This window comes from Ciconia boyciana, chromosome 1 (genome assembly GCF_034638445.1).
Source record: "Ciconia boyciana chromosome 1, ASM3463844v1, whole genome shotgun sequence".
Taxonomy (NCBI): Eukaryota; Metazoa; Chordata; class Aves; order Ciconiiformes; family Ciconiidae; genus Ciconia; species Ciconia boyciana.
In genome coordinates, this window is record NC_132934.1 from 121,334,956 (window position 1) to 121,407,044 (window position 72,089).

General features: G+C 42.2%; 2 protein-coding genes across 2 annotated transcripts; one reads left to right on the top strand and one right to left on the bottom strand.

Moving 5' to 3' along the window:
• The first annotated feature begins 825 nt into the window (after positions 1 to 825).
• LOC140647505 (interferon-induced GTP-binding protein Mx-like) lies at positions 826 to 18,934 on the top strand. Its single transcript, XM_072852184.1, has 13 exons — positions 826 to 1,056; positions 2,580 to 2,775; positions 3,735 to 3,872; positions 5,138 to 5,292; positions 6,936 to 7,074; positions 7,584 to 7,782; positions 8,550 to 8,628; positions 9,625 to 9,747; positions 10,555 to 10,696; positions 12,962 to 13,120; positions 14,034 to 14,110; positions 15,599 to 15,841; positions 18,532 to 18,934. Exons 1-13 carry the CDS (start codon positions 826 to 828, stop codon positions 18,763 to 18,765), a joined length of 2,115 nt encoding a protein of 704 aa, XP_072708285.1. The 3' UTR covers positions 18,766 to 18,934.
• Positions 18,935 to 19,192: 258 nt separating this feature from the next.
• TMPRSS2 (transmembrane serine protease 2) lies at positions 19,193 to 33,781 on the bottom strand. Its single transcript, XM_072853590.1, has 13 exons — positions 33,767 to 33,781; positions 32,712 to 32,907; positions 32,312 to 32,395; positions 30,984 to 31,103; positions 29,524 to 29,653; positions 28,332 to 28,442; positions 27,440 to 27,483; positions 26,540 to 26,714; positions 24,746 to 24,921; positions 23,640 to 23,735; positions 22,737 to 22,879; positions 21,993 to 22,145; positions 19,193 to 19,327 (listed from the first exon to the last, which is right to left on the bottom strand). Exons 1-13 carry the CDS (start codon positions 33,779 to 33,781, stop codon positions 19,193 to 19,195), a joined length of 1,578 nt encoding a protein of 525 aa, XP_072709691.1.
• Between the last annotated feature and the right edge of the window lie 38,308 nt (positions 33,782 to 72,089).

Genomic DNA, 72,089 nt, shown 5'->3' on the forward strand with positions numbered 1-72,089 from the left:
GCCTCCAGTTTCTTCAGTCACTCAGAAAATATCTCAACAAAACTTTTACGTAAAGAAAAGCTGAAGAAGAATATAGAAAGTCTCCTAGTTTGCCCTTCTCTAACATTATGTCAAGCAAAGTCTGCTTTTTGGAGAGGGTTTTAAGCTGTAGAGGGCGGGGACTGAGATATTGAGCTTCTAAAATAGGTGTAAGACTTGCCTCTGACAACCGTTTCTACCACAAGAGAGGCAAGTTGGCTGCATAGCAGCCTATGGCTTGGTGTGTCCTGCTCTCATTGCCAGTCGCCCACCCATGTAGACCCTCCTTGTGCAGCCACACAGCCCTGTACTCCTCACCCCAGGTGACCGAAGTGAAGCATTCGCACACTCTCTCCAACCATGCCCAGCAGCTGCCATACTGACTGAGCTTCCCAAAACACCTTTCGACAAAATATTTTGTTGAGGAAAACTGGCTTTTTGCAAAAATTGGTGTAACTTCCCCCCTCCCCCCAAAAAAAATTCGTGTTTACTCTGTGGCAACTTCTTTTTTTGAAAACACAAAGAAAGCATAAGAGAGGTAGGGAGAAGTGGTTCAAGTCTATCCTCTGGAGAGCAATTTTAGTGATTTGAAAAGAGCTGTGGCACTTGATATCTACTGAGGGTTTGAATCTGTAAATAAAAGCAGTGTTTGATTTTCTCTGCTATGATCACTGTTTCAAGCTGGAGTCACTCACTGCCCCACGTTTGATTTCAGAAGCTGTACAAAAGATTGGTCGGACCAGACAGTAATCACTATTTAGTGAAGCACCTATGGATTTCCGTGGTAGGCCAAAAAATCAGCAGGCCATGGATAATAAGAGTGGAGCATTCAAGCAACCTTCTGAAAGAATCAAATTTCCCCCGAAGAAAGATATTTTTGCATCACCTTCCTTACAACCATTTTTAGAAGCTTTTGCAGTACCTCTCCCACCACCCTCAGAAGACGAAGGTCTTCTGATGTCGGAGAACGTGACTGAGAGAAAGCCTGACTATGAGCAGAAGGAGTTGAAGAAACAGTATTACAGAGAAGAGGACAAGGTAAGGCAAATACCAGAAGAGGGCATAGATCCTCCCCACTCTCACTCCTGTGTTTCACTTTGTGCCCCAAAATGAATCCCCTTGTCTCTTCGGGAAATCTGCACTTGTTAGGTCTAAGCAGAGGAGTACTTTTGGGATCAGGGCCAAGCAGTCATTTGTGTAACTAGGAAGATAGGTACCTGCAATTAATCTGCAGGCATAAAAAATGAGGTGTAAAAAATAGGATGGCAGCAACCAATTTAGTGTGCAGCGTGTATCTGTTTCATTGGTAACAATTAACAAATGTTGAACAGAGATCCTAAAATCTGAGATTTTTTACTTGAGGCTCTGCTACCTTCAACAGAAATACAAAGGAAGGTTCATAATAACCTGCGTTGAATATTTGACACTGAAAACAGATTGTTTTTAAGTCTGTGTCATAGTTAATGAAGTTCCTTGAGAATGGTTAGGATTTACTAGCTAGTAAACATCGTAATGAAGATAGTGGGGAGGGGTTACCAATAAGGTTTTAAAATACCTGCCTTCGGTAATGTGTGCTGTCTTTCTCATCCTGAAATAAAAATCTGCTCTGTTTGATTACATCTGGTTGATAGACATATTTTCAGAGGTGGCTTTCTTAGGCAAAGGTGATGGTGGGAAACTTCAATTTTTCTTTTCCAAAAATTGGGTATGAATGTGCCTCACCCACTAGAGTCTGTAAAATATTGGTGTTCTCAAAATTGCATTTCTAAATGCAGCAGTCAGACTGGAATGTGGAGAGATGAACAGGGAGAAGAAGCCAAGCTGATCTTTATACACTTTAGCTGGGCATATTTAACAGCAGGCAGACAAGTTCTGTAAAGGGCTGGAAATTATTTGGTTTGTTTTCATGAAAATGAAGAGTTTGTGTTAATATCTGGCACGTGTATCAAAACCAAAAAATGACAATAATCAGTCATTTAAAACAAATCACTCATATTCATCCCTTACCCTAGCCTAAAATGAGGCAAAGAAAGAAGAGCCACAACGATCTGAAAGATTTTAGCCACCTGGTAAGGATACTACAGCAGAATGCTTTCAGTGTCTGCACAAACTAAATCTTCAAAGTTCAAAACAAAGATTTAATAAGCTATTCTGTACTAAATTCTCTTACTACTGGGACTAGTCTTCATTTGCATACGTATACTTCGGTGCATCTGTACATGAGTGGAAGAAAATAGCAGTTATTAAAAAAGAATAAATTAACAAAGCACACTTAGTAGAGAGGTCTCATTTAACTCTTTACCTTCTCAGGATAGCTTACAAAGTTTGGTATTTTTACTAAAGATGGTCACTGAGCCAACCTCAACTGATTTTGTTGTATTTACAGACATTTGTTTATAACATGAAGGTGCAAGGATGCACGGTGATATGAAGTACAGCTTGGTGCCAGTACATAAGGTTTACTAGAGAATGATGAGCTGGAAAAGATGCCTAAAAGGGTTTTTTTTGTGGAAATAACTTATTTTAAAATTATGGAAAATTCATTGTAAGTTTAACTCTAGCAGGCAGCAGAACATACCTTATACAACCAATATGAGGAAAAGATCCGACCCTGCATTGATCTCATTGACAGCCTAAGAGCTCTCGGAATAGAAAAAGACATGGCTTTGCCTGCGGTCGCAGTGATCGGAGACCAGAGCTCTGGGAAAAGCTCCGTCCTAGAAGCCCTGTCTGGTATTGCTCTTCCTAGGGGCAATGGTAAGAATTCACCTTCTCAGGTTTTCACCTGAATTTCACTTTGATGAGGTGGAAGGGGTTTTTTTTTCTTTTTTTTTCTTTTTTTCTCTAGGTTTGGGTAACTCCATGACCGAGACTATATCTAAATTATGCCTTCTCAGCTCTGGTTTCCAGTAGAAGAAATGGATGTGCAAGTGGGGCACTGCAGGGTCACTCCAACAAGGCACATGTTCTGGGTCGTCAAGAGAGCAGGAGTAAGAAGAGTATAGTGTAGCGTAATGGCCCCAGACTGTGGGCAGACTGAAAGGTAGCATCAGCTGACTGTGCATTTCCCAGCAAAGAGCAGTGCAGCATATTATCGGTTTCACATGGAAGACTAGTTTTGAAATTTGCTTTTGGGGTTGGTTTGGGTTTTTTTTAACAAAATTTTCTTACAGATGATACCTTTTTTTGCCAAAAAAATGTACAAAGATCTTTACTTACAAACATGTGCCTTGGATGTTATTTAAGTCAGAGGTGATAGATTGTTGGAGGACTTTGCAGCTCAAGAAGATTCACTTTCCAGCTCTGTGTGTGTGTGTGTGTGTACATACACATATAAGTTCTGCAAATTCCGTATGAGTTGACAATACCATGTAGTCTTTCAGGCTGGACTTGAGGAAAAGGTTTTCATAGGATGTAGGTGGAGCACTGAAACAGGTCACCCAGAGAGGTGCGAATCTCCATCCTTGGAGGTTTGCAAGGCCAGACGTGGCTGGACAGAGCCATGGCCGACTTCATCTAGTGCCGGTGACAGCCCTACCCTGAGCGGGAAGCAGGAAGTCGGACGAGAGCGAGAGCCCTTTGGCAATGTCTCTTGGAACATTTCTGTGTCTCTGTGTGAAGTATTAGGCAACCCTGTGTACGCCACGCAGACTATGGCTGTGTATCATGCATAACAACCGCTGAGAGAGTTACCTCTGTCTTTGGAACTGCTGCAGGTATTGTTACTCGATGTCCCTTGGAACTTAAACTGAAAAGAATACCTGCGACCCAAGCATGGAAAGGGAAAATTTGTTACCGCAGCATCGGCATAGAGCTCCAGAATGCTTCTGAGGTGGAGAAAGCTATAAGAGACGGTGAGTTGTAACATATTCCCCTCTGATTTGGCTTGCTTAATCTCCTCTGAATCCTTTCTCCCTTTTTCTTAGGCTAAGCAGCAGTCCCCAGACTAACACAGTGATTGTAGCCATGAGTAACAGCAAGAGCTGAATTCAGAGCAGAAGAAGGTGGGGTAGCATAACATAACTCTCTCAAGAGAGTTGCACTACTTACTGCTTCAGTGGTGAAGATGATCCATGATGTCTGATAAAAGCTCAGGCCATGTCCTCAGCTGCGTGCTGTCTGCCTGCTTTGGGGAGGTTGTCTGTCAAATTGTAAACATGCAAAGCCCTAAATGGTTCCTGTCATCAGTTCAAAAGCTCAGAGAATGCTTGAGGTGTCTGTGGCTGGCAATCTTATGATTTTGGAGAAAATTTCAAGAAGGCAGAGTGGAGGGCATATAAAGCTTCTGCCAGCTGATGTGACCACAGCCCCAGTCACGGCCCTTCCCATGTCACAGCTTTACTTTTATGGTATTTCATGCTGTGCGAGGAAACATTTTTCTTACCAAGGGGCAGAAAGCACTTGCCCTAAATGTGAAAGTTGAATTGTCCTTATTTCCTTGACTAGCACAGCTCTACAACATTGTTATTTTTCCTAATGTTTTTTCATCAGCTTTTCAATATGTTATTTGAATATTTTCAATATATCCTTCCAAAAATGGCAAGCCAAGTGGTATGAGTCGATTAAGCTAATTACAGAGCTGAAAATCTCTCATGAGAATGACTACAGGGTTTCCTTGCTTCTCTGTGCTGTTTGCAGTTCAAGCATTATTGCCTTATAAGACTGGGACAAATTACTTGATCTCTCAACCTCTCTATCAAAATGTGAAGAATGTAGAATAACACCTATTTATCTTTCAAGGCATCCAAGGAGTAATTAATACCTACAAAGTGTCTTGATGCTGAGGAAGCGTTGCTACAACTGACCAGTATTTTATCTGATCACTTTCGTTGTGGTTTATTTACATGTGTTTTGTCTGCATATATGAGAGTTCATAAGCATATGCTCTGTAAAATATTATAATTCACATTCCAAAAGGATTCCATGTATCCACATATTGCATAATAATTTCCTTAAATTTTTGCATAAATGGATTTATGTGAATGGCTGGATCTGAAAAAAGCCAAGCCTAAAAGAAGTTTAGGTGGTAGTAGGTACTTTTCAAAGTTGTCGTGTTCAGCTTCGCTTTGATGCATTGTTTGAAGCTTGTATTCATTGCCTTGTTCTTTTCTCCTTGCAGCCCAGGATACTGTGGCTGGTACTAGAGGTGCCATTAGTGGAGAACTAATTTCCCTAGAAATTCAGTCTCCAGATGTCCCAGATCTGACACTAATTGATCTTCCTGGAATTGCCAGAGTAGCCATGGGGGATCAGCCAAAAGACATTGGGGAACAGGTAAAACTCAGTCTCATATGCCAACCTGTGCACAGGGTCACTTCTGTAACCTACCTCATATGCGAGCCTTTGCTGTAGGACGCTGGAGTTATTATGCTGGGCTTCTGAGCCAGCAGTAGAGCCACTCTAACAAACAGGCCTATTTTTCAGGCAAGGGATTGCCGATAGGATCAGTGAGGTCCAAGATCTCCTGTCTGCCCTGTCATGCAGGAGGGAGCTGCCCACATGAGCCATGAAGGAGCCACCTCCGGTGCCTTGAGACAGCCTACCCATGGCAGCACAGAATAACCTGGACACATGCACCCTGAACACAGTGCTGCCCCTGTGTCCCTTGGCTAGACCGCAGTCTGGAAGATAGATACATCCCAAAATGACTTGTCTCTTACCATGTCTGTGGATGTATTTGAAAAGGTGAATAGATCTGAGTTCTCGTAAGCTCTTCCGGAGCAAGGAGGCAAATTGGCCCTCTTACAGGTTCGTTGCTCAGTCATCCGTTACTTACAGAGCACATCAGAATCAGACCCGTCCTGGTTTTTCTCATCCCTTAAGGGATCCCAGCAGACCCTTTTTGAAGTAAACAGAATATGTGTTAAAGTGGAGGGGATCTCTACTCTTCCTCTGGCTGCTTTTAGAAGAAATGCTGGGGAATGCAAATAAAACTAGATGGACAAGGCCAGCTCTGAGGGTGATGTGCAGGAGGTGGGTGTATTGTTTCTCCCAAAATACCTTTAAATAGGAACTTGGGAAAAGAGTAGCCCAAACTAAACTAGACTACTCAACAAAAATGTGACAAGAATGGATTGCCTGGGCTTTACTCTCTGGGAGAAGAGTAATTTCATTTCACAATTAGATAGTAATCTTTCTATTGTATTCAGAAGAAAGCAGCAGAAGTTACATGATCCACAAATTTCCATCATCCCCAGCTGCCTGCATGCTTCAGAGATGGAGGCTATAGTATTGTAGCATGTCAGAAATTGGGATGGATGGGAAGTAGAAAAGAGAGGCACCTTCACGAAAACTCAGAAAAAAAAGAGTTAACTTACTTCACTATAAGCACAATAGAGCTGTGTGAACCTTTTGCAATACAACACAAACTATGAGAAACCTTTAGTTTGATGTTGAAACATAGAAACAACACCAACTAGATGTCTTGTGCAACTTGGGTTTTGGGTTTTTTTTTTCACAAATACTCCACTGAAATATAAGCCAAAGACATTTGCTCTCCTTTCACAGTTACAAATTTGAGATTTATCAGCATAATCTAGCTTGCTGTCTTTCCATAAGTATGTACCTAGACATCAGAACTTGTTTTTCTTACATGTGATTATTTATGAAATGTTTTTAATATTTCCATAATCAAAGATTATATGCATGAGAGGTTAAACTTTACATCATTTTCAGGACAGGCATAACAACAGTCTGGTCTCATTCATGCTAGATGTTTGGATTAATCTTGACACAGGAAAAGAGGCTGCATTCTTCTGCTGACCCATTTCCATGCCATCCTTTAGCATGTAATACTATCCTCAGTATATGTGACATTTAGTGTCATCAGACAGTGGCTCGTATTGCTAGAAATGGTCACATCCTACATGCAAGCATCTGATTTCACTGAACTTCATTACTGCTGTATTGTATTGCAGATCAAAATGCTACTTAAAAAAATTATTGGCTGCAAAGAGACACTCAATTTGGTAGTGGTGCCATGTAATGTGGATATTGCAACAACAGAAGCACTGAAAATGGCTCAAGAGGTGGACCCCAGTGGAGAAAGGACACTAGGTGAGGCAATTTTTAAGCTACAAGTTGAAGAGCAGTGTAAATCTTTTTTTCTATGAAGGTCTGATGTTCTGTATTCCACACCAGATCTGTGAAATTAGCTACAAGAAGAAGGGAAAAAAAAAAAGAAAACAGCATAAATAAACTATTTACAAAGCTTGAGATGGTCCAGTAGCTCTAAGAATCCCTCGATTTTGAGTCTTGCTGGCATTCATGTTATGAATAATTGGAAATTGAAAATCTCAGAGTTATTGTCAGGAAAGCTTTGCTGCTGCCTGTTAAAAAAGGTTTGCAAGGCAAAAGGTGTGGTGGGAGGCCAACTTTAGAGCAAATTTTACAGTGCAAAGCCCAGGAGCTGAGAGCTTTCAAGGAGAAAGAAAACAAAACGAAGAGAAGTTGCTTTATAAAACACGGTACAGAGTGTTCCCGCTCTGGTGGCGGGGTGTCCTACTGCAACTCTCCCACCTTTAACTTCTGCACTCAACTAACTTTCTCTTTGGGTAACTTCACAGGGATCCTCACAAAACCCGACCTGGTGGACAGAGGAACCGAAGAGTCTATCGTTAACATAATACGAAACCGCGTCATCCCCCTCAAAAAAGGTTACATGATCGTGAAGTGTCGTGGGCAGCAGGACATCCAGAGCAAACTGTCCTTGGCCACTGCAATCCAGCAGGAAAGAAAATTCTTCGAGACTCACAAATATTTCAGGTACTTCTCGCAGAAAGGACCGAATCAAAAACATATTACGGTCACTTCAAAGCTTCCTGTTGACTTGCTGAGATTTAAATTAGGGTTACAAAAGGTATTAATTATACTCGCTATTTCTCATTGCCCATGTAGTGTTGCATTCCAGTAAGCCAGAAGAATTTTACATGTCAAATAAACTTTTAAAATGTATTTTGGATGCAAGTTCAATACATATCTCTCCTTAACCCTGGGAGAAGTGCAATGAACTTCCAAAGTTCAGAACAGTCCCAAAAAATTCAAGTTAAGCATCTGAGCACTTCAAGTCAAGCACTGAAGTATTTCTATTCATTGGAAAACATGGTGAAACTCAGCGTGAGAAAGGATACTGCCTGTGCTGAGGGCACAGATTTCCTCAGAAGATGACTCAACAGCAAATTAATCATAATATAAAAAATGGCAGGTGAAAAGGGTTTTGAATCAGTGTACTTCACACATGCAGAAACAATACAGCAGCACATTAATCTGCTGTTAGGATTTGCTATTTTCAGATTCTTCTCTGTTTCCCTTTGCTTAGCCAGTAGTAGTAGCTGTCAAACAACTCTTGCATAAAAGCCATGGTGCCCAGAGAGTCCTGGGCTGCTGCTGCATCTGTACTAGCACTCCCCAGAGGGCCCTTTCTTTACTCAATTTGTGTCGTTGAACCAGTGAAAACAGAGCAGAGCATCAGTGCTGCCTCCTTGCCCTGCACCCACGGTTGATCCAAAACCACCTTTTCCTCTTTTTTGCAGCATTCTTCTGGAAGAAGGAAGGGCTACTATCCCTCATCTGGCAGAGAAGCTCACAAATGAACTTGTGAGACATATTATTGTAAGTAACAGAGGTGCCATACTAAGCTGTTTGTATTAGTTACTCTCTAAAAAAAGTTCAGCCCTTCAACCTTGGATTGCAATTGATTGCAACTGGATTGCATCTTTATATGCATAGATAGTACTTAATTATCTTTCAATCTGGCAACCCAAGAACAAATTGAACTGAGAGTTAGAGGTAAAGAAACCCATGCTCTGTCCTCAGATTTGCCTTTAAGCTGAAGATTGACAATAGGCAAATCATATCATCTACTTGTGACTCATAACTCCGGCCTTTTCAATGGCAGCCATGGTATTTCTTTTTGTTTGTTAAAGAGTGTTGATTGATTGGGTGACAAGTTACTGCTATGAACTTACTAAAACACAATAATTTCTATTTAACTGAAAATGTCTTCAAAATCTCAAGTAAGATCTAACTGTTTTATTATATTACTATACTAATCGAAGTATATTGGGTTTTTAATTTTATATACATATATCTGTAAGTAATATATCTTATTCTATTAAGGGAAAATGCTAAAATACAGGAAACCTCTAAATTCAGTCCTGAAGGAGGAAAAAAAAAGTATTTATGTAACCTTACATAAAATAAGCAACTAAACAGCTGTGTTCTATCAGGTATTTATCAGGAATGGATGGGTCAGTACATTCCCTGCATCACCACTTCCCTGGCGCAACCTGTGAGGATGTAGTTTTTGGCTCACTGTAGGTGAAATGTTGCCCTAAACTGCAGCTACTCTACCTGCCTCGCAGTGAGGTCCAGCCTGATTTCTCAGAGATATCCTAGACCCCTGCCTTCTCTCAATAAGGGCCGTATTTGTACCTCCATGCTATCCCACTGTCACATGTGGGATGCAAGAACAGCCAGCTCTTGGACTTCTAAGAGCAGCAAAGATCATGTGCAAGTGTAGGTCACTCTTACAGGGATTTTGTTTTCCTTCTAAAATCAGACATGTTCAACCTACCTAAATGTTCTCCTTGACTGTCTACCCCACAGAAAACTTTGCCAACACTAGAGAACCAAATACGTGAGGTGCTCCAAAAAACGTTACAGGAGGTACAAAAGTATACAAGAGGCACACCCACAACAGAGTCTGAGAAGCTGATTTTCCTCACAGATGTAAGTATCAACATTGGTTTGGTCATGGAGCAGAGCGAGGAGGTAAATGTGGGAGAAAAAGAGCAAACCATCAGCATGGACCACCAGGAAGCTTGTGGTATCTGTCACTGAAGTGTTTTGAGAGTATCATAGACAAACCTCTGGCAGGAATATATAATACCTGCAAAAATAATTGACCACAGGAGCTCATGACCCCTTCTAGAAATTTTTTTCCTGTGATTATGTGACAGGAGAACTGAACAACAACTCGGTTGATCGGTCAAAATCAAGCATCTCAGAGAGGGAAAACTTACACTCCTGCCTGCCTGACATTTTGAAGGGGTTTCATTGTTTACAGCACTCATAAGATTAAATGCATTCCTGATATCAAAATACGGTTTGCAAGTCCATCTAAGTAAGTGTCTCATCTTGGGGAGCTAATCCCTCACAGTAAGCTTTCGGCAGGCCAGCAGAGGTGTTATGAAGGCTCATCAGCCTTCAAAGACTTCATACAAGTCTGGTCAAATAGAATTTAGTAAATGGTTCTAAGAGTCCACAGGAAAAACCAAACCAAAACAAAACACTACACAACAAAACAAAGCAAAACAAAACAAAAAGAGTATCAAGTTTGTTCTCCTCTAGCTGTGCTGGTTTTGAAAAAAAAACCCACAGGAGTTAAGAGCATAAAAGATGTAAGGAAGGGATGTTTTCAATTAACCATGTACCTGCTTTAACGTCAAACGACTGCAGATTTACTTAACATATGCAAGTTAGTCTGAAGAAATGAAACTCTACTACATTGCTTGTTTGTTCTTTAATTCATTACAGTTGATCAAACTCTTTAATCAAGACATCTCTCAGACAATGTATGGAGAGGAACAGTTGTTTGGAAGTGAAATCAGACTGTTTACAAAAATCCGCAGAGAGTTTCGAACATGGGGAGTGATTCTCCTAGAGTGTGCTGCAAGGGGTAAGCATAGAAAACCATCACTTCCAGCTGACCTGAGATTCCATTCCCTTGCTTTTAAATCCAGACATAGCATCATCAACAGGTTGGTTTCAAGAAAGTGAAAAACAAGAATCTAGGAGCATTCATCTGTTGTAGTGTTAGGCAAGTTATGCTTCGGTCCTTGGAGACAAAGACCCAGCTTGCATTAAATGCTGTCATTATGGAGAGATTAGTGGAAGTCTCTCTTCTCCCAGCAAAGCAATAAATTCAAGACTGTGGACCCTGGCACAGAATTGGTTGGTGATTCTCTGAACCATTCTTCTAAATAAGAGCAACAAAAGCAACACCAACACTAATTAATTAATTCATAATAATAATAACAACAATAACAACAACAATAATAATAGAATTATAACAAATTTCTTATATAGTTATTATTATTATTACTGTTGTTGTTTGAGAATTCTGGTCTTTTTTGTTCTACTTTAGCTCTGATTTAAGGGGTGGAGAAAGCAATTCTGAGTCTGAAATAACCACAACCTTGTAAAGAGTACCCCTTTCTGTGCATCACCCACCTTGCTGATTGCTTAACTGAACTCAGTTCTCAACTGAGGCGTAGAGTGATACACACAGACTGAACTCTGCTGTACACTCAACATCTTTTGCAGCACCTTTTTCACATCTTTCAGAGACCCCGTCGTTTGCTCTTAGAGATGAAATAGCATCAGCTACCAGTCAAGCAGTAGCTCTTGAAACAAGTTATTTTAGTCTTTGATGCACATCTATGTCAACATCACTAGTGACTCTAAAATGATAGCTACAAATAGGCTGCAAAGGTGCCGTCAGCCAGAGACAAATATATGTATATATATGCATATGCGTGAAGAGAGACAGACAGACAGACATTGCTGTATGTCAATGTCTCTTACGTCCCACCCATGAAGTGCCAAGCCAATCAACATGATTTTATGGAGAGGAATAAGAGAGTATGACAATGAAGGCATGAAGAAATAGATGTAAAAACGGCAGAAAGCACTAGCAGAAGGATGCAGCTTCTTCAGAGGACAAAGAGCAACTGAGCTGCAGAAGATACACAAGGCATCACATGGCAGCTGAACCACAGTGGGAAATCCTCTGGGCACTTTCAGGTTATCCCCATTGATTCAAACTAATACGTCTGACTTCACAACAGAATCAGGGTAGCAGCATACAGCAGCTCTTACAACAGCACAGCTCTTGCTGACTATATGCTGCCCCAAAATCATGTGTACATATGCTCAGGTGAAGTATTTACATGTGCAGCAGAGTAAGTTCACTTACATATCTTGAAAACTAGAGGTAGCTTTAGTGAGCCCTTCCTCAACAAAAATCATTGTTACCAGCCACTGCTAGGATTTCTGAAGGTACATCATTGCATGTCAGATGATTCTGTTTAACTTCCGCTTTCTTATGAGGAATGAAAGTACTAAAAAATAGCAGATACTCTGGATACTTGAAGTCTTGAACTTTCTGTTGTGAAACTGATAGATGTTCTCGTGGCCATGTTACAGCTTTGTACTACCATAACTGTACAGGTACGTTTTCAGACTCTGGACTCCACATCTACTTCTGTCTTTTCTTTTTCCTTTTTTTTTTTTTTTTTGTTATTATCCAGCCATGGACTCATATATCTGACTGTTAGAATTGAATGCATTCATGGCTTGACTTCTACTTTCACATGTGTACTGGATCCATGATTCACAAATTTGCCCCCAAAACAGGGCAATTTCAAAACACTTAGAAACACATCTTTGCCTGAATATGTAAACCAGTTCAAAGGGATATACCTCATTTAAGATGGCAAATTCCTATATTTTCAACAAAGAAATATTGACTGTGATATCTGAAATAAAAATAGCTAGTCAACAGTAGATTCCCTGGAATAAGACTGTTCGGAGAGTTTGGGGTTTTGTTTTGTCCTGAGTTTTTTAAAACTCAGAAGTGACTGGTAATGGCCACTTCTGTGAAGGTAGCAATTCCAAGAAGAACCAGTATTTTTGAGCCCTATCATAATTTCTGGATTGCTTTCTGTTAGTTACATGTTTGATCCAGTGTGTGAGACAGCTCAGTCACTGAGCAACAGTGTGTGTTAGCTCAGTTCTCTAGTAACGGTATTGCTTGAAAGATCGGCTCAGTAGTTGTTCTTCTCAAGAGCATTTCAAAGAGGAGAAATAGACTTCCTTCTTCAATCTGAAATTCGTAAATAGAGTGAATTAGTAGTAAAGCAATGTTCTTTTACTATTACAGGTAAAAAAAATGTACCCAGTAAAGTGTGGAAATATGAAGACCAGTATCGTGGCCGGGAGTTCCCAGGCTTTACCAATTACAGGACATTTGAGGACATTGTAAAAGAGCAAATCCTAGAACTGGAGGTGCCAGCCATTGAGATACTGAACAATGTGATCGGTACGTCTCACAGGCCACATGAGGCTGTCGTGTGGGGGACACTGATGTGCCTGACAAATTTTTTTCCAGGATAAGCCGACGTTCTCACTGTTGGAGCAAGAGCTCCAGCCAGGATACTTCAGAGTGGGGAAGTGAATCTGATTCAGCCTGGGGGCTTGCTTCTTCTCTGCAGCCTCCAATCTCTACGTGTGGTCTCCAGCATTTGTTAATACTTTTCCCAGTGGCTGGTGGAAGGGAGTTAGAAAGTAACTATAATAAATAACACAGTAAAGAATTAGTATAGTAGAAGGACCTGGTGCCAGCCAAGCGGCTTGGTATTCCCAAGCCCAGGGAGTGGCATTCACAAACCTGAACTGGGAACCCAGCTTCTTTGCCAGTTCTTTGCATGACGTTGTATGTATTATACAGTGACTGCTGGGGCTCGGGAAAAGGGTGCACAGTTCATCCAGTAAAAAGCACCCAAGGAAAAAGTAGGTCATGATCCTGTCTCTCCTATGTTTGCCTTAGAAGGCAGCTATGGCGTCTGTGCCAGACTCAGTGCTCTGTATCGTGTGCACTAGCCCCTCTTCCTGGGGAGGCCACTCAGGGCGTGAGATGCAGATGTGCTTACATGGCCAAGTGGTGGCACATCTGGTCAGACGCAGCTGCAAGCACAGAAATCGCTTTGTCAAAGAAATCTCCATGATATTCAATCTCTCAGGTGTTAAGTGGTTACAGGAGGTCTTTAATGGCTCACACTCTTGGGCCTAGAAATTTAAATTCCTACTTGTTTGTGTTGGTCATAAAGGCATAGTGGATCAGTACAGCTGCTCAGCTATTTCTGGATGAATACAGAAAATGAGTAGTTTTCCCACGTGTCATATTAATAATGGCTTAAATACCTGACTATTTTTTCTGTCTGTTCTTCCTTTAGGACTCGTTGAAGAGAAATTTGTGGAAGTCACTAGAAAGCATTTTGCTAATTTTCACAATCTAAGCAGAACTGCTAAGGTGAGGCACTACCTATAACCTGACATAAGACAAGAGCAAGACAGAATGGCATTTGTAAATACAGCCATGCTTACAGTACCTATCCCATTGCATTACTCTTATGCAAGCATGGAATTTCTTGCAGGCCTACGGTTTTTATAAAATAAGGGAGAGCTTGAAAATGATAGCATGTTTGTAATAGCACTAATGAAAGTGCATTTTGTCCTTCGGTACAACTTTGACAAGATCTAAAACACATTGCTCATTCATTCTGGTCACATTCTTGATGCATACAACACAATGCAAAGAAAACCTGGTATGGCTGCCTTGAAGAGTTTATTATTAATTTCAAATTTAAGTCCTGCATGTGGGTAGCCTCAGAGCAGTAAACAGTGCTTTTCCCTCTCTGAAAGGCAAGCCAGGGTGTTAGCCAGTGCAGGAATCTCATCTTTGATAAAAGGGAGCAGCAGCAGACAAGCCAAAAATCATTAAACTATGAAAGAGTTAGAAGATGACTGTTCACAGTTTGGGGGATTGCGTGTTTTCGGGTGGAGTTAAATGGTATGGATGTCATTGAAGGCCTTTTCTCAGAAAGAGCTTTGATGAATTGATGAGAAGCAATGCTGGACAGCCAGGAAGCAAAGTCCGCTCACAGGGTACTGCTTAAAAAGGAAATTCAAAGGCAAATGTGAGTGACATAGATGGTTTGCTATTTGACTTGCATGGCCAAACCCTACTGAGCTCCCAGAACAACCAGACAACAAGCAAATAAGCTATTTCAGCCAAACACAGAGGTGTTTAGGGAGAGCCTTTCGGCATAACATGGTGAGAGGAATGAAGAGGGAGGAAGTTCTGGTAGACACTGAAGATGAGAAAAAAGATGGGATGCTTTCTTAGGCATGCCAGGAAAGCATTTTAAGGGAATTTGTGGATGACCGAGGGAACTTTGCTGCCCCCACAGCCTGTTAGCTGGAAGTATCAAAAAGGCCAGAAAGCATCAGATTACTGCAATAAAAGCTCCAGACAATGAAGGGTTAGACAGGGTTGCTTTGCTGACAACAGATAGGAGACTGTGGTTTTTGAGAAGGGCAGGAGGGGCAATGGAGTTCACATCAGTGCCTGTTGTCACTGCCTACTGCAAGAGGGAGACACAAACAAAATGCATGCAAAAACCGAGGACAGGCTGCAGGCTGAACTCATGGCTGGCTATTGCTGCTTGTTCCCATCAACCTTCTATTTTCCTTTGGGGTCCAAGCACCAGGTTTCGACTGATCCCACTCGTGTTTACGGAGGGGACAAAACTGCCACGTTTTCATGCTCTTTCACAGCAGAGGAACCAGAATCTAAAGCATTACTCCATGTTCCCAAGAGCCGGTCTGGGATTAGACAGTGCTGCAGAGAGGACTGTTGGACGCTGTGCCCACCTTGCCATTCCCTGGGGACACTGCTAAGCACCAGCACCTTTGCAAAGGAAGCAAATGTCTGAGAACTTGTTCTTTTCTTTCCTAGGCCAGAATTGAAGACATTAGAGAGAAACAAGTAGCAGAGGCTGAAAGACAAATCTGGACCCAGTTTAAAATGGAGAGAATTGTATACTGCCAGGATGACCTTTACATTAAGGATTTAAAGTCTGCTAAGGTGGAAAACACTACCAAAGCTGGCAATGCGAAAGAGTTGCAGGCTGGATCTGTTTTCAATCAAGAGCCCACCTTTGTCCAGGAAATGGTTTCTCACACAAAGGCCTATTTCGATGTGAGTTTACAGACTATGATACAGCAGTTCTTCTGCACCCTGAACGCTATAACGTATACCCCTCATCCAGATCTCGCTGTAGTCAGTATGAGGCTTGCCTGCAATACTACTATTATGCAAGGAATAGTAGCCAGGGGGTATAAGCATGTTGTCCGGATACACGTACAGCTTCTGTACGAATTAATCAGAGCTTCTGACCAGTGATGAAAATGCCAGGACAAAGCTGGTCTGACGGGCTGTGTCAGCACAGTCACTGGGGAGAAGTAGTTGCACACCGCAGGATATGGTGATTAGAAAAGCCTGCAGGTTGTTAAAATGACAGCTGGCTCCTAAATCACTTGTTAGCTATGCCCCAGCCTGGCATGGCTCCCTGCTGCGGCTGCCCCTTGCTCAGGGAACACGCCATCGGCAAGTGAGTCCTCTTCTCACCCTCCTCCAGCCTTTCATGGAGAAGGGGGTGACTCCCTGCTGCCTACACAGCCCCATGCCAGTACAATGCTCTCTCGCTAGCTTTCCTATGGGGACAAGTGTTGGGGGAGGAAAGGACAGTCACCAGCATGGAGGAGAGGATAGGATGGGGAAGAGCCCTTGGCCCTGTAATTAGAAGTTATTGATATTCAGTTGATGGTAAGCCGTCCTCTCCAGCAAAGGAAGCAACAGTCCTAGGATTGCTTTCCCCACTGCAACTTCGTCTCACGGTTTTCAAATAACACTAGTTTCCACAAGCTTAACAACATTATGTACAGCACTTTGGTGTCTGGCACAGCGTCTGAAAGCTCAGGTCAGCTCAGGTCAGCCTCAAGCCCCTCTGCATATTCCTGCTGCCAGCAGAAAGTGGTGTCAGTGCCTTGCAGTCAGATCCTAAATTAATGCAGCAGGAGGAGCGATAATAAAACGTTAAGTTAAAATGAATTCGGCTATCCGTAGAGATCAGAGTGCGTATGCTGTATTGCAGATAGCTCCATAGAAGTTGTCTCTGAAGACAAATGGGATGTTTTAACAAAGGATCATGTTAAAAAAAGACAGCAAAGAGAACATGCAGTATCGGGATTTGCTTTTGATCTTTGTTTTGTAAAACTCCCTCAGAAAGCAACAAGTTCAATATTAACAATGCAGTAAGGTAGGTAGCAGCTCACCTTGAATTTCAATAGCAAAGTTTTGACAGATTCCTGAAATTAAATGTTCAGGCTGCTCAGGCTGATGGAGCGAAAACCATCGGCTTTCAGAGAACAAGAGACAAAGGCAGAACTGCATAAGTTCTTCCCTCGCACCTTGCTATACTCTGCTGTAATACAAATGTCTTAGATGCTAGTTATACATTTTTTTAAATGCCCTAAGCACCATTTTCAATGATAACAAATGCCAGGGCATATATCTCCATGGGACTTATGCAAGGCCAAATACACTTTGAATGAGATAGAAGCTCTTAAGTGTCCATGCACTTTGAAAATGGCATGCATGAATCTGTGTCACCTATGGCAGGACTGTCAAGGTTCTGATAGAGTTTGGCTCCAGAAAAACACCCATATTTAAAGCACGTAAGGTCTCTCCCGACATGGTCAGTAGTGCCTAGAGAATACATAGGCTCAGTAAGTGCTTTAGCTGACTCAGACGAATTGCTTGCTATTGACTAGATCTCTGCGAACTAGAAAGAAAAACTAAACATCTAGTCTTAGGTATTTTTCAGCTTGAGCTCAGCCCCATCCTTGTACACGAAAGATTTGCAGCCACTGAGCTCCAGAGGTATCTAAAGCCAGAAACACCTTAGACTTCCCTGGAAATGGACTGCCTAAACCCTGTAGGACCTACAAATCAAATGTGCCGCTACCTGGTCTTCCCACTGCCATTTTCAACTCAGGTGCCACAAAAAGAAAGGAAGACAGCACCTCTCTCAATTGCAGCCAGTCATTCAGGTGTAAGTGCACCAAGAGGGCTGGCGGCAGCTCCGTCCCAGCGTTGGAGAGGTTTTGAACCTCCCGTTGCCCAAGAACACCAACTAAGCCCCCAAGCCCTGCAGATGTCTCTGGGCAAAGGGCCCCACAAGCTCTTCTAGGTCAATCTGTTTCAATTTGCATAAATAACTAGACCAGATAGTTTGTCAGGTTAGACAGAAAATTACCTCACTGAGATATCAGTAGATGTAATGTAGGCACAGTCTAGTCTCACTGTTGCGGAGGACATTTTCCCTTAAGGCTAAAGCTTACTCCAAAGCTGTCTTACACTGAAAAGGACAACCACGTCAGAAATACCATCTGAATACAGGGATTTACGACCTTTGGGAAAAATCACTGTTTGATTTCTGGTACCATAAGGGATTGGTAGTGTTCAGAGAAGACAGGTTTGATGCCAGAAATTGTTCACAAGTACTATTCATCAGGTATGTCCCCGTCTAACTCTTACCAATGATAGCTGGTGGAGCTAAGCAGGGAACAGCCTGCCTTGGGTTTAGTTTGCTGAGAGAAAAAAGCAACAGCTGACATTCCCATAACTCTTAATTTTTAGATCTTTAGGAACAAAGGAGACTAATGGCAAACATTTTTTAGTTCCTAGAAGCACTCACTTCTTGAACAGTAACTCAATACAACATTTTAAAAACGTGCTGTCACTTCTTACCAGATTACTTATAGCCCCTTCCTTTTTTAGTCCCTTTTGGGAAACAAATCTTCTGCCTTTTTTTCCCCTTCTTGCAGGGAGCAAGTAAACGCCTCTCCAATCAGATACCTCTGATCATCCTGTCTTCTGCCCTTCATGACTTTGGGGATAACTTACAGACTTCAATGTTGCACCTTTTGCAAGAAAAAGACAAATTAAACTATTTCCTTGAGGAGGACAGTGAAGCTGCTAAACGTAGGACCTACCTCAGCCAACGAGTTAATCGTCTCACCAAAGCCTGCCAGTACCTGAGAGACTTCACCTCACTGTAGATTTCTTCATTTTTCAGAAGTATGCTTCTACTCTTATTTTCTAGCATTATTGAAGAACTTTGTAAAATCCCCTAAAAATGTAATGTCAGCACAGACCTTTAACACTCATTTCTAGTGTTCAGTTCTGCTTTATTTTCCATAACTAGTTATATGCAAACACCTACCCATATATAAAGTGCTCCACTGAGGGAGCTGTGATTACATAAATGTTATCCCATTTTTAAACATTTGCTTTAGCAACTCTGTACCATCACTGAAATAATTATTAAAAAGCTAGAGCTCTGAGGGTTGTGTTTTGTTGTGGTTTTTTTCTAAATGAGGATGAGGGCTTTCAGCTATATAACTGACAAACTGTAGAAATCAAATTATCCAGCTAACTTTCCTAGATGAAGCTTACTGCACAACCCTAGCGATCCCTCACTTCCCTTTATATTTTTGCCTCGCTGTGGTTGTTGTCTTTCCCACCATTGCCTGAAAGATGGCTCTGCAAGGTGTTGCCACTGTTAAGTCCCAGCCCAGTAGGCAGAGAAGGTGCACATGGTGGGCATGAAACAGTTCCAGCCTAGAGGGAAAAGAAAGTTAACTTTATCTGATTAGTACATCCACAGGATGCCATTGGCTCTGTTTCTCCTTTTTCAGTTCTCTGATTTGCAGAGAAAGGCTAAGAGGCTCTTCCTTTTGGATGCCTGGAGCATTGCCTGAAATTTTGGGACTGTTGGGCAATTCAATAGATGGCAGGATTTGGATGGCCAAAAGGGATTAAACCTTAGGTTTAATGGTTGTTAAACATTAGAAGGGTGTCTCAGCATGTGGCTTGCTGCCTTTCTCCTTCCCCTCCCCAGGACAAGAAGAACCTTTCCAAAAGATCTTTCATTTTATGGAAGCCAGTGCAAAATATAATACTGCATGCTATATTCATGACATCTTTCATATGGAGGATTTATTTTAATGGGCAAAGCTGTGCTTTGTGTAGAAAGAGTAATGTCTGCATTCAGCTAAAAAAAAAATGTGCTTGTACCAGTGTGCCATGTAGTAATTTCCAAGATGCTTACAAGAGAAGCCTTGTCTTCAGGTTAGACATGACAGAAGGTGTTTGACCCTCTGACATGAAACTGCAGCAGCAGATGGCTGACTTCTGTGGCACAGTGTTCACCCCAGTAGAGCATACAGCTTTCTTAACCCTGTTTAGCACTACAGCCAGTTTTCCACATTTCAGTATCCTGTTTTATTACTACTGAATTGCAGTGCTGGAGTTCAGAAGCCATAAAAAAGCCTGATACCATAACAACTTTATTTATTTATTTTCTATTTTGAAAGTACTTTAAACTTGTTGACTACTTCATGGTATTCCCCAAGGCGCACTCGATGCCCATGTGCTATTCAAAACACCCTGTCTCACATCTAGAGAAGAGAGGCAGGTACACATTGCTTCAGGCAGCATGAGATGTAATAACAAAATAGGGTGCGACTCCCTCGACCCACTGCCTTTAGGCTAAACTTCCTTATTTAATTCAATTTCACAAGTCAGAGTGATTTAATCAGACCCAGCCACTAAAGACATCCAACATTCCTGGACATCCAGTTCTCTTTCCCTGGGTTTGTTCGAGGACCTGAAATATTGGAATTGAAACAACCTCTTGGATCGCCCTCTTGTGTTGTTTTTCTCTTGCTTTGTTTTTTATTTGTTTGTTTGTTTTTTAAATCAGATTCTTAAAGCACTTCAGACACTGAATCCAGCAACTGCTTCCAAAATATCCAAGCAAACAGATATAAACCACTACTAAGGAAAACGATTTGTAAAAAACCAAAATATATTTATTTGGTGCAGCGTTTACATCCAAGATAATTGCATTTCAGTACCAAAAGAGAAAACAAGACTAGTAGAGTCATTTCATTCCAAAGATTTATCCTTCTTAACAAAAGTGACTTGGTATGGCTTTTTGATCCTCTGTACTATGATTATAAATTATTTTCAAAATCCTGGGTGAGGTGGCACTCTGATATTAATTACATTTTGCTAAAAACATACATGCAGATACATAAAGGAGACCTCTAAGGAATTAAAAGCCAAATTTAATAAATGAGGTAGTTCATCTGGTTACGCAGAAACGCAGATTTGTGTTTCTTTGTATAAAACATCCAGCCTCTGTATGTGTGTCTGCAATCAGAGGTCTATCACTTGCAACACAGTCTTACTGAAAAACTTTGCCCTTTGCCTTTCACAGCAGGGAGGGTTCAAGAGTCAACCTCGATGTGCGCAGGCAGGGACCTCGCCATCGGGACACTTAACTCACCGCTTCCTGCTACAGCTCCAGAGCATCCCTCTCCGTAGCCGACATCGAGAGTGATGGCAGGCCTTGCCCTTTTTGGGTTCAGAGCAGCTTAAGGCAGAACAGCACTTTTAATTACTGAGACAGTCAGAATGGTCTCGCTTCGAACAATCTGACTTGGATGACTGCTGTGTCGAGATCCTGAGGACTTTTAACTACCTGAATATACAGTATTTTTTTTCTGTGCCTCTACCGTAGTGCATTAAAACTTCCCTTCATGTATACCAAAAAACATTCATTTATTTTTAAATTGCCAACCAGCAGCTCAGAGATTCAACATTCACATTACTTAACATTTAGTTTAAAACACTGCTAAACCAACTGTATCAGCATCCTGCTACGAAAATCTTAAATTAAATTGTGATTAAAATTGCCATTATAAGCCTGTACCTGATTATCAAGTGAAAATTACTCAACTAAAGAGAAACATTTCAGCAAGCAGTTGACAGAACAACTTTCTGCCAGGCACCACAACCAGAAGAAAGGTGCTCATTGTGATAATCCTTCACTGATTAAGATCAGTCACTGTAGCCAGCACAGAACCGAGTGTGTAATCCTTCACATTATTTTTAAAAAGAAAATTAAAACAGAAAAAAAAAATAATTCGCAAAGTGAATAAATATCCCAGGCACCCATGGCTTCGCTTATTCTTGTTCTCAGAAACATCGATCAGCAAGAAGGACAGACAGCGTTGTCATCTGTTTGCCTGTTTAAAAAACAAAACAAAACCCAAAGGTTCAAGTTCTGCTGACAGGCTGACAGGCTACCTTATCAATTACTTGGATGCTTCTCAACACAACAGCTTCATTAGCAGACAAGCCACATTCTTTTCATAAATAAAATCAAGTTTTGGGATTTGGGACATTTACAATTATTAAAAACACCCAAATTTTTTACCTGCATATTTTTATAAATCCAATCTGTAAACACAGTCATATTCCCATACACGCCAGGTCTATTGGGACTAGCACAGCCAGTTCCCCAGCTGGTATCTCCAACCAGCCACCACACGGAGTTTTTATTAGTTACTAGCGGACCTCCACTGTCACCCTGCACAAAATACAAGCATATTATTAGTGACCTGGCCACCAGGAAAGAGACGATCCATTTCACTTCAGGAATACAAGTTAAGTTTCAAAAAAAGCTAACCACCATTTTAAGTGGTTAAACACTAAAGCAAAATGCGATGGCAATTACAGTATTAAATGATGACTGCTTGCAATAGGGGTGAAAATTGTTTGCCCAAAGCACTAAATGAGATAGGCATTACTGACTTTCTTGTTCACAACATAAAGCTAGGGTATGGCCATGATTACGAAGAGCATTCATTCACTTTCAAGTACCAGATAACAAAACATCCCTGAAGCATTAAAAAGGACTGCCTCACCCTCTTTGGGCATTTAGCAAGAACTCGGCAGGGGCAGCCATTCAGAAGATGAAACAAAAGCTCTTCCTTTTAAAGGGATGCACCACAAAAGGAACAAGAAGCCCAACCAAAATGTTACTCAATTCTTTTTTTTTGTTTTTTTTTTTTTTTTTTTGCATAGGATCTGTTTGTAATTAATAGGCGATTTTAAAAGTCTACTAGTAAGACCACAAAAATAATCAGATCATTATTAGGTGTTAGTTAGGAATAATTACCTGACAGGAATCAATTTCTCCTCTTAGATATCCAGCACAGATCATTGTAGGCAAAATCATGCCATTATAAATATAGACAGAATTACACCTAGAACGTTCTATTAAGGGCACCATAACATAATTCAAGTTATTTGACGTTTTACCTAAAATTGAAACATGCACACAAACACACATACAAAGACAAAATTAGAACGAGCATCATATTACGTTGCTATTACAAGTCCCAGCAGCTAGCACTCTTCAAGATGAAATAAACTCACTAGAAACATCGGGATGGACACTTAAGATGTATGGTCCATCGCACAGAGACAACTGTGTTATCTACAGGGCTATTAAAAGCACATGAAATCTGCAAGAGGCGAAGAGGACCTCCCCACAGTTTCATGGTCCAGCACAAGCTGCCAGCAATTCCCATGCTCAGGGTCCAGCTTCCCCAACACCCCCCTCCCTGCCCAGTACCTTCTCATACTGAAAGAAACCTTTCTTCCCTTTCCAGTCCACTTCTCACAAATTTACTTGCATCATGCTATTTCAGCTTGAGGTAGTGGAAAGGACAGGCTCCCGCCCTTTCCCATGTCCACAGAGGACTGGCTTGGCGTACAGCTACCATTGTTAGGGGAGAGGTGGCCCCGCTAGCAGGGGCACATAATTGTTTCCTGTGTGACTATTTCTGGCTCCCAGTACTGATTTGAGGCTCCTTAGCAGTCTGCTGAATGCAACACATCACAATTTGCTTTAAGACACAATGCCCTGTGTAAATATTAGGGGCTGTAAAATGGGTGAAAAAACAGCGTATCAACCAATCTGGCTCAAACTCCCCAATCAGCCCATGCAACAGTTATTCGTAGACTGAAGAGGACTGGTTTATGTAGAAGACCAAAATATTCCAAAGCCACTCTTTACCTCCTTGGTACTCTGCTCCCCACCCAGATATCCAGCACTGCTGATCAGGCTGGAACATCATTCCTGGATTAGGCAGACAAATTGGCCGTACAGTATCTACAAAACAAACACAGTAACATCTGTAATTCCAGATGTCCAGACATATTTCAAAATAAATGCATATGAAATCTCTCAGCATGACCACCACTTAAATACATACACTCCAGGCATTTTCTCTGTACTTTACCTTCCTTGCAGATAAGCAATACTGTGCAATGCAGGCAGCAGCAGAAAGCTTGCCAGCTGCCCTTTCCCAGAGGGCTACCTCAAAGTGAGGAACAAGCACAGTTAATGGTTCTAGCTCAATTCATCAGGCTAACTAGAACAATTAACACCAGCTCTTCTGATCAGTAGAGGACAAAAAAGAAGAAAAAACTTGACAACTACCTCTCTGCATTCTCTTTGCAAAACCCTGCTGAAAATAATCACAATGCAAGCAGGATTCAATGCCTATATACAAGAAGTGTGAAACACAAAAACCTGGTAAACAGACAACCTCCCTGCTCTCAGCAGCAGCAGAACCCCTCCAGATTACTTCTAGTGGCTTTAAAATGATGCACTGAAATATGAAGGACCTGTACACAAAAAGCACTTCAAGTTTAAATAATGGTTTGTCCTCTATTTTTTACTGCTTGCTTACAAACAACCTACATCTACTTTTAAGAAAAGAACTTCTTGTAATGTTTGGTTTGGGGGCTGAGGTTTTTTTCCAATTATTATTTAATGTAACTTGGGTTTAGTCAGCTGCTCCACCACTACATCCTGAGTCTGCACATATAGGAGCGGCAATACTTAAACACCATACAGCATTCTGGGGTAAAAGCACATTACTAAGATGAGCCCAAACTCCCTTACCATGTACTAGATTTAAGTAAATCCTACTTAGAAAATCAGAGGGTATGCCCTCTGTCTCCACCTCTACCCTGTCTCTGTCTCTAAGGTGATTCTACCCACATTTTGTGTTCTTCCCGTAAGTATCTACAAGGATTTCTTGATTAATTTCAGAAGTTTTAAAAGATGTGCTTATTGCCATTGGATTTTTGCCTTAAGAAGAGCAGAATACATACCAGTAAAACTCAGTGGTGTCTCTAACTTCATAAGGGCAACATCATTGTCTTTAGAATCTGTATCATAATCCGGATGGGAAATTATCTGTTGCACTCTGTATCCATTTCTTAAAAGCATCTCATTCTGATTCAGAATCCCAGCATAAACCCTCCAAATGTATGGGTTAGCAAATTGTCTACAGAAAAAAGAAAGGTTAGAACGAGTCACGGATTATGACCTTCAAAAAATGGTCTTCAGAAATGGTAGTCAAATGCATGTGCGACCAAGAATGCACATGCATTTGACTACCATTTCTGAAGAAGGTGGTAAATAAATTGCAAGACATCTAACTTTGGGAAAGCTTGACTCTAACTTCATAAATATATCCAAAAAAATCTTTGAAATGGGTTAAGTATCACTGTCTATCCCCTTAGTCACTCAGCACAGCAAATTACAGTCTGAGACTGCAACACTGAAGTCTATTGATTTCCATGGCTGAGGGATCAAGCAGTTATTTCTGAGGTCTCACATGTCAGTGGTATCACTCGCAGGTACTGTCCAAAGCACGCAAGGGCAGCAGAAACCAGAATTAGTAAAAACATGATCTAGTGAAGGAATTTTGTTATCTTGAAAATGCCAGGGTTTTTTCGTTGGTTTTGGTGGGTTGTTTTAACCGTTAAGCATGCTCGTTAGATGTAATTTAAGTAGTCTCTTGTGCTCCAGCACAGTTTACAAATGCTCAATAGAAAACTTCCCGCAAGTGTTAAAACTCCCTCCAGGAGACCTGCCAAGGCAGTAGTGCTTGCAAGTCATCCCCATCAAAAAAAAAAAAAAAAAAAAAAAAGAAAAATCAAGACCAAACAAAAACCAGTTTTGTGCCAGCTACAGTTCAGTTGCCATTCCTAAACCTTTTGCATACTACAGAGCTCAAATCAGAAAACAAAGGAGAGATAAGATCGTCACATAAAAATAAACACTTGCATTCTTTTCTCAAGGTTAAGGTCAAAGTTATTTTTCCTTGGCTTAGCCACAAACTTTGATCCAGCCAACCAACCGTTAAAATGTTTTTGCTTAGTGGGTTTTCCCTCCAACAGCAGGGCCAACTTTTAAATGTATTCTGCCACTGTACACAAGGTACCACAACACCTTCAACTCTCCTTTATAGGTTAAAAATGTACAAAGCACTAGCTATTTTTCTTGTTGATGCCTATGTAACGTGCTCCTTGGCTAGGTATAAATCTACATTTACTACTGACTTAGGCTTGGTATAAATCTACATTTACTACTGACTTAGGCTTTACTATCCCATGGCATGAAGATACAACAAAATAAATGGTACAGGCATCTTTAAATTGATCATATCTGCAGTTGTGTGATATTTGAGGGTTTGGGAATTTTTTTTTCTTTTTCTTTGCTTTTCCTCACAGTGTAATTCAACATCTTCATGAAAACTTTGCATTGTCTGGCATTAAGTTTGGTGCCTTGAGTTTACCTCTTAAGTTGGGTGGGTATCAGTGCCCAACACCACTGTCCAATTTAATTTCCACCTTTAACATGTAAAATACGATTTTCTTCCTGTAGAAAGCAGACTTTTCCCTTAATACTTGAACACCATACTGCTACATAGACAAAATACTGTACCTAGCACCTGCATTGAAGGCAGGGGGGAGGGGAGGAATAGTATTTAATTCAGTATTAAAGCAGAAAGTTGGGACACTTAAGTAAATTTGTGCATTTCAGCCTGAAGCAAGAGAAATCGCCATTCGAGATACAAACGAGCTGGTCGCTCTGGTGCCCACGTGGGCAAGACTCACCCTTCCACGCAGTGTGCCGCTGTCACTATCCACTGGTGGGTGATGATGGAGCCCCCGCAGACGTGGGTACCCTGCACGTGGAGGCTGACCTGCCATGGCCATTGCCCCAGTGCCGCCCCGCTGCCACCCACGATTCTGCTCATAATGTTCACGCTTTTAGTGGACAGGCCGCACTCTAAGGAGTCAGTTACACACACAGGCGTTAGTTAAAGAGGGAGCTGGTCTGGAAGATGGCTTCTGCAGCTCAGGCTTCGCTAGCAGAGGGAAGCACAGACCACATCCGACCCTGCACTGCTGGCGTTGATACGCCGCAGCTCAGGCCCCTGCCCTGCACACCAAGATCCCAAGTCTCGCATAGCCTAGACCCCCTTCACGTTGCAAATGTCAAGATGAGTACTTGGTAGCCGCTGCCCTCGGTTCACCACAAACCATAAACCAGTGGTTCATCGCACCTTTGGGTGTGGTATTCAAGCATTTCTGGCAAGCCACACAGCCACACGCCTTTGTGTTGTGCAACAAAACAGACAACAGCCAGGAGTCACCTCATGACAGCCATCACCGTCAGGAGCGCACTGCCCACCCGGTGGCCACGTGTTGGAGAACGGATGCGCCACAGACATCCCACCACGGCTGCCGGGCAAGGGCTACCGAGCTTCACCACAGGCCAAGTCATTTAAAGGAACCAGTGGCAACAAAGACAAAAGCAACTGTGGATCCAACATCCTCCTTGTCTCCTCTCCCAACCTGCTCCTTAAACTGCATCGTTGGAAACTTGGGGACCAGAGTTAAATCATCTGCCCATCAAAAGACAGCAATTATTTATGCAGATTCAAAAGGATTTCCCAGCCAGAGCATTTCAAAGCATGAACAAGCAGAAGGTTGAGAAACACAGTCACTTACCTATGCAGCGCAGAGAAACCACATTTCCTGATGCACAGGAATCACTGCAATACAAATAAAAAAAACAAACAGGATTTCAGGCACACAGTGAAGCAAATGGTGGGCAAAGTTCACCCTCTAGCTGCTTCCTACCCTTTCCAGCTACATGCCCTGCCTTCACCCTTATCTTCCTGCTGAGGGTTCCCTCCTTTCTTCACTCTCTCCAGCAACCCTACTAGCAACCATCTGGCCTCCACCATTTCTTGCATTCACCAAAACTGTCATGTGGAAGACTGCAGTCACCAGTACGAAAGGTTTGTAAGCCTATTGAGGAGCAAGATGAAGAACAGAATAAGAAAAATTTAAGCTGATTTATGAAGTAGTTGTAGAAGACCTAAACAAGGGAGCCACGGGAACTTTGCAGGCAGAGCAGTCTACAGGTTTAGCAACTAGACACTTCAAAGTTGTTTAATGAGAACAAAAATGATACTTTCCACAGTGAAAGATCCATTTTGCATGCTGTGTGCTCATGTGACTGAAAGAAAAAGCTGTACCAGCTGCTGTGAATGTGTTACAGCTGGTAGCTATTGTCACTATACAGAAACTCCTGTTGATGGTCAAAGAGCCTTAGAAAAGTATCTTTGACATGGCAACCTTCTAGACAGCATGGAGGGAACAGGATGGGACATCTTCTCTTTTAAAAGAGGAAAGGAAGGATGAAAAAATGACAGCTGCAGTTTTAAATAGAAGGGAGAGCAGTTGCTGCAATCAGATTAGAAACAAAGTCTCTTTCCCTCTAACAATCCCCATTGAAAGATGTGCTTGCATTGTGCTACGGGCAGAAGCTACACCTCTTACAACAGCTAAAAAGACCCCTGATAAGAGAAAAGAAGTTTGTATTAAACAAAGATACCTGCTATACAGCTTTTTGTACAAGTCTATGTTCCCAGCACTTGTGTTCAGCTTCATGTAGCTTTTAAAGCTGACTTCTGGTGCTACTCCTTGACTGTAGTAATACGTATCTCTGCAAAACAGAAAGTCTATTACGAAACCCAGCAGTTTGAGTTTTCAAACAAGCAATAAACTGTGCCATGCTAGAGCTTCTGACATGAACAACACTAAAAATTTATTTTTTTTAATTAAATGCCAGTGTTGTAGTACAGTGCCAGAGACTCAGATTCCTTAAACATTTGTTAAGATCCATTTCCCATCAAACAGTTACTAGATTAAAATAATATTTTTATCTAATATGCATACACTGTAGGAATCTTCAGCCTCATGAAACAGGGCAAGATGAAGAGATGCCTTTGCTGGTACATTTACACAGCATAGCAGAGTTCAGGTCCAATAAGTCATGACAGCCACGTTTCTGTGTGACAATGACAGGGGTAGCAAGTGCTGCTGTTCTGCCAGGCTTTCTAGCTGAGGACCAGCTCTGTGTAGTTGCTGCTGGGCTGTTTTACTGGATTTGGAACTACTGGGGTCATTGCTGGTTCAGAGACCTTAATTCAGAGCACCACGATGCAGCGTGGGCACACACAGGTTCTGCCTGCCTGGGCAATAAATTCACTCCATTACTCCAGAAGACAGCATTTGCCAGAGGCAACATCAAGAGAGGCAACATCAAGTATTTCAACCACAGAAGAATTTAGGCTACAGCATTATGTGGGGAGAACGTGGGCAGCAGTATGGGCCACAAATGTTTATGGCGATCTTCCACATGAGCCGGTGTTACTTGTGCCCTCAGAAGACCAAGACTTTCCATGTAATACTGGTGATGACAGGTTAAATCAGACTGGATGTTATTGAGCAATTATAACGACCTGCTACTAACTGAAGTGAGCTCTGGAAGACGGTTGTGAGTGAATGTATTAGATACAAGTGACCCCACTGAGTAACCACTGCACGGGTGCCAGACCCCATTACTTGGAGCAACGTTTCATTTTGATTCTTAACAGCTACCATCGTTAAAATCGGACCCAGCTGGGTTCACAAGAACTAGATCACCAACTGCTTTTTGTTTCAGATACGCGTTCTTAAAAACGGCAAGAGGGAAATGTTAACCTTTCTATGTATGTGCAAAGGCTGATGAAGGTTAGACTTACACACTGTAGCCCATGTCTTGACATGCAATCTTCCCATAATTGTCATTCCAGCCATCTTGACAAACAGGATACCAGGATTTGCTGACAGGTGAATAAACTTCCAGGATAAAGTTTGGTCCAAAAAGTCTAACTGCCAGAAATGGAAGAAGGGGGAAAAAAAAAAACAGAAACCAAGAACACCACACGCTATATTACTGCTCTTTCTCTACTTAAAGTATTGGTACCTGTAATATTTGCTTGTATGTATGAACTGGTGTTAATTTAATGCTGCCTTCTACTAAAATTCTGAGTAAATATCAAGTAGACAGAAATACCGCAATGACTTAATACTTCTGTGTAAGGCAATTTACGAACTAGCAGTCTAAAAATGCAAGTGTACAATATAGTGTTCATCTTTGCATTTCAGCTTTTATGCTCAAAATTCTCTTTCACATTCTACCACTGCGGAATATTGCAATAGCCAGTCTTTTCTTATCTTTTATCTACAAAACCATGCATTTCTTAATATCTCATATATTGTGTATAAACAAAATATAATCTATTCTACTATATTTATATGTTATATCTTAATACACCAAATTTCTTCAGGCAAGTGCTTGTAGAGCAAGACTGTAACAAGGAGCAATTAGCTCTGACATTCCATGCCGCGTTACCTATTTTTTATATTAAATACTTGTGCAAATATAGTTCAAGCAAAAGAACAGATTGAACAAGCTTCTCCAAAAAACCATTATTCAACCAAATGGAGAGGAACAGCTTTAGAGCATATGCTAGTAAATGCTAAGCCTGCATGAGGAATGTGCAGAATAAAAGCTCCCAGAGAGGGAATAAGAGCACAGCTAGAGTTTTCCAAAGTGGCAGTGGCACAACATAGGTGTTAGAAACAAGATGCCACACCTTTGGAACGGACAAATCAATGATGTTTCCACCTTCCACCTTTAGCTCTGCACTAAAGCTTCCCTTGGCACCTTTTCAGTTGGAAACATTGATCAGACCACGCTTTCTTACACAAAGAAGTTATGAAGGAGTTGAAGCATTATTGGGAGAACTAGGAATGCAAAATATGTGGAAAAAGATGAGCCTGACTGAAGACCACCAGATTATGTTATCACCTGACGTTCTACGAAAAAGTCAATGATTACTGTTCATTCCAGACACGTTACATTCAGTTTTGCACAAACCCCATTCAAATTAAAAGGTAATATTTTAAAAACGGATTCAAAGTTAAGCCAGCTCAAACCCCTGAGTCAGTCATTTTGTTTCAGCTTTTCAGTCAGACTGGAAACAAATTGAGTATCTAGATCCAGGCTTCAAAGCACTCAAACATCCTAAACCATTTTAGAGATATAACTTAGGCTAAAATAGCCCTGTTGTAACTCAGGCAAGCTTTGGACAAGGCAATTTGCTCAAAAACTCTTGCAGTTGGCTGAAGGTCCCCCCCCTTGACTGCCAGCACTCACCACACCGCGTTTCATCCTCCCCGTTGGGGCAGTCGCTCACTCCATCACACCACTGCGAGGGCGGCATGCACACACCTGAAGATCCACATTCTATTAAGGAGCCGAGACAATGATTCTCTACTGCAGGGAGAGAGCAACACAGCCCGTAGGCTGAACATCAGCTTAGCCTCAGGCGACTACTGCCAGCTCTCATCTTAAGGAGTATTCCGCTTTGATAGAGCAAAACATCAGAAAGAGCTCTTAAACTCAGAGATGGGAGGAGACCTAGCCTGACACAACAGAAGATGTATTACTCCGTCTTTTACATTGCTTGTCAGATTAAGTCACTGATGCAGCTGATGATTGGATTTTGTCCACTGCCTCCCCTGAATAAGCAAGCACCATTACATCCTTTTGCTTTTGCTGCCATTTAAAACAAGATTACATTCACCCTGCATAAATCAAAGTGAGTAAAAAAACCCTCTAAGAACACAAAGTGTCATCCTAATAGTTTTAAATGAAGTCCCTTCTCTCTTCCTTTCTTTTCCTGCACAGAACAGAAAGGAGAAGCTCCTAAAAACATAGCACATTGGTTTTTAGTTTCCTTTGAAAAGTGGCTTTCATTGAAAGGGAAATTAAGATAGCACAAGACAAACTTCACCTAAGCTGAACAGAATTGCTCTAGCCCAGCATCAGAGCTTGGTCAGTCAGTCAGTCCCTGGTTAGGGATGACTTCCAAGGTGAACATATCATCTGTGGTTCGGCTTACAGTGGTGAGACAGGTTGGGCTCACACAACGTTAACACACTTTCAAAGCAAAAGCCTCACAGAAACACACAAATGGATGTGAATTACTTCTGCTCCAAGAGAGATCCCATTTTACCAAAATAAAACATATCTTGACCATTTACAATCTTGCAGTTAAGGTATGAAAATTTACTTCAATCTCCTTCCTTCACTTGAAATTACGTGAAGTTCAAATCTAGAACAGAGTTCCATTTCAGAGAGGATGCACAGCAGCGACTATCCTAATGGAATGCACCGCAGAATGTGTTGGCCATGCACAGTCATGTGCCAGCTATCCCCCAGTGCAAAAACCTTTGCAAGAGGTCAAACTACTCTTTACTAACAGCTACGGCGCTGTACAGTTGTACTGCACCAGCTTTTGTCAGACAGATTGGAGCTTTCCAGAGAAGCCACCTGAATAAGCTGCTCCAGAAGAGTCAAAAAGCCGATGACATCACTTAACTTCAAAAACATATTTACTCGATGAAGGGAAAGGAAAGCAACAGCGGCATTGTTCATTAAAAAGAAAGAAAAACAAACAAACAAACAAACAAAATTATTACCAAAATACCAGATGAAGAAAGCAGCAACTGCACAACAAATTACCAGTAAAATGGATAATAAAATGACTATGGTTTTCTTTACACCTGAAATGAAAGCAAGGAGAAAAAGAGAAATTAGGTTCACAAATGAGGTAATTTCCAGCCACCAGCACTATCTACTTCCTTGACATTAAAACCAGACATTTTCTGTCAGACAGACTTTTCACCATTCCACCACCCTTCCTCCAAATCGACCAGGTTGCCGTCCAGTTACACTGGCATCCCAGACAGCTATTACTTCTTCATCCACAGGGAGGTTGCTCCTTCAATACAGGAGTTGGAAGGGAAGATCCCTTTTATTTGTTACCTTACTTTGGAAGACCTTAAGTCTAAAATTGGAAGAAATTCTGACAAAACTTACTTAATGCACATGTTCTCCCAGTTGAACCTGCTACTGGCCTACTTGACTGATAGGTAGAAACCGTTGGGACATGGCTTGGCACTGATGGAGCATTTGTTGAGAAGTTCTGTGGATACGGGTTAGCACCTACTGGCTGCCTGGCAGAAGAGACGTTTTCTGGCTGAAAGCCATGATTTTCATAGTATGGTGGTGGACCCTAAATAATAATGTTGAGGGGAAGGAAAAAGGAGAAAATGAAAAACAAAAGGCAAGACTGCAATTAGGACAAAATAAGTTTCAGATGCCATTTACATTCAGAACCCTACTAAGTAATTCTGCCAATGCAGAAATACACCATGCATGCATACACATACTAGTGACTCCCATTTACACAGAGAAAGAGATTTACAGTATATGCCTAATACCTTGCACTTTGAATAATAAAAATAACAGAGAGTGAGGCTGGCAGGCATATGAAGAGCTCAGTTTCCTGACCCAAAGTAACTCAACCTAAGAAGGATTCTTGACCCCAGCCCTCCAGCTGGCCACACAAACCATTGCACTGGAACATCTGACAGGGTAGAAATAAGCAGCAAGGACAGTTTTAGGCAGTACCATCATTAAAAGAAACACTGACAAGTAACAGCCTTGGTGTGTGCGGTTGTCCAGGTCTAGGATAAATGCTTACTGCCTCATTTTGACCTATGACAACACCAAGTATACCTAAGCTATTTCTGAATGCACTGGCCTACAAAAAGTTGTGGAATATTTATCCTGGAAGAGCTTTAAGAACTAGTTAGAAGCCATTCCAATCTATCCCTCCAAAATAAGCTTTAAAAGTATAAATCTCTCCCAGGACTACCTAGGCACTTGAAATGCTAGTTAATTCAAGCCTCTTACACCTGCCTCCCAGTATATCTTTCCCTTTTTGCAGAAAAGAAAACATAACAAATACTCCACATTTTAAAAGATTTGTTAACCAGGACATCACCCAACAGGCTGTTACTTGTAAAGAAACAAAACCTCATTAAAAAAAAAAATCAGAGAGCAATATTTTGAATATTTTGTTTACTTACTGCAGTAGAGGTCATCTTTTCTTTGTCAGCAGTACCGAAACAATTCAAGTGTTTGGAAGTAAAGCGTGAACCTATATAAAAAAAAAAACAAACAAACCAGGAAACAATGACAACCAGAAGCTTTGTCCACCTTTCTTGTCAGTTTTTCCTTTGGAAAAATGTCAAATCTGGGGGGGGGGGGGGAATAAGGAAGTATTTCAAGAGAGGCTACAAATTAAGGTGCAGCATGAAATCAGATCTCAATAGCCTCTCAATACAACCTTGAGGATTATACAGTGGCAACTATTCATTAACACGAGCGCCACACAAACTGAGAAGATTAAGTTAGTGCTCGCTCTTGCTGATAGAATGGGAGTTAAAGAATATCCTGGCAACAACCCACACGGTGTCAGTACCAAGTTCAGGTCCTCCTGCCTCTCTCAACACTTACTCATGTATCGCTCTGAGGTTTATGACACAGAAACGAGAACATGAACAAACCATCAGGAAACACAAATTCAGCTAACTAATTTGATAATGCCACGGCTAGCAGCCCCACAAGCCACATCTTTTTCACTCTTCTGCATTGCAAACAGTTGTTTTCTTGGTTGTGTGTTGTAGCCACCACACCAAAAACAGGGAGAGAAGCACGGCAGAGAAACAATATGCCACACCAATGTGGAAGTTTTTCAAATAGAGTAAAAGAGAGGAGGTACATCCCATGTTTCAAGCATATAGCAGTTTATTTTAAAGTTAAACATTAACATTAAGTAAAACCACAGATGAGCAAAGACACAAGAAACACAAAATGTTTGCTGCCGCAGTTCTAAAATAGGCAGTTATACACCTCCGCAAGCAATCATTTTAGTAAATAATTTAATCTATTGAGTCCTCTCACAATGTTACTCTACATGAAAAAAAGCCTAGGAATTGCCTCAGTTGTGCACTGTGCTCAGCTTGCAGAGCAGTACACTGCACACAGGCAGACTGCCATGACCCCTGTTGAAAGCCACGACTGTAAAGAGCAGTTGCATTAAGACACAGCATAATTCAGCCTGAAGTATAAATTTATGTTTTAGAACCTGTACCAAAGTGTCATCTCACCCAAAATGGAACTGCAAATGTCTTTGAAGCAGATTTTAACAGCAGCTTGGCACCTCGAGCGTGCCAATACTTCGTGACAGTTTAGGAAGGCTGATTCTGGTGTTTGCTTATTAGCACTAGTAAAAAAAAGTAAATAATAATGCACTGTTGAACTCTTATTTGCATGACAGACAGGTTAAAAAACAAGTCTTACTCCTGCTTACAGTAAGTCCATCAGATTGGTGACTCAGGCTTCAGGACTTCTGCTTTATGTCGCATCCATCCTTACCCAGCCCTTCACAGCAGAGTCGGCAAGTGTAGGTCTGCCCAGACTTAGAAGAAAAGTAACAAGTCACAGGAAGGTATTTTTGTTCCTTGTTCTCTGAAAAGGAGGGGGGGGGAAGGATTAGGAAGTTTAGTGATAGCAGACAGGAGAATACTAGGTGGTGATTCTGAGGTAAGCCAACAGGTACTGTGAACAAAGAAAAACCCAAATATTTTTTATATTACCATTTGAAAGGCTTTGCAAATTGGCAGATGACAGTCTTCCTCACTCTTTTTTGGTTCTTTTTGGTTTTGGGGTGGTTTTTTTTTTAATGAACTGAGGAAAAAAATATCTCTACTGCTTAACTGGCTTTCAACCATCACTCCCAATTTAATTCTTCTTAATCTATTTCCCATCCAGCTTCTGATTAATAACAGTTTTCTGTTATCACACCACAAAACACAGGGAAGTCATAGGTACACACAGATTTCCATAGCATTACACATACACATTTGCCAGTGTATTAAAAACAGATTAAACTAAAATTACTAGGTTCCTGTTAGTCTGCAAACATTTAAGGCAAAAATTAATGTGTAGCATCCAATAATGATATAATCTAGTTTTCTTAAGCATGCATCACTGACACTTTAACATGTTTTACAAATACATCAAGGGTACTGCAACAACTTCACAGATAAGGAAGCTGGGTCATGGAGAAACAAACTGACCTGTCAAACACTCCCCATCCCAACAACTATAGAGCTAGAAGAGACTGGTCCGTCTTATCTCAGTCCAATACTTTGGCCTCTAACTCACCTCACACATCAGACAGATTTAAATAGATCCCACATAGAAGTATCATAAACCCACTCTGGTGCAGAAGAGTTTAGTGGGAACACACAACTATCCTTCCCTCCCATTGCCAGTCATTCCTTCTACTGTCTGCTGAGCTATGATGGCACTTTACTGGGTACATCTGAAGAAACAAACCTCAAGAGCCCTTTAAAGTGAGCTGGTAGAGTTAAAGTGTACAAAGATCCCCAGGCAAGGAAACAGGGATGGAGCTCACCCCTGCAGCAGGCTTGAAGGTATAAGAGACAGGGCCCAGGGAGCCAGAGCCTTGCAGGCCAGCTTGCTAACACCTCCTAGCTTTGGAAAAAGTATACCCAAATAATGAAAGGGACCCACCGCTCATATGCAGTCAAGTCCCTGAATTTCAAAAACCTCAGTTTACTCCAGTATGGATGGAGCAGAACCAGCATTTGGACCTCCAGCAACACAGAAGGTCCAAAATCGAGTGTGCTTTTGTTTCATAACTCTGAAAGTAAAGAAATAACGCTACTGTTTCTAATGACAGGCGATAATAAGAGTATAAAATGTATAGCCATCACTGACACAGTATACTGATGAATACAGTGAAACGTACAGCCTCACAGCTCGCAGTTATTACTTGAAATATCTTAGCTTCTTCTCATATATGCCTTAGGAGTGTCATAATTAAAGTTCTGTCATGGGTCATTAAGATTAAAAAAATACACTATTTTTTCCAATAAAAGTTGTCAGAATGAAAAAAAAAATTAAAAATTTGAAAATTAGATTAATTTAAAACAAATTTAATCCAATAGCTTTAGTTTTTCTAGGGATTTCTGCAAATCAATTATTTATATTTAAGCAAAAGCTGCAGTAGAGTTGGTCTGTACTTCATTTGATAACATACTACTTAACTGAATATAGACTTCGTAGACTATTAGTCCTCCAAAGGCTTGTCCTCCTCCCTGCCACAGTGACAGCCACTCTGTCCCCCCGACAGGAAAAGCACCGAGCACAGAGTCGTGCTGCTCGGCTGTAAGTGGTCCTCACTGCCACAGCCTCCCAAGCCCCCCACCTCGCTCCTGCTGGGCGAAGGTGAGCCTCCGCTTTTGCCTCCTTACAGCAGCATCAGGTCGTGACTCCTTTATATTGCGTGTGTCCTTCGCTAGCCAGGAGCCAACATCCCAAAAAGACAACAGAACGAATGAAAGGCAAAGGAAGCCTAAAGATTTAACCATTATTTTGTTAATGAAACCAGACTTGCTGGCTTTTACCCTAGTCTCCATGCAAGAAATAATAATGGTACTTCCTTAGTACACACCATGTCTTAATTGTTAATTAAGAGCAGTACCATGCTTTGGAGGCATAGAGTTCCACAAGAACCGCTAGCTATATGAGTTTCCACAAGCTTTTATGTAGAGATCACTCACTATATGTTGTTTCCATGCCTAGATGCCTAAGTCAATACGATGGAATAATTACTTTCAGATATCCTAATATAACACTGTGAATTCAACTTGGCCAAAGAAGTCAGAGTTATATTGGCAACAGTATACTTCTTGCATTTACATATTACTTCAATACATATTTTGTGCTATTTCCTGAAATAGAAACATAATTAGCTCTTTGCCAAGCTCTGTGATAGGTATCAACAATTGAAAAAACAACAACCAAATAAACCAAACTAGTTATTTACAGTTAGCCCTACGTAAAAGCGGCCACATGCAAACAAAAAGGGAGAAGACAGAACAGTTAAAAGCCAAATTCATTAAGTGAAGTTCAGCTTCTAAAAGGAGGAAGCATAAAAGCATCCAAACACTCTACATGAACACTGACTAACTCAGTGTCACATCCAAAAAAATTAGCAGTTCCCTTTATCCAGATAAAGAAATACAGCACATGCAAATGAACAAACTGGCAAAACTCATTAAGATAGCAAAGGACTAATTCCAGTGCAAAGCTCAACTTTAAAAAAGCACAAGCCAACAAATTATGGCTTTTGTTGATGACGCTAGAAAGGAAGTATGCTTTCATTGTTTTTTACTCCCAACCATTTTATGACTGCCTAGATGTTTCAGTAGCTTAACATTAAACACAATATACCCATGATACAAAGGTGGGGAGGAAAGGGAGGAGGGTTAATAAAAAAAAGTTAGAAGAGAGAAAACAAGGGAAGAGGTGATTCCAGATTCATTCACATGATCTTTTCACACACTGGGTGATTCCTGCCTCTGCTACCTGGACAAGAGAAAAGAAACATGGTCAAGATTCCTGTTTAACAAGCAGCACTAAAAATTACCATGACTTACAAATTAAGTATAGAAAAGTTAAAAAAAATCCAGTTATGTATGAAAAAGGAAAGGAACTAAATAAGAATTTTCATCTCATTTCATTAACAAGATTTCCTTGATACTTCTTCAGGAAGTAGTACTGAATATTTTTATTGCGATAATTAAAAAAATTGAATTCAATTTACTCCACAGGGTAAAATTTATCCTCTGGAAGGGGTCAAAGACAAATCAATACTCAACTGAATGTCTCAAAGTCATCAAAATCAGGTTCTTCCAATGTCCTGGCCTTTCAGATAACCTTCTCAATAGAGGTAAGCTCTACTTGGCATCCCTATGCAGTAACATTACACATCTTGCAGAGAACTATATGAGACTATGTAAATATTTATATGAAAGGTTACCACAAATAGAGCCTTGGCATTCTTAGATCTCCTAAGAAATAGCTTTGAAGCTATTCTAGATTAGCTCCTAAAATACCATTAAACTGTAGAACCACTTATCAACAGGTGTCAAAAAACAGTGCCTCTTGATAAGCAATACCAGCAGCTCAAATAAAGTCCACAACGGTATTCCCAAGGCCAGCAAACCAAGATTAGTACTATTTCCACATTCAAAAAAAAGGCATTAAAAAGCTCTGAGCATAGCAGTCTCATTTTAAACAGTTACAGGACACTGTATTCATACTTCGAATAGTCATCTATTTGTCTTCTCTGAAAACAGATGTTACCATGAAACTCAGCCTATCACAAGTACATCACATGCCTTTGTTAGGAACAGTGGGGTGGGAAAGGAGGCTGAAAAGCTGTTGCCTGGCTGAGTGGATGACGAGTGGCAGAAGACTCTACAAAAAAAGCCATTTCTGAAATAGAAAGGACCAAGAGCCCAGAAGAACCGTATTTGCTGGCATGGTAGGAGATGGACCTACTGGTCAGGCAACAACTGCAGAGGCAGCCATTGCCCACAGCAGCCACCACCTCATGCGCACAGATCACAGTGCTGCTAGAGGATGCAGCAACAGCCAGCCTGGCATTTGGATGCTTTCTTCTCCTACACCGCATCCTCGGTTCTGCCTCTGCGCTTCTCCTTCCATGGCCGAAGCAAATAACCTCATCTTCTGGCAGTAAAATTCAAGTCTCTGTCTACGGCACTCAAAGTCTCTGGCAAGGAAAAAAGCTCTCAAGAATACTTGTTTACCATGTTTGAGTTGCAAATGATTATTGTATGAATATGGTACCAGTAGGTATCCGCTCAGCAGAAAAATAAAAACTAGCAATGTTAACAAATCAGACTCATTTAGATATTTGTCCAGGTCGGCTACTTTCAACCTGTGAACTACAGATCCTGAGGAGCTGTAAACCACTCCCAAGGGGTCTATGGCAGATAAGAAAGAAAAGCAAGCCTGCTGGCAGGACGTTTGAATTCACTCCCCAGGGAAGCTCGTCTTGCCAGACACAGGTTTGGGGATCCACGCATCAAAGACATGGGAGAAGTACTGATGTAGTAACACGGACACAGCGGAGCTACCGTCACGGTACTGGAACTACTCAGTGTGGATTGACCCTTGGCTGACGCAGGAGGAAGAGCTCCCATATCTCCAGGAGTGGCAACTCCAAGAGAAATATTTTGACTGGCATCCTAGAATACTGTTTCGCTTTGTTTCTCCATCAACATCCAGGAACATAGTTTCAACTTATTTCCATTTTCAGGCTAGACTACCATGATAGATTTGCTCTAGGCTGACTTTCCTATGTACCAGTATAATTTTTAACAGTTTAAGAATGAAAGGAAAAAGGAAAAAAGACATGTTAAGTCCTACTTTGACATCGAATTCTGTCTTAGTCCACCTGTCTTTTGGCTTTGCATTTACGTTGATACGTGTAGGTAACAGCCACAACCGCAATCATTTCCCAGTTTCATTGACCTATGCCACACACAACGTCCATCTCTTCCCCTGCCTAACACTGCCTTAGTTGATGCAAATCATCCTTCAGAGGTGAAGCTGCTTCCTTTGGCTCTTTCTGAAGCACTAAAGGCATTAGCATCACTTTACTCAGGGCAAACAGGGATACTTAGGACAAAGGCACGATGTGAGAATGCTCTCTTAAATTCATTGACACTCACCCACCCACCCACCCACCTGAGGTGAAATTCGAGGTCCAGGTAAGCAAAGCCACCTGCGGGGAGGTGCGGAGTGGGGCCGATTTCAGCATTCAAAGCTTTGGCCCAGAAGTTTCAATGATAGGGCTCCTGTGGGAAGGCACTCTATCAACAAAGTTACTCTTCCAAAATTACTTGATAAATTGTGACAACTGTAACCGGAAATTAGCGCTTCTGCGCGAAACCAAAGCAGTGGCGACATTAACACACAATGAAGAGGCCCCAGAACTAGATGCTGTTCTAGTTTATTCTCCGTATGAGCGACTACTCGCTCCGTGACCTTGAAAAAGCCGCCTGACCTCGCAGTATCTCGTCTCCCTGCATCACAACGGCAAGAAACGGACAACCCACCGCCTCGAGAAGTACGAGGGGGGACAGCGCTGGCGTGCGTAGAGCACTCCGCACCTTTCCTCCTGTACCTCGTCGGGTCGCGTTATTCACTTCAACACCCATTCAACCTCTTCTGTGCTACTTTAGCTCCCGTCTTGCCTTACCCACCGGTCCGCGGGGAAGCGCAACTTTTTCGCGCTGCACCTACCAGTAGAGAAACCGGCTGGGGAAAGGGGGCAACCGGGTAAGGCAGAGGGAAACACCGCTGAAAGGGGCGAGCTTACGTGCCCCCTCGATTTTATCAGCCGGCGCCTCCTTTTCTCGCTCTCAGGAGACGCCGCTGCCGCCCTCGCTGCCCCCAGCCCCGGGAGCGCCCGCGGGGCTCTCCGCGCCGGGCACCGCGCCGACCCCCGCCCCGACGGGGCCCCGGCCCCCCTACCCCCGCGGGATGGGGATTTTCAGACGCCTCCGGGGTCCCTCCGCGCCCCCCCAAAGCAAAGCCGAAGTTCCTTAACTAAAAGCCAAAAACCGCAGGCGCAACTCGGAGCGGCCGGGACGGGCCCCCCCGGGGCGACGGCGTCCCTCGGCCCGCGGGAGCCTCCCGGCCGCGGAGGTGGCTCCGCTCGCCCGTGCGGGGCGAAGGGGCCGCGGCCGGGCCGGGCAGCGGGGAGCGTCGCGCTTACTTGGAGCTGTCCCCGTCGGAGCGGAGCCGAGGCGAGGCGGGACGGGACGCAGCGCACCGAGCCGGGAGCAGGCGCTGCGGCCGAGGAGGAGTTACCCGGCGGGGGGAGCGGCGGGGACGGGGCAGGTGCCGCCAGGTGGATGCGTCGCCCGGCCCCTTCCTCCCGCCGCCGCCGCCGCCGGGGAGGAGGGGCTGCCCGCAGCCCGCCTCGCTCGCCCCCCGGCCGCAGGGAGACGCCGCGGTCTGGCCCGGGGGCGGCGGGACGGCCCCCACCAGCCCTCCGGGGGGCCCGGCTGTGCTGTGCCGCCGCCGGCGGGGGGCACGGGCGGCCCCTCCTGCCCGGTGGGCGCCGGCAGCCGCCCCCAGCCAGACCGCACCGGACCGGGGCTCCCCTTTCCCCCTTCCCTCAGCCCTCCTCCTCCTCCTCCCACGGACGTTTGCAAAACAAACAAGCAGGAGGGAAGCCAAGGGAGCCCCGGGCAGGGCCCGCAGCCCCCCCGGGCCGCGGCACCCCGAGGGGCGCGTCGGTGGCGGGTACTTGCCGGTGTAAGGTCCCCCCCGGGCGGAGGTGCCGCGACTGATCCGGGAGGACCTGTCCCAGGTTTTGGTTTTGCTGCGCTAGCCTAAGCGTGCTGTGGTGAGGGGCCCGTGCTTTCTTTGAACTTACGCATCAGTCTTGATTAGTCTGCGTTTCGGGGTGTTGTACGCAAATAAGAAGGCACAACGCTTCCCTGAATAGGGCAGGGCAGGAGCTGATAAAGATTGCTCATAAAACACCCAGCCCGCACAAATTATTTTCTTTTTCTTTTGCCTTTTAGGGCCATTTAATAAAGGAGCACTCTGAAAAATTAGTGCAATCTCAATTGTCACGTTACTTAGAATGCTGTAGGGACTTGTGGTAACTCTCCTGTAAAGCACATCTACAAATGAGTGAGGTTTTTCTCTGCCAAAGCTGAGCTCCACTACAAAAAATCCACTTATATCCCAAAACCTCAGAGTACGACTGGAAAAGTACATAGGTGTTTGAAGAAATTCCACTCACTTTTAAAAGCAGCTCCAAATTACCTACAATATTGTTGCATGCTATTCTTAACATCTCTGTACGGAGACTACAGATAAGGCAAAGTACTCAAGTTTGGCATGATAAGTGTTTGGGGTTTGTTTATATTTTCAAATGCATATCAAGGAATTACATCAAGTGCACCAAGAAGCTAAGATCATACCTTCAGTATTTTTCCAGCTCTATGTATTTATTCAAAGAGAACTATGTATCTTCAGACCCTTTAGTACAAAAACATAAGGAGTATTGGTTGAAACATCTGTAAACTTTAGCTTAGGCTTTTCAGCTGAACCTTTTTGTAGGGCTCTTTCTGCTCATGCTCTCCCAAAAGGAATCGGTGAGATTCAGTAATTTTCCAGTATGGATTCAGTTGCAGGAATTGGACCTCAAATTTCACCTGAAGTAAAATGTAAAATCGTCACAACCAAAGTACACTGCATTGTCACCTTCGCTGGTTCTCTAACATGTCCGCCTGTGTGGCATGTCTTTGTCTTTCATCTGCAGTAACTCTGTCAGTGGCCTTCAGAGCTTAGAGATATTTTAGGTTATAAAAGCAGGGTATCTAGTCATAAGGTTTCCCTGTTACATTTCCTTACCAAGATGGGGGGAAATGGCCCTGCAAATTGTCACTTGGCATCATGGCCGCAAGGAGAGATCCGTCAAGATCTGTTCTGCTCTACAGGAGAACCTGAACATTTCTCTGCTTTGGAAACTGACATCTTTTTTTCTTTGAAAGTCATTTGGAGGCTATGTACTCCTGTACCTATGATGTCCAGCTCCTCTCTCAAGGCAAAGCTCACTTAGTTATTAGGATGCCTAACATTTATGTTTCAAAAAGGTATTTCTTTTGAGCTTTAGAATATCCTGGATATCACTTTGGATTTGTCCAAATGTCTTGCACCATGGCTACAGATAAGGAGAAAGGGAGATGTAAAATATTTAGGCTGGTTCCTCTGTAAGTTGATGTTGTCTATATGTAGCCACTTCTAAGGTATTACATCAATTCAGGTGTCATAAAATTAGGCAGAAGGACACGGTGACGGGTAACAAATATGCTGTGCTGAGGAGCGGTGTGCTCCTCTGCCTGAGAAGTTTAAAACTCTTTACGAGGACCCACATTGCTTTGTGCCCTAGGAAACAATACCGGAGCTGCCGGGGGGGATTCAGGGCAGCTCCCTCCAAGCGAATGGCGCTCTGCTTCGCTACGGACTTGAAGATCTGGGCATAAGCCAGCCGCTCGTTGATTACCCCTGTTAACACTTTTTCTTCTCAGAGAGGGCTGACCTCGGTGAACAGTGCATTCCCACCCGCTTTCCCCCAATTCTTCCCTCCCTTCCTTCAGGCTGGTATCTGGCTCAATAAAGCCTTTCAGACCGCTAACGTGGTAAAAGCTTTCTTTTTTTTTTTTTTCCAACTAGGTTAATATTCCCCAAGGTTAACTCAGCTTGCTAACGAAGGTCAAAGGAACAGGAGAGCTGGAGCAGTGGTGGAGGCGGAGGTGGGGAGGGGGACACTGCCTCCTCTTGGCAGCTGAAGCTGTCGGGTCTGTTCAGCTTGTCTTTTCTAGTGGAGGACGGAGCTCGTGGCCCTGTAATCTCTTCCAAAATAGTTGGATGTGTGGTTTAATTATGCGAGCTAGCTTTTGCAGAGCAGGATGCTGAGTATTCATTTTATTAACGGCTTATAAGCAACCTTTAAAGGAGAGATCGGCTCAGGGTTTGATTTTTCAGAGGGGCAGGCGAGTCCTCTGCTGGAGCAGGACTTTGTCCTGCTGAGGAGCCCAGAGTTCACTGCCCAGAATTCCAGGTGTCTGACCCAGCCTAACACTGCTCATCTCAGCACTGACACCTTTCCCTCACTTAAATATTAACAGTTAAATGTTCGGTGAACCACTTCCTCCTCCATATTTATGCACGTGTGGGGCAGGGGAAAGATGTTTGGATGTTTTCTTTTGTTTTTTACAGGCATACAAGCTAACGTTTCTGTAGGGTGGTGCTAAGCACATTAATTTCAGCATGTAAAATAAACTGATCTTTTTAAGTGTCTGCCATCACCTACCACTGTACATCCTACCACATGATACCTCTGGCTTCCTATGACACCTCCTTTATTCTTTAAGGTAGCTCTGCCCACCCATTAATCATAACTCGCTTTGTTTCTGCGGCACTTTGTCATCACAGCCCATTTCCTACTCTTTTAATACCCAACATGTCATTTGCTCCATTGTCTTTCATACTTCTGAATTTTTGCCAGGGTTTCTAGTGTCTAATCAAAAACCCAGGGGAGTGGGAGATAAGGTCTATCTAAAGCCAAACTGCAGAGTACTTACTCAAAGCATGAGTATGGATAAGCTTGCCCTTGCCACTTTTGGACTACAGCACAAGACTTACTTTTACCACACCAATAGAACTAGAATTAGAGATCCTTCCAGGGAAATTCGGTGCTAAAGCCCACAACTGAAAAAAAAACAAACCAAACAACCAAACATTCAGATGAGGAACTGGCTCACCCAACTCAACACCTCCTTCATTTTCACAACCCAGCTTTGAGCACCAGGTATCTTGTTATGCCCTACTGCGGTGGAGTCCTCTATGCAGTTTTTTTCATTGGTGCCATGAGAGAGAGCTCTGTGGTTGACACTTTACGACAGAAGCTACAGTTATGCACTCACCCATAAAACTACATCAAACTTGGGAGCTTAATTAGTCATTCAATAACTAAGCTTAAACTAAATGTGTGTTGACTTTGGAAGTACATTTGCATCTGCTGGTATTGCCAGGAATACACACACATATATTTACCTGCTGCAAATATATTTGAAAATTAAAATAAATGGGCAGACATCTTGAAAAATCATCTTTTTTTCCTAACTGTTGAATGCCTGTGAAACAGGAAGTAGTCCTTTGTTAGGGTATTAACTAACTAAATATGCTGAAAAAACACAACTCCTTAAACCAATTACCCTGTTATCTGGGAACTAGGAGAGGGTTTAATGGGGCTGCAGATTAGAAAGGTGTGTCTCTGTGAACATTCTCACTTCTTTTCCAGCCTTTCAGAAACTTTTTTGGGAGTTTCAAGCCCTACACAGATGGCAAAACAGAAAATTGTCCCAGCTCCTATTGGTTCTCAATTTTTTTTTCTTTTTCCTCCCAGTTTAGCTTTCTAGTATAGAGACAAAGAAAGTCTCAGAGTTATGAAATTATTTGCTCTCTCCCAGAGGGAAGAAACTGTCAGGAATAATAAGTGACCTTAACTTTCCTTTAGGTGCATGCTGTTTCAATGGGTTTCTTGTCTGTTATTGTAAAACAAGAGAGAATAAAAATTCAAATACTGCTCTTTGTTGGATTTTTCTGGGTGTACCATGTAAATACAGCTGCATTTTCCTACATCACAATACAATCTGACCTATAAATTTGACCTGCTATCCACACTAAAATAATGCTACTCTTGTGGCACAGAAATTGAATGACAATTTAATTTATTGTCCAATTTTTTCCTGATACTTGGGACTTTTTTTTTCAGTGATCTGGTTGTTAGCTTTGTCTTGCACTTGTAACACAAAGCAGCCATAAATCCAAACTACTCAGACAGTTACACCAGGTTTATTGTTACTCTTGTGCCAGCAAACAGGCCTGAAGCAACTATAATGCATCAATGAATATGGGTTTCGATGCAGACTGATCTCACTGTTCTTATAAAAATAAATTACACAAATACATTTTGACTTACATTTTAAAATATTTTCTTTAATATTAATTTGCAACAGGAAAATTACTCAATTCTTATGCAATTGGCTTTAAACAATTAGTAACAGAACCGTGTTTCAGTAGAAATTAGAATGATATATATTTAGTTTTGCTGATGCATAAAGAAAAATACTGATTGGGAAAACAAAAAGAAACAAATGACAATAAATCTTAAATTAAGATTATTTTTTCTCCAGTTAGAAACCAAAAGTGATGTTTTGGATCCAAATGTAATCTTGGACAAAATTAACATTGGTGTAGTGGAGCCAGATCTTCTTAACTGATCATTTAATTATAATTTCTTTTTAAAACATTGAATGTTGCTCATGACATCTTATATCAACAAATAACTTATTTTTTATAGATCAGGAAGACCACTGATATTCATTTCTTTGGTAATAATTCTATGCTACAGAATTAAAAAAAAAAAAAGGAACAAGACCTTTTGAACAGCAGAGATAAATCCTATCCGAAAAGAATTGCCTTTTGTTTGTCTGAATAAGAAACAGTTAGGGTTTTTTTCACTTTCACTCCTAGTTCAGCTCCAGATTTGCCATATAACTTTGGTGAACTCATTTCGATCTGCCTCCATTTCCTGCTCTGTAAAAGGGAATTAATGGTATGCATTATCAGGAGGAGTATAGCTATTTTCACATTTAACCAAATATTTGTAAAAGTGCATGGACACTTGTTGATTAACCTGTTATAAAAGGGTAAAAATAAAGTGTCCTCTTTATATTTACCTGCAGCTAGGCAAGCTTTTATGGTCTGTTCCTGCATCAGGTATAAGTACTTGATTTTTATCAACAATTGGACATTGTTTTAATTCTGTGATAAACTGTGCAGATGAAGTCAGAAAACTGTAAATCACCGACTGCTCGCAAGCAAAATACTGATCCAGTTCACTGCATCAGGCATGCTACAAGCAAGTGAAAATGCAGTTCAGTTTCACCTGTTTATATTCTTCAGTAAGCCAGTTATTAACTCAGGAAAAAATATATTTAATTACAATTATGAGAAAGTGCTGCTTGCATATGCAAATGGAAGATTTCAGTTTCTGTTATGATACTTCTGAACAACTGCTCCTAATGAGGGGACTTTTGCAGTTCCTTGACATTCATGAAGCTGTGCTTTCCACGGAAGCAGCTAGATGTGTTGTCCATAACTTTTGACAGGATAATTTTATGGTTGTGAGTAAGGCAAGATTTTACAGTTCAACTCCAGTATGTTCAGTTATTTTTCTTGACTTTATTTTAACTGAAGTGGCTCAATGAAGCCCTATTAGCAATATGAATATATCTTGGAGTGGAGAAAAAATGGTGATTTCTGAAATTATTTCTGAATCACAGTTACCACTATTCCACATCTCAGTATAAAAATTATTAACCTGTAGTAGAACATCACACACTCGGCACTGTTACTGCTTGCTACATTTTCCTTGTTAATGATGAAAATATGTTTATATTTTTTCACCTTACTTCATCATTCTTAATTTAGGTCTGACTCTCTTCATTGGTTTATTCTGGTTCAGTGGCTACATTATTTCCTTAAGAAAGACCTGTGTTTGCTTGCCTGCTGCCTATGTAAAGAAGTCTGGTGTTTGAAGGCGCAAATAAAACAAAGCCAAAATACTTCTTATCTTTATAGAAGGCGGCATGAGAAAACAGATCCTTTCTGGTGAATAATGAGAACTGTGGCATTACTGTTTTCCTGTAAGAGGTGAAAGATTGATGCTTTAATTCTACCTTTACTTAATTGCCAACACTTCGGCATTAAGCATGTAGATTTTTGAAGAGGAAATTCCTATGCTAGTTTAACTGCTTGTTTACCAAACTTTTTCTTACTAGTTCTATAACTCCTTTTGGATCAAATCCCAACCACATTGAAACATGTCAAAGCTTCATATGAAGCTAAAAGAAGCTAGCTGAAAGTATTAGTTTTCTCTGGGATTGATTGGACATAGGTCATCAAACTCCTGTACAACCACCCAGTGAGTAATTTTCAGAAGGTAATTTGAACCCACCCTGAGAAAGGAGTACAAGCTGGCTAATACGAGTTTCTGCTGGTGATGGACCTCTTTTCCTAAATACTTCTGTGGTAACAATAGCAACAGTCCTCATAAAACAAATACCAGCTAGGGCTGGCATCTTCACTGCTGTTTTGCTCGCAACTGTTCAAAATATAGGTACAATGAAAAACACTTAGACAACATTGCATGTACACTGTAGAAAACGGCCTTGGGAAATGAGTATTTCCATAAATATCCAAAGCTGACAAAGCCTATGCTTTAGATCTTAACACTGTGCCACTATTACTAATTGGCCAAGTGGGGCTTATAGAGCTTCTTTGCAAAATACTGATTATCTTGCTGTCTGTCTGCACAGGTTTTGAAGAAAAAAAAATAATAGATAGCATAGATGGAAGTCAGGTAACAGAAGCAGACCAACTGATAGTAATTTTAACATGTTTTGTCTGTACTCAGGGTTTTTTTTTCCATGTCTAGCATCATCAGAGACACATGAATGCTAGAACTGAAATAATAACATATTAAAAATCACAGTAGGTAGACCATATTATTTTGGAAAGCTATACAAGCTGCAGGAACTGGTAAATATTTGAGGTACTTGGAAATCTAACTTTCCTGCCCTGCTTTTTTTTTAAGTATTAAGTAAGTATCTTTACAATAATTTACTAATCAAAATTCAGGTTGCTTTGGAGTTGTTTGCACGCAGCTATAGCTATTTGAAAGTTTAGTTGCTTCCCACCAATCCATATTTTCCTGTAACTTTTTCATATTGAAAATTTTAAAAGTAAGCAGTTGTTTTGCTTGATAGTAACTCCTTATGTAGTTTTACTAAACAAGATTCCAGACTGCATATTCTTATTATCCACATAGAAGTTATGGAGGAAAAGGGCATGAAAAATTAGGTTACTCAGTCCATTTCCCATGAAAAAATTCCTGTCTGGGACAATCTTCCATGTTCCCAGACTTTTTTCTACCATTTTGCTTATGTGCCTGTTATGCTAGACTAGATTGCCCTTCCTTCCAATCTTTTTCTATCATTCAAATAAGTATTTTCCACCTTTTTATATTTGTAGGCAGATTCCACTTTTCACATGATTCTGTTCAATTAGTCCTACTGTATGCAAAGCATCCCCTCTCTACTAGGGTTAATGTATTGCTCCAGCCTTCATAAAGCTTGTGTTGCTATTGACTGCATAGCTGTCCATGCAGAGATGTAGGTACCGCAGTACCCAGGATGCATGGGAAATTGCAAGGAGTAAGAAGTAGGAGGACTAAGAGGAGTAAGAAGATTGTCTCTGAGACAAGATGCTCCTGTATCTGGACTGGATTAATATTGCCACTTTTTTTGCTGTTACGTTGCTACCTAATCCCATAGATAACAAGTATCTGAACCAACTGGGTTGTAATTGTTTTGTGGGAGTTGTATTTCCACTTCCTGTTTTATTTTTTAAAGTCTAATTCAAGACCATCCTCCCTTATTCAGATTTTGTGGGAGGCACATTGTAAGTATCTAATAATAAATTTTTTTTGTCATTTTTATTTATTTTGCCCTTTTATTAATGGCTCTGTTTTTGTTTAATTTCTACTTGTGTCTAGTACATGTTGCAACTGTTAATATTAACTATACAATAAGTGAAAACATTACTTGTTTTATTTTCTCTCCTTCTGTTGCATCTTCAAGACAAAACAATCCTCTGCCCTGTTTCCAGTGAACTTAGTTCTACTGAACCACTCCTTTAAGTATTAAGTATTTAATACTTAGAAGAGGATTTTCACACCTTTGAACACAGCATGAATGCTGGAAGGTGCCTATTGTATGAAAACAAGGAGTTAACCTCTTCTTAAACTGGCTGTGCTGACGTGGGAGAGAGAGAGTTATAACGTCAGATTGCTGCTCAGGAGCAAGCGAGTTCTTCAGACATGATGCAAGAGCTTGGTGCTTTTGTGTCCTCCCGCTTCCTGAGCTCTCCAGGCTTGTTCTGGGGAAGACTGGCTTATCGAGAGAGTGCCAACACAGAAGCTGGGAGGGTCAACTGGTAAACAGATGAAGGTTCAGATCTTGGAAGGTTGGATAGCCCCATAATCTCTCAAAGAGCAGCAGGAATAGCCAAGGAGGACACCTCACCACGGTGCATGTCATAGACGTTGGCAACACTTGGGTGGGCTAGATAACATATAGAGGTTTTTAATATATTTTTCCTATGGCTTATAAATACAGAATAATCCTCTTAAAATTATAAAGTTATTCTGCTCTTGTTCGTGTGTCTTGATACCAGTCAGATTTGTCAGAAAAGCCTAGTCAATACACAATCATTTAACACTGGACTGCACTTAAACCAAGAACTGTGGGATTCCACCCAGAAAATATGATTTTCCTGGTATCCTTGCAGAGATTAGAGTTCAGACTCAGAGGAACTTACCCTCTAAGTGTTGGGAACTGTTAGATGACCTTAAGGCAAAGAATCCACAAAATCCACCTTTAGCAGCCCATGACATGCCCCAGAAGGGCAGATATGAACTAGCGATTCAGGAGAGTGCCCTTACTTCAGCAAGACACCACTTGTTTGAGCCCTATCTGAGAAGACTTGGAATTTTTGTCTTAGATATGCTAAAGGTGACAAATTAGCCCAGATGCCCATTAGTCATTTCATTCAGCACAAACTGACTGATCTTCAAACATTCAGAGTTAATCACTTATAAAAAGACTTCAAGGAGGCCACAGGATCTCCTTCATCTTGTGTACCCAGAATAGCTTGATCGTGTATATTTTGAGTGCAACGCATCTGCACTAATCCAAAAATTGTAGCACTGTGTGATGGGGCTACAAAAGCTACAAAAAACCAGTGAGAGCAGGAAACAGTATAAAGACACACCTCTTGTCCCGTGAGAGAGGGACAATCCTGTCCTAACAGTCTCATGGGCAATAGGGCTCTTTGCCTAGACTGTTACCTAGATGGGATGCCCAGGCTATCTGTCAGGCTCCAAATAGGGCAAGAACAGCAGGTTTTGACTGTGGTGAGATTTCACACATTTGCATGTGAACAGGGAAGCCTAGTGCCAGTGTTTCTGCATGGAGGCACTTCATCATCCTCAAAGGGCTCCCAGAAGGACCAGCAATAATCCTTTAACAGCTTCTTCAGATGCTCCCTTCTGGACAAAGAATGTGGGCTAGCAAAAATTATTTCAGTTGGCTGAGGTTAGCCTGCTTGTCTTGTGAAGGAGGCGCAATGCCAAGTCCCTGGAGGACATAAGCACACAAATCAGCCATTACAGCCAGTAAGGACTTGTGGTGCAAGCCCAATAAGTTAGGAGTGTGTATCTGTCCCTCTGTGTAAGCAGACTATCCTGGTAAGCCCAGGTGTAGGCTGACCAGAAGTAACTAAGTGGAAGATGTGGCCCATAGCCAGCAGGCTGAGGATGGAGGGCTTAGTCTGCTCCTCCTGGGGCAGAGTAGGCCCCATATGGACTATGCTGCTGTGAAATGTAGCATAAGCTAAAACAGGGGTAGGTTCATGGTGCAAGTACTTATTAACAGTGTAGTGTCTCTTGCTCTCAGACGTGGTATGCAAGCACACAGTGATCCAGAAAGATTTGGTAATTCAGAGAGGAAAGCAACCTTGCAAAGCTCTGCAGAGGTCAGATCTATACCCCCAAAAGAGTCTCTCCCTCCCAGGAGCAACAGTTCTCTCTTTTCAGCTAGGAAATTTTCATATCCTGTTGTTCTGGGGGGCATCCAGTGTCCCAGTGCAGAAGGTGAGCAGTCCTATGAAACACCCCTGAAACTGGGTGTCCATTTTTGTAGATGCTGTTGTGCTCATAGCTATATGCCCAAAGCTAAAACCACAAAGTGAAAGGCAGGTAGCCTGTCACCCCTGTTATGGGGTAACACCCATAACACTGGCATCTTTTTCAGAGTCCTCTTGAAACTGAGAGATGTCCCAACTGCTCTCCCATCACCTGAATAAAAGGAAAGCGAGCATAAAAATAGAAGACTAAAGAGAAAAACCGTGCACCTCTCTCAGAGGTGCCTGAAAGATTGAGTCTTCCTTAATAGCAGGAGGTGTAGACACGTGCTTGGCCACAGATTGGTTTAAAACCTGCAAGAAGGTAATCTCCTTGGTGGGACTTTCAGAAAAAGGTTGCTGTGATGCACAAAGAACAAGCATCTTGGCCAGCTTCACAGCAAGCTGGTTACATAGCGTGAAACAGCTTTCGTGGCTGTGCTCTATAGGGCCTCCAGAGCAGCGGAGTCACTGTGCAAGTCACTAGTCTGTAGGGCCAAAAAATAAAGTTGAGGCACCTTGCTTTCTCTCTCTCTGATGCTTGTTAGGTTCTCTCTCTTTTTTTCTTTCTAGTCAGGCGCCCGCAAGAACACTGAGGCTTTTTTAGGCTACTGTCTCCAGACTACCCAAGTCAGGAGCTACCTCATAAATGTGGGTATCCACTGAAGCAACTGGAAGGAACACTGTTCCAGCAAGTGCTTGAAATGCGCCTTTGGTTATGTGTAAGACTATGGTCCTCACAGCACATACTGTTCTCAGGCCAGTATTTCCGTCCCTCAGCAGCAGAGCAGTTGCAAATTACCTTCCGCTGAGGCCATTGTCTAGTGGGGTTATGGATCAGAAACTTGATTTTCCCTTTTGGCTTTTGCATAAAATGCACAAAAGCCTGCCAACTGAGCCACCCAGGGTGACTGGCTACCACCCACAAGTTCTGGATGAGTAGTGTGTTTTGACTGAGCTATAAAATATATGCTGAAAGAAGTTAGAGGGGCACAGTGTATAGCAATGGTACTAACTGCTGCTGATCACCCTAGGAAATGTCACAGGCTTCGATGGGATTTCCCCCCACTCTGTCCTAGGAATGTTTGTCCATAAGAAAAATACACCTATAATAGAGGTTTCTTTTTAACACACCAAAAGGTATTCAGATATGTTCTGTCTTAGGTTCAAAGGCTGGTGAGTAGGCATGGCAGATCTGTAAAAAGCCTAGTTTAGCCAACTGAAGTGTTATGGGAGGGCTTAGAGCCAGCTAGACTTTAAGCCTGAAATCAAGAGCTTTCCCCTACCCTCCCTCACCTCACATGGTCCATGCAGGCTTATATCAGCTCATAAATGAGCATAAAAGAACCCTGCCAAATATCTCATGTGACCTACTGAAACCTTGCCTGGAAAAACAAAATAGACAAGCTATCCAGGACTACAAATCCATGCCGAATCAAGAACGAGCTAGTTCTCCTTCCTTGTGCAGACAGAACACTCACTGTACTTGTGTGAAACCTTTGCCAATGTTTACATTAGTGCACCCAGAAAAGCTCTGAGCTATGATGAGATGTAGACTGTAAAGCCCCCTGAGGCTTTTTGAGAAGTATTTCCAGATATGAAAAGCTATATTCAGTCTGAGGACAAGTGCAGAGCTGGCATCCCCATTCATCCTTGGGCTTGCTTCTCCATCTTCTTCAGGAAGGTCAATACCAGATGCCAGTTTGACATTTACTCAGGCCTGTCTTAAGAAGTTACTAAAATGCCTGGGAAAGGTCAGGTATGTTATGATCCCTGTCTTAATGGAGAGATCTTCTGAAATTCTTCTCCTCACAGGTGCTATTCAGTGTGTAGAGGTCCACAGCTAAATCTGAGATCAATGTACCTCATCCTGACACCTTGTTCTTATTCCTCCACTTATTTAAGTGATGTGGTCACCTATGGCACTGTGAGTCCTACCTGTAGCTCCTGATGACTGTTCTGCATTCACTGCAAAACAAGGGCTTCAGCCTGTGCAACTGCACTACTACCCAATGTCCGAGCTCTCCTGAAGGGAACTGTCAAGTGCAGCCTAGTGTTTGTCAAGGCGGTTGTCTTGTTTCAAAGCCCAGTTCCTCAGGATAAAGAGGCAGGTATGTTCCTCTTTTTCCCCATGGGCATTTACAGATGGTCCATCTCATGTTGTGCTGCCTTCTATGGCTGCAGTGACAGACTCCATGAAAGATACTGCTACCAAAAAATTAAGAATTTCAGGATCTTGAAGGAAAAAAACAGTGCCTCTCCAGTAAAGAATAATCCTGCTATGTGGCAAAAATGAGTGCTTTGGAAGGGGGAATCTGTTATTCTCTCAGGAGGTGGGTGGAGAAGACCGTCCAGAACAGCCCTCACATCCATAATGAGGGCTGAATATAGCAATGAAGTGCATGGGAGTCAGATCCTATACATGGATCTTTAAACACACAGAGCTGTACCTAAAGGTGTCATGACTAGATTGGGAAGACACACATGAGTGCTACCATCCTTTCTAAGGAAGTAACTCTTTCTGTTGTTGCTGACCTGAGCAGGGAAAAGTCCCTCAAGACCTGGCTCAGATCTCAGCTAGTGGTAGGCTGTTTGCACATCTGACAAACACCAGCAACCCGCTCCCCCACATCCCGCCCTGCAGCAGAGCAGCAGCAGCTTTTAATAAGAAGGGGTCTGAGCGGGATTAGAGCAGACGCTGCACTTCAGAGCTTGGAGGCTGTTCATCTGTGCCTGCAGTCTCTTCAAACTGCTCCATTAGGACCTGCTCAGGGGACTGACTTTGTCCTGGGCTGCTGAATACAAATAAATTTTTTTCAGGGAAGAGTCCTGCTGATTCTGTGACACTGCCTGCATCAAATGTGTCCTGTTTGGCTTTGCCCTAGACCATCTGAACTCAAAGTAACATACAAGGGTGAAATTAGGGAATAGGGCTCCTGCAGGATGGTTTGAGAGATGGAAGATAAAGAGTTCACTACAAAAAATCTTCCACATTCTCCAGAGACTGACTGATGGACAGATATCCTCTTGGGGAGGCACCCTGGCTCTATCAGCCTCAAAGAGGCAGACAGCTGGAACAGGCTTTTCACACTAGGAGTGCACTGACTTCAGAAAAAACGGGATGTAGAAACAACCCTCATCTGACAAACATTTAATGGAGTATTGCATAAAACAGTCTGCCACAAGATGACTTGAAAGACTTGTTTCAGTAAAGCTGTGTGGGAAACAAACAGAAAGACAGCTATTTTGTGTCACATGATAGATTTTTTTCTGTTTTTTTTCATGTGGGTTAGCAAGTCTAAAGCTAGCATGTGCTCTTTTGTGCTTCAGAAACTAGTGCATGTCTTACCTATTCTGCTAAACAGAAGTCAAGGTTGCAGGACACACTTTTGTATAGGTTCTCCTCAGACACTTTTGTCTGAGGTGTGAGATGCTAGGACAACAGGTACCACTGGTGCCTGCACACATTTTTGTTCTTTGGGATTTTTAGCGTCATGAATCTCTTAGGAGGAACTAGAAGAACTCAGATCTAACGCAGCATTTCACACACCACAGTAGACCAAATCCTGTTCATGCCCCACTACCAAGTGCCTCTGTTATTCAAGTTGAAATAACACACGCATAAATATTTATCCATAAAATATACTGCACTGTAAGTAGCGTTCAGTTATTCCTAACTGAATTTACAGGAGGCATGCCTAGGCTTTCCTGTGGAAGCCCATGGCAGAGAAGCAGACCGCATCGTCGGCTGTTCTCTTTTCGAAGACTGAGACAGAAGAGAAAAAGGTTTGACTTATTTGTAGGCCTCCAGGCTTGACCGGTAGGTATCAGTGGGGCCACAGGCTGTCCTGTGACCAGCTAATGTCCTGAGCATCAAGCCTCATGGTCCACAGGTCTTTCAAGCCACTGAGAAACACTGGCCTGACGAGCTATATATAGCTTGTGGATTGAGACCTTCCCTGGATAACAAGAGGGTTAAAAAGTGGGCTACGAAGGGTTTTTTTTAAGAAAAGGCAGGAATTTCTACATGCTTTGGGGCCTTCAGGGCCATGCAAGCAGGTGAATTGAAAAGGGGGTCACGTATGAATTGAGAAGTTACAGCCTTGGGAAAAGTACTGATATAATGTAATAGTCAGTGGGCGCAAGCTACAGATCTTCATTCACCCAAGGATCTGACTTGGTTTGCTGTTGGAGACTGCCTTCCTGCCCTCCCCTTCTCTTCTTTCTCTGCCCATCCTGGTTGGTTTCTTTAAAAAAAGAGGCTTCCCTATTCATGCCTTCTGTTTGTTAGCTGCTGCTTTCTTCCCTCCCTTTTTCTTAAAATCTGCCATGAGAACTGAGGCTTTGATAGCTTGCTATTTTATTATTTTATTTCCCCCCTCCTATAAGGGTGAGACCTAGTTTGTCTTCAAATGACTTGAAGCTTTTGCTGAGGTAGATGCTGGCAAGGTGCATATATAGAAACATCATGGCTCACCAAAATGTTAATTTCTATAACTAAAAACATAAAATTAAAAAAGCTGCAATTAAAAAAATCCTTAAATCAATTCTGAAAATTTATTTCTGTGAAAGGTACAATAAAACCAGGATTTCACCCCTAATATATAAAGTGACATAGCCTTGCATGGTTTGCGTATCATAGAAGGTCCTGTATCTGGCATACCTCTATCTGTTCTGTTCAGCTCCGTGAATGTAAACTACAATTCACTTCATTTTCTTCCTTCGGGTTGTTCTTCCCCCCTGCAGGGTGATTGTAGAGGACCTGCTTTTTAACCTCACTTGTGTGAGATGGAGCTTGCTTCACAGTTGTTAGGTGGGCAGCTTGCTATTGTTGTTACGTGGACCCAAGCAGCAAGTAAGTGTACAGCTGTCCCCCTTGGCAGCTTTCTCTTCCTTCTTACACTGTTGAAGTGAGCAGTCCGAGGGCTGTTTTGGTCTTATTAATAGAGGCTGAGATGTGCTGGCAGGAGGTGCCTAGATGTAGACATGAGCTACTTGCTGATCTGAACATCTGCCTCACTTCCACGTGTGCCTGGCTGTGTGATCCACATCCATCTTTTGCTTTTCCAGCAAAACCAACACAGATGACCTGTCCAGTTTCCTCCTCTTTTGCCCCAGCTCTTTCTCTTCCTGCCATGTTTTCCTGATCTTAAATTTGCAAGACCATCACATTGCTCCATTCAGGCCCTTCTAAAAATGTACTTCCATAATAAAACCCCACCTATTAACACAAGAGAAAGGGGAAACCTTCTCTCTGACTGTGTTGTCAATGAGAGAGGGTTTCAGAACCCTCTTCACTTGTATTTTGTTGTGAACTTCTGCCAAGTCCACTTTTATCACTATATTAAAACATTTTAATATTAAATCTTAGAGATTATTCATATGATCAGCTATATAGCTACAATGAACACTCAGCTTCTCATAGACTGTGCTGAAATTACAAAAAGTAATACATTGAAAATAAATAGCAACAGCCCACTCCTTCAAAATCCAGTTTGTTTCTTCATCATACCCTAAGTAAGGTACCCCATTTTTAAAGGAATACAATGTACCTTCATCCTTATCAACAAAGGCTGACCTTACATAGCTCGGCGTGGACAAGCGTGCATAGCTTATAACTGACTGTTTCCTCTTGCAGTTGATCTGGTGGAACATCTTGCCTAAAAGCACAAGTTTAAGATTGCAAAGGCGCATTTTTGCCCTTGATTGCAACACAGGTGAAGTACAGTTAATACCTGCAACGTGGCCCCAGCTATCGGTTTTAAGGACTGAAATTTCTAAGAGCAAACAGAGGCTCTGAGCTGAGGGCCCCTTGCCGGGGGTGCTGCCCCCGAGGCACGCTCCACTTGGACAACCCTTGCTGCAGTGAGAGCTGCTTCTCTGGTGGCTGGGGAATGCAGAGGGCAATAAAGTGAGCCTGGAGAGACTTCTGCTTTCTAACCTCAGGCATTTTTTCACGGTATAGATAAGGTCCCAGACATTCCTCTGACTGGAGCTGGGAGACCTTCCTGGCATGGTGGGGTCGTACCGGCACTGCACTGCTCCAGGTTGCATTAAGCTTCAAACAGGTGGCGTACAGAAGACTGGTGGCCATTGTCTTTCATATCATGAACATATGCAAAAATCCACAGGTGCTCAAACCAAAATCACTGTTGAAGACACAATGAATGACTGTTAAAAGGCTTGATTCAAAGTGGAGCTGGGCATTTAAGGGGTTAGATTAATGACCAGGTGGGGAGACAGCTTAATTAAAGCCATAGCAAAAAAATCAGGCTATTTACAAGATCTAAGTGTTCTTCAGAAAAGTGTTTTGACTCAACTGCTACAAGGAAAAACAAAATTTGCAAAATAAAGAACTTCAGTTTCATTTATCTTTTCCCACCTCCCCTTTGTTTTCTGGCCAAAATCCTTAAGATTGATTCAGATTTCAGAAAGTCAAATCTTCCCCCTTTAATCCAAAACCCAATCATGTAATTGGGAAATGTAATCTTTTTAATAGAATTTAGATCATTCCTAAATACCGAAATAAACACGATGGGATTTTCTCCATATTTTCTCCCTAAAATTTATTTCTTGGTTGTTTGACTTATCAGTGCCAAGATTTACCTAAGGCGAAAAAAGTTTTTAAAAATTACTCAAAGGGAGTAGAAACTGAAAAGCTATTAAAGTTAGGAGAAGTCAGTTGTTTTTGCTGAATATAAAAAAATGCTGTAGAGAGGACAAAAAAACTTGCATGTTTGACTCCAAGATAGATACATGCATACATAAATAGACACATAGACAGATCCATGCTTCTGAAGAAAAAAAGTGTGTGGGTTTATTGCAAAAATTATTGCTATTCTAGTTGTTCAATACTACCTAGTAAAAGATCTTTCCTGCATAAAGGTGAAAAAACATACATAATTGTACTGTATGTCTCATACTATATACCTTGTACTCTATGCCTTGTTAAAGCTGGTATTCTGCTAAAGAAAATTGAAAGGATGAAAGTATGTTGGTTTGCTTCCACCTAACTCCTGATAGTAAATAGAAATTAATGATCAAAATGACAGCAAGAGGTGTGAATTTTCTTATTAATTATTCAGTCTTATTTTCATTGTTATATATACTATTTATGGTTATTTGAAAATGGAACTGTATGCATAGAGAACAGTGCATATTACAGTTCCTATTGTTGTAGATCCTTTGTTTGGCCTTAAGTCCTTAAATTATCAAACAATAGTTTTTATAAGATCAGTACATTTACATTTCAAATGCATGTGCATGCTATTGCATGAGTAAACTAAATGAATCATAAGCGTCAGAATAATAACAACTGTAGGCAATATTGGAAGGAGAGTTTGCTCTAGTTTATGGGTGTGCGAGAGAACAGTGAAATGGGATTTTGGGTGGAGGAGGTCTAACTTGGACTTCCTGCTTCCCCCCAAAACCTGCGTTTAGTAATGTGATCAGAAACTTACTAGGATTATAAGGCCAAAATTGCAAACCTTCATATACGTGAGTAAATATGCTGAGTAATCCTGCTGAGTTCCCTGGTCCTTTCTGCACCAGGCATTGCTCTCCTGCTTATGTGATGACAGGACGATCTCCTTGGACCAGGTTCCTCGCTTCCAAAGGTACTGAAAGTATAAAGGTATAAAAGTACTGAAAGTACAAAGTATATGAGTCTCAATGGAGATGGAGATGGTTTGGCTCACCTACAAAAGAGATTCCCCCTAGGAAACAGATTCCCAGCCACCCACTGGGGTTTTTTTTCCCAGGAAACTTAGTCAAATCAGTTAATCACCTCATTAACTCCAAACAAAGGAGAATAAATGGTATAGCCATGTGATATTCTTTCTGGTTTAAAAGGCAGAATGAGGAAAACCTCATTTGTTAGCTTGATGCATTATATACCTGAAAATACAGACCTCTGTGCCTTGTCCCAAGAGCCTTTACTGTATAGTAAGATGCAGCTGGTAAAGACTTATCAGATTGGATGGCATTACAAGCTTTTAAAAATACATATTTATTAATACTGATGTATGCAGTTAAATGTAGTAAGTTCATATTGTTGGAAACTAGATGAAATGAACCCCAGGTGTAACCAATTAAAGGCAATGCAGTTATACAAGGATTTAGTTGGAGTATAACATACATACATTTGTTCAGTTCCCCACAATTAAACTGGTTCAACATAGATTCAAGGGAATACACGGATGTTACTTTAAAAAATTTCAATGAATTTTAAACTTGGAGGTGGTGTCAGCACAAATCAGCGGAGAGGAGATATTAGGAGGCTTAGAGAAAATGAAGACATGAGCTAAAAATAATAAAAATAATGGAATTAAGATGGGAGGTAATCAGAAATAGAATGGAAAAAATCAGAAAACTTTACTTCTAAAGGAACTGAGGATGAAAGGGTTATTGACTGTATGAATTTGCAGTGGGATGCCTGTGTAAAATAGTCTAAAGCTCTAACTATTAATATAGTGCTCCCCCCAATTCAAGGAGATACAAGAAACAAAAAGGGAGTACACAGAAGGAGAAAGCAGGGACAGGCTACCTGGGAGGCACATAGAGGCATTGCCTGAGCATGCAGGGATGGGGTTAGGAAAACCAAAGCTCAGCTGGAGGTGAACGTAGCTAAGGATGTGAAGGACAAGAAGAGAGGTTTCTGTAAGTATATTTGCAGCAAAATGAAGGCTAAGAAAAATGTGGGCCTGCTGTTCGGTGGGGCTGGGGACCTCACACCTAAGTATAAAAAAGGCTGAGGTGCTCAGTGCCTTTTTTGCCTTGTTTATCACCGGTCAGGTTTGCCCTCTGGCCTCTGAGGTGTCTGAGCCTCCTAGCAGAGCCTGTGGGAGTGAGACCATACTCAGAGTAGAGGGAGACAGAGTCAGTGAGTGCTTGGGCTAATTAGCCATAGACAAGTCCATGGGACCAGATGGGAGGCATCTAGGGAGCTAGGGAAGCTGGCCTATGTCACTGCAAGGCCACTCTCTGTCATTGGTCACAGTGAGGTTCCCGATGACTGGGAAAAGGCAAATGTCACACCCATCCTCAAGAAGGGCAAGAAGGAGGATCTGGGGAGCTAGAGGCTGGTCAGCTCCAGCTTGCTCCCTGGGGAGGTCATACAGCAAATCCTCTTACAAGTCATTTTCAAACATAGGAAGGACAAGAAGTTGACTGGGAACAGCCAACATGGATTTACCAAGGGCAAATCGTGCCCTTCCAGCCTGAACACTTTCTATGATGATACGAGTGGCTCTGTGAATGAAGGTGGAGAAGTAGACATCATATTCCTAGACTCCAGCAAGGCCTTTGACACTGTTTTCTTCAATATCTTTATTGCCAAACTAGTGAGATATGGACTGGATAAGTGGATGATAAGGTGGGTGGAAAATGGGCTGGACTGCTGCGCTCAGAGGGTTGTTTGCAATCCGTCAGTGGTACAAAGTCCAACTGGCAGCCAGTTACCAGCAGTGTGCCTCAGGGATCAATACCAGGACCAGTAGTGTTTTATGCCTTTATTAATGACCAAGGCAATGGGACAGAGGGCACTGCAAGTTTCCACTCCGGAAGCAGTCGCTACACTGGAGGGCAGGGCTTCTATTCAGAGGGACCTTGGCAAGGGTGTAGCTAGCAAGCCCAGGGAGATGATCCTTCCCCTCTGCTCAGCACTAGTGAGGCCACATCTTGACTGCTGTGTCTAGTTTGGGGCTCCCAGTACAAGGAAGATATGGACTTACAGGAGCAAGTCCAGCACAGGATCACCAAAATGGTCAGGAGCCTGGAGCACAGGACATACAAGAAGAGGTGGAGGGTGCTGGGACTGTTCAGCCTGGAGAAGAGACAGCTTGAGGGGAATTTATCACTGTCTGGACCTAGGTAATGGGAGGTTGCAGAGAAGATGGAGCCAGGCTCTTCTCAGAAGTGCAGGGTGTCAGGACAAGAGGCAGTGGGCACAGGACAAAACATGGGAAACTCTGATTAGATACTAGGAAAAAAAATATTACCATGAGGCTGGTCAGACTGGGGCCCAGAGAGATTGTGGGATCCCCATGCTTAGAGATACTGAAAACTCAGTAGCTCAAACTGAGCTAACTGGCCCTCCTATAAGCAGCGGATAATACTCAACAACCTCCTTTCCAACCTCAATTATTCTGTGATCCTAATGATTCTTCCTATATTCTGAGATGTCCAAATATTGTCTCACTTTTTGTCATTAACGTAGCCAACTGAGCACAAATTTGAAACAATTCTGAGACAAGAGAAAAGAGTACCAAAGGCCTGGTCAGGTGCAAGGACATATCTGTGGAGTGTAATAAGAGGAGGAAAACCTAACCTGTGTTTCAGGGAGAATATCAGGTCTATTTCTCCATGTTTCCTTTATTTATTTTTTTTTTAGGATCCAAGCAGATCTTGTTTTAGCGTACGGTCTCTCCAGAGCTTTTCTTTTTGTTCAGTTTTCTGTCCATATTAATTTAACGAAGAAGGCAATGCACCTAGCAGCTTGGTTTTGGCACAAAGTTATAGTAGAATTATTTTGCATATTATCTTACACATGCAATACAGTCATTTTGTTTGAAGTTTGATGTTAGAGCACATAATTTCACAATCGGTCATAAGGAAGGGAATATGTTTTTCACATCTGCCTGGTTGCCTGAGCAATTACGATAACATGAAAAAGGATATTAATGGTTAAGCATAAAGATGAGTTGAAGGTGCCCTTTGGTGCCTCATAATATGAATAAGTCAAAACTGTGAATAGTAACATTTCCTCTGGACTATTTTGCTAGTGGAGTGCTATTATTCTATAATCTTATAATTAGTAGTTGCACAACTCTGTTCCTCTCTGGCATATAGCCACTTAACTGTGCCTATCACATGCTGGGTTTTGGGACTCTCAGGAGTTCCAGTTACACAGAACAAATTTAACATACAACAAGCATTTTAAACAAAGGGCTCGTGGAAACCATTACTAGGAGGAGATAATGTATCCAAATGGACTGTACAAATATAAGTGGAAAACATGGGATTGTATATTTGGAGACATCCCTAGGAGTGGGTGTGTGTGCTGAGGTACTCCTTCATAGGGGTGTAAGGTATGGCCTCAGCTTTCTCTTCTCCTTACCGCTTGTCTTCATTTTAATAGGAAACCAGTAAGGAAGGTAGGGACAACTGGAATCTTCTGGACTCTGCAGGAGTCTAAAGAAAAGAAACACTAGGCATGATGGTAAAGATGTCCCTAAGGAAGGTCACTGATATGAGGATGGGGCCCTTCATACCTGTGGAGTAATCACCATCCTGGCACAGGGAAGATCCGCATTCAACTTATGGCCACATATCAGATGGAAGGTGGACTGAAGTGTTCTTCCCTGTCCATGTCCCAGCTAGCACTTCCCAACCTGTAGCCCATCTCACTGATGGGGGGTACCTGCTTTCTGGATCTGATTATCTGCAAGAGTGCGGTCTGGCCCAGGGAGCACGTGCCGGGGTGCGTGAGACCAGCACGGGACAGCCCCTGGGCACCTCTGCAGTTCGGCATCACCGAGGACTCCAGGTCACACAGCTAAGAGGTACAGAGGGATAGATGGCAGCTCATGGGGGGCCTGGAGGGGCTTCAGCGGTATTAAACATTTTGATTTGAGTACTTTGGCTCTACAAGACTTGACCTCATTTTTTCTTGGCTTCCTTCTCTCAGCTATTAAATGGGAGCAGACAGTAGTTGCCTGCCTGGTTTTGTGAGGATAAATGCAATAAATACAGCATCCAGACACCAAGATGGGGAAGGTAGGTTATCTTTTATACAAATAAGGAACAGGTAGGTCTTCTAGCAAAAAAAGGGAAAGATAGGGAGTGAAGAAATTTGACTTCACTTGGCCTAATAACATGTGTGTTACACAAACCTGTGCTGTGGTTTTTGCATGGCACCAACATGGCCAATCTGCCAACAAGCAGTTATTGATCAACAGGATGTATGTCGGCACCTCTCATCCAGAAATGCTGTACAGGCAGTGCTCTTTCTCGAGAAGATGGGATATCCATAAAGTGTTGCTTTCCCTTGTATTTTAATCTAAATCAATGTGTGGGAGAATGGGTAAAAAAGCTTAGAGATATCTTTTATATTATAATTTATATAATTATATATAATAATATATAATTATATATATATAATTATATATATATATAACATTATATATATATAATGTTATAATTTATCACATGCATTTGTACTGTTGGCATTGGTCTTTTTGGATATGCTCCATTTTTCTCCCTTTCCTTCTGTGTTGCTCAATTTTCTGGTCACAACTGGGAGAACAAGTAGCACGGTTAATAATCTCTGAAGCATAAGAACAAGTAAAACATGTTATCTTAAACTGCAGGTTAGCTATAAAAATAGCTGCAAATATTAACTATAAGTATATAATAACATATGAATATTAGGAAAAAAACAGCTATAAAATTTTCAAAATGCCTTTTTTTTCCTCAGTTCTGCCCAGCTGTGTGTGGAACCATATCCATGCACTTTGGAGACATAACCATGTTGGGGCCCATGTTGTCCCTCTTTCTGTGACTCTGGAGAGCTCCTATAGCCAAGGGAGGCACCTGGATTCTCCCCTTAGATAATGGCTAATGGAATGAAATTCTAGCTGAGGTGATAAATCCTGCTTCCTGCTTCAACCTACCCAGCCTCTTCCCTCCCCTTTCTCCCCCTTCCCAGTAACACTAATCAGAGAAGAGGGTTAACTGGGGATTTACATTTCTCCACCTTCTCCCCTGCCTTCACACTGCACCCCTTTGCATCTGCATTGGAGATTGCTCCAGATTTGAACAACAAAAGGAAGGGTCTTCAGTGAGAAGAAAGGGGGTAGTATGTGTATAAATAAAAACACATCAGCTCGTGGTGTTGCTGGTTTTGTGCTTTTTCTGGCTCAGTGCTGGCTTAGTTTGCCTGGCATTCTCAGGGAATAGGACTGGATTTTAGGAAAGAGAATCCCACCCTTCAACTCAGCAAATCTGAGATTTTCTGCACGACAAATCAGTCTCATTTTCTTCTGTGACTGGGAACAGGCTTTGTGGAGGGAAGGTAGACAGAGATAGATAGACAGACAGAATGACGGGGTAGGACATTGTTATCCCACAAGTGTGGGATACCCGGTGTTTACCCGGGTGCGAGACGCCCGGGTCGTTTACCCGGTGTGCGAGACGCCCATATACGCACAGGGCAGAGGTATTTTATTTCACGTCTGCGCAGAGATCGGTGCTAGGTGGTAGCTCCACAAAGCTAGCACAAAGTTCGGTCACACAGGTACAGTACTTATGCAGTCTAGTTATGCATAGGCATAAGTAATTACACAAAGCAGTTTTCTATTGGTCTACATTTCTCTTATTTCAACTTAAAGCTACAGTGCTACTTTAATATTCTGCGCATGCTCAGAGGTGAGGGGTCTCTGCTTGGGCCGGGGTCTCCAGCTCGAGGGGTGTGACTTTTAGTATTATAATGAGGATAGTTCATGTGAGGGTGCTTCTTACCACACTTCTATTAGTTGTTTCAGATGGTTCCCAAAACATGGTAATTAGCTTACATATTTCTCCAGGACGTGCTTTACTCCCAAGGACAGTAATTCTTGTTTAGACGTTCCGCTTTCCAGCCTGAACCCCCCTTACCAGCTTTACATAAGCCTTGGCCTTCCACCAGCTCCTGTTAGACCACACCATTAGACTACAACGTGATTCCAGACACAGATGCCTAAATTTAGGTTCCTGGAGCGTAGATGACTTCATGTGAGCTAAGCATCTACATTAGGACAAGATGAATTGCTCTCCCAATACTGCTCATTGTATAGTGGAGTCTTAGTCAATAACATGAGCTTAAGACACCTGCATTTGGGGCTGATTCCTCCCTTTTGGCATTCTGACCTAACCTGAGTAAGGCTTTTGAAATCAGTTTGGAATGCTACAGTTTTCTTTTTTTCTTCTTTTTTAAGGGTAATATCCTGCTTTAGGGTAACAGAGAGAGATACAGCATTGCTTTATTGTGACAATTTCATTTCATATTTGCATTATTGTTAACCTTTTCTTTGATTACATTTCTGTAGGTAATTCAGTAAAATATTTGAATCTTGATAAATCTACTGCAGCAGAGTGGGAATGAAAACTGGCTTGGACAGCCATGGCCCAAGAGCAGTTTTCAGTGGTTCACTGTCAAAACAGTAGCAAATTCTGTAGAAAAGACTTCTAGGTCTACAGGAGGTCAAAGGCTGAGAATCAGTCAGCAATGCCATGCTTTTTTGAAAAAAATAAATGCAGTCTGGAAGTATAAATGAGAGTATTGCCTGCAAATGGGGGAAGGAATCCTTCCTCCCTGCTTTATTGTTGATGAGGCTGAAGGTTTGCATTCAACATCTCAGGAACTAATCGAGTACATTTAAAGAAAGCCCAGAGGAGAGTGGTGGGAAAGATCATTAGCAAAACCTCCCTCCCAGGACTTCCAAGGAAATCCCATAGAATTGTTTAGCTTAAAGCAGATGAAGTCGAGGAGGAGTGTAAATTCTGCACGTGCATAGAAGCTGGAAGGTGTAGTAGTTTCAGCATCACTTTAGGATTTTGGATCCAAACCAGGTTCATTTTTATTTCTTTGATGTACATACCCTGGCAACAATCTGCAGACCAAACAGCATTCAATCAATAATTGCTCTTCTGAAAGCACACAAACTGCATAAATGTTTATAAACCCCAAATGATGTCACCGTGCAGGTGAATGACAGCAGAACAATAGCCAGGGCTGCACTCCTCTGAGCTGTTCCCTGGCAACTGCAGAGGTGCTGGACAGCCTTTGGAGCCACCGCCAGTGCAAACAGGCCGCTACCTGAGAAATGATTGAGAAATTATCTCAATACGATATTTCACGGAGGAGATATTGTTAATCGATTGCCTATTTGTAAATTACAGATACCACTTTCTGCCTGTGGGTAAACTATTAAGTAAAAATTCCTCTCATTAACAACTATGTTGTTATTTCATTTCGTATTTGTGTTAGTATTCATCGTATACATTTTATATGTTAAGGTATTTGAATTCCATGGGGATAGCATTTGGTAGCTGCTATTGTGTAAGAAAAAGCACGCTGAGATAAAATTTGACATTAAGATAAACTGATCAAACGACTGCTAAAAACTCGAGCACCGATTGCTTCCCTGGCTTGGGACTGAATTTTGAAGCACAGGGCTAGGCATAGAGGCAAAAGGGAGAAAGGGGAAGAGTAAGGGCTTTATCTGAGAGGCCCAGCTATTTATTAAATCAGCTAGTTATGACATACCAGCCCAATTAATAACTATTGGTGCAAGGAACACCATGGACTAAGCCACACTGATGCTCAGTGCTCCCAACAGATGACAGAAAGATGTGCTCTGCCCTTCCCGTGCGTCTGACTGCAACAGAGAGCAGATCACCTCATCTGCTCTCTGCAATGCTGCTCCCAGCTCTGACACTGAGTTGTTCTGTGAGCCCGGGCATGTCTCTTTAGCATTTTGTAAAACAAAGTTAATAAGATCTTCCTGTCCTATGGTTAATTACACTGTAGGGGTTGTGAAGTGCTCTGTGGGCATGTCTGGAAGTAGAAGAGCAAAATATCTCCAATGTAATCCCTAAGTTTCAACATCCATCTCCATATAGAATTGCCTAAATCATCTGCTTCCCTGAAAACCTGTGACTGATTGAGATGTTTGGCAGTGATTTTGCGCAATTACTGAACTGAGCATCAGGCCCTCTGTACTCCTGTATGTGGAGATTGTGATTAGGGACCCCTCTCCTGCTTCTGGTAAAGCCTGACCTATAGTCTCAGCCTATACACTCCAGATCCTCCATGTGATCCTTCTTCAGCCATGGCCCCTGCTAATCCAGCTTGTAGCCATAGAATCATAGAATGGTTTGGGTTGGAAGGGACTTTAAGATCACCTAGTTCCACCCCCCCTGCCATGGGCAGGGACACCTTCCACTAGACCAGGTTGCTCAGAGCCCCATCCAACCTGGCCTTGAATGTTTCCAGGGATGGGGCACCTACAACTTCTCTGGGCAACCTGTTCCAATGCCTCACCACCCTCATAGTGAAGAAAGAATAGTCCATTGCAGAATTGCTAGATGAGTTTGATCATCCTCCTTAGTTTGTATTGCAGTTACCCATTGCTTTTGAGGGGAGTTCTTAGTATTTTTTAGTTCCATATCTGTAGAATAAGCCACCTGAGAACTAGACTGGCAGAATTAAAGATCCTCAGCCTAAATTAACCTGGGAAAGAAGAATGTTCCCCATGCAATTAGCCACAACATTTATATTACCACCAATGGGAATTCCACAGCTGCTTCTCAGCATACTGCACTGAAAATGAACTCTAAGTCATAAATGGGCTTTTACAAAAACAAATGCTCCTGAATATGCACATGACTCTACTTCTAGTGGGCAAAGACTGCTTTCAGTTAGATTTGACGAGAGGACTTTTCATTGACCTACTCCCTCTCCTGCCCAAGTAAGCTCATTAAATATTTCTTACATTTACCATATGCTAAAGATTGGCATCTGCCTCTATACTGAGGCAGGAATTGTCCTCTTTGTCACTTGCCTATTCAAAGGAAGAAATTACTGCTCTATGTTAGGTCCAAGGATTTGTGGCAACCAGTTTGGGAGAAGTAAGGGAAAGGGGCTAGAGAGTAAAATAAAAGTGATGTACGCACAAAATAACTCTAATGTGCAGTAGGGGCCAAATCAATCCAATTTCAAATTTCAGGATTAAAAAAAAGTGCACAAATCTTGGCCTGCAGGAACATGTTGCCTTTGACAGAGAAGTTCTGCTTGAGAAATTCTTCTTGTCCTTGGCTGCTTCCCTGACCACAGCATTTGCTGCCTCCTCTGCAGAAATGTCAGTGCGGCCCTGCTGTAAACTGGATCTCTGAGATGATTTGGGATAAATCTCTTTTATCTTTTCTTTCTTTTCTTTTCTGTTTTTCTCTTTTCTCTTTCCTTTCCTTTCCTTTCCTTTCCTTTCCTTTCCTTTCCTTTCCTTTCCTTTCCTTTCCTTTCCTTTCCTTTCCTTTCCTTTCCTTTCCTTTCCTTTCCTTTCCTTTCCTTTCCTTTCCTTTCCTTTCCTTTCCTTTCCTTTCCTTTCCTTTCCTTTCCTTTCCTTTCCTTTCCTTTCCTTTCCTTTCCTTTCCTTTCCTTTCCTTTCCTTTCCTTTCCTTTCCTTTCCTTTCCTTTCCTTTCCTTTCCTTCTTTTCTTTTCTTTTCTTTTCTTTTCTTTTCTTTTCTTTTCTTTTCTTTTCTTTTCTTTTCTTTTCTTTTCTTTTCTTTTCTTTTCTTTTCTTTTCTTTTCTTTTCTTTTCTTTTCTTTTCTTTTCTTTTCTTTTCTTTTCTTTTCTTTTCTTTTCTTTTCTTTTCCTTTTCTTTCTCTCTGAGCTTATTTCTTTCCAGCCTAGATAATTTCAGAATGCAAACCTGAGACATAAGTAGTTGTACTGGGAGGATGAGCAGTGAAGTGTGGCATTGGGAACCAACATGTTTTGTAACACTGCCCTCATCTGACTAAAATCTAGTTATGTGATGTCTTAAACTGTGGAGTACCCTTCACCTCAGAATTAAATTCACTCATGCCCCATATATTTCAATTCCACAAGTATTGCAGAGAGAGTAGGAGAGGATGGGAATTGGAGACTGAGGGGCTTGAAACAACAGAGATGGTAGAGGCAAATAGAGGGGCAAGTAACAAGTTTCATCTGAAAGACAAGAGAAATTTTCAAGGGGAGCGAAGTCATATATAAGGTGGTCGTGTGGAGGAGCAGCAGGTGAATTGAAAGGGAGATGCTTTAAAGGAGACAGAAACTGGAAAAGGATGTGTACACATACAGGGTGGCTGTGAAGCAATGCAGAGGAGAAGGAAGGATAGAACAAGAGACTGAAACAGCTCCATCTTGAGTAGGTCTGGAACAGAGGAATTAAGCCATTGCCCACAGCAGGCCTATAACTTCTCAAACAAGGGGGCTATTTGACGTATCAGTACTGAAAGGTTACAGACCAAATACTTTATCAAGCACAACTGACCCCAGTCTTTAGCTAGACAAAACCCCCAAACTTCTGTAAGTGACATTTTATGGACCGTTATGATGCCTGGTTAGTTGCAGTCTGCTATTCTGGGATCATCACCTCTCATTGTCTCTCTAACTTTGGACAATGTTTCAGCTCATCTGGAAGAAATCATAGCCCTCCTACTTTAAAAGATTCGCCTGGAAGCAGCAGGGCAGGTTGTGGTGCCACGTCACATCAGTCGTTTGCCACAGAAAATTCCCAGCTGCTCCTTTTTGTGCCAGCTAAGTCCCATTAATTGTTGTATCATAGAATCACAGAATTGTTTAGGTTGGGAAAGACCTTTAAGATCATCAAGTCCAACCGTTAACCTAGCACTGCCAAGTCCACTAATAAACCATGTCCCTAAGCGCCACATCTACACATCTTTTAAATACCTCCAGGGATGGTGACTCAACCACTTCCCTGGGCAGCCTGTTCCAGTGCTTGACAACCCTTTCGGTGAAGAAATCTTTCCTAATATCCAGTCTAAACCTCCCCTGGTGCAACCTGAGGCCATTTCCTTTTGTCCTATCACTTGCTACTTGGGAAAAGAGACCGACACCCACCTCACTACAACCTCCTTTCAGGTAGTTGTAGAGAGCAATAACGTCTCCCCTCAGCCTCCTTTTCTCCAGGCTAAACAACCCCAGTTCCCTCAGCCGCTCCTCACAAGACTTGCTCTCCAGACCCTTCACCAGCTTTGTTGCCCTTCTCTGGACATGCTCCAGCACCTCCATGTCTCTCTTGTAGTGAGGGGCCCAAAACTGAGGGGCCCAAAACAGTATTCAAGGTGCGGCCTCACCAGTGTCGAGTACAGGGCACTGGTGTACACGATCACTTCCCTAGTCCTGCTGGCCACGCTATTCCTGATATTAGCCAGGATGCTATTGGCCTTCTTGGCTACCTGGGCACACTGCTGGCTCATATTCAGGCGGCTGTCAACCAACACTCCCAGATTCTTTTCTGCCAGGCAGCTTTCCAGCCACTCTTCCCCAAGTGCATGGGGTTCTTGTGACCCATGTGCAGGACCCAGCACTTGGCCTTGTTGAACCTCATACAGTTGGCCTGGGCCCATCGATCCAGCCTGTCCAGGTCCCTCTGCAGAGCCTTCCTACCCTCAAGCAGATCAACGCTCCCGCCCAACTTGGTGCTGTCTGCAAACTTACTGAGGGTGCACTCGATCCCCTCGTCCAGATCATTGATAAAGATATTAAACAGAACTGGCCCCAATACTGAGCCCTGGGGAACAGCACTTGTGACTGGCTGCCAACTGGATTTAACTCCATTCACCACAACTCTCTGGGTCCGGCCATCCAGCCAGTTTTTTACCCAGCAAAGTGTATGCCCATCCAAGCCATGAGCAGCCAATTTCTCCAGGAGAACGCTGTGGGCACCAGTGTCAAAGGCTTTACTAAAGTCCAGGCAGGCAACATCCACAGCCTTTCCCTCATCCACTAAGCGGGTCACCTGGTCATAGAAGGAGACCAGGTTAGTCACGCAGGACCTGCCTTTCATAAACCCATGCTGACTGGGCTTGATCACCTGGTTGTCCTGTATGTGCTGCGTGATGGCACTCAAGATGATCTGCTCCATAACCTTCCCCAGCACCGAGGTCAGGCTGGCAGGCCTGTAGTTCCCCAGATCCTCCTTCCAGCCCTTCTTGTAGATGGGCGTCACATTTGCTGACCTCCAGTCACCTGGGACCTCCCTGGTTAGCCAGGATGGCTGATAAAGGATTGAAAGTGCCTTGGTGAGCACTTCCACCAGCTTCCTCAGTACCCTTGGGTGGATCCCATCCGGCCCCATAGACTTGTGTGTGTCCAAGTGGTGTAGCAGGCCGCTAACCATTTCCCCTTGGATAATGGGGGCTTCATGCTGCTCCCCATTCCTGTCTTCCAGCTCAGGGGGCTGGGTACCCCAAGAACAACTGGTCTTACTATTAAAGACTGAGACTCAGCCTTTTCCTCGTCCTTTCTCACTATGTTTCCCCTTGCATCCAATAAAGGATGGAGATT

Excerpts from the sequence above, each read along its gene's own strand:
- LOC140647505 (XM_072852184.1), top strand. The coding sequence starts at position 826 with ATGGATAATAAGAGTGGAGCATTCAAGCAACCTTCTGAAAGAATCAAA. Across the intron at positions 2,776-3,734 it reads TGCTCTTCCTAGGGGCAATG|GTATTGTTACTCGATGTCCC; the intron begins GTAAGAATTCAC and ends GAACTGCTGCAG. Across the intron at positions 3,873-5,137 it reads GGAGAAAGCTATAAGAGACG|CCCAGGATACTGTGGCTGGT; the intron begins GTGAGTTGTAAC and ends TTCTCCTTGCAG.
- TMPRSS2 (XM_072853590.1), bottom strand. Across the intron at positions 23,736-24,745 it reads GACACCACTGAGTTTTACTG|ATACTGTACGGCCAATTTGT; the intron begins GTATGTATTCTG and ends TTTGTTTTGTAG. Across the intron at positions 19,328-21,992 it reads GGATTTATAAAAATATGCAG|GCTGGAACTGTTTCATGCCC; the intron begins GTAAAAAATTTG and ends TTTTCCCTCTAG.